This window comes from Callorhinus ursinus, unplaced genomic scaffold, assembly GCF_003265705.2.
Source record: "Callorhinus ursinus isolate GAN/ISIS: 27379988/994484 unplaced genomic scaffold, GSC_fseal_2.0 scaffold48, whole genome shotgun sequence".
Lineage (NCBI taxonomy): Eukaryota > Metazoa > Chordata > Mammalia > Carnivora > Otariidae > Callorhinus > Callorhinus ursinus.
This window is the reverse complement of record NW_027397110.1, coordinates 10,520,827-10,588,962: the sequence shown is the minus strand read 5'-3', so window position 1 is coordinate 10,588,962 and position 68,136 is coordinate 10,520,827. Positions and strand designations below refer to the sequence as shown.

At 57.7% G+C, this 68,136-nt stretch overlaps 3 protein-coding genes across 9 annotated transcripts in view; all 3 read right to left on the bottom strand.

Annotated features, from left to right (window-relative positions):
• Nucleotides 1-16,040, bottom strand: part of IL2RB (interleukin 2 receptor subunit beta) — a 17,332-nt gene extending 1,292 nt beyond the window's left edge. The window contains exons 1-10 of one of the 3 annotated variants that reach the window (XM_073882794.1): nt 15,875-16,040; nt 12,534-12,654; nt 11,958-12,075; nt 11,048-11,126; nt 8,859-8,964; nt 7,289-7,437; nt 6,052-6,210; nt 5,477-5,601; nt 3,957-4,041; nt 1-1,306 (exon numbers count right to left, since the gene is read on the bottom strand). The exon at nt 1-1,306 is cut by the window's left edge and continues 1,292 nt beyond it. In XM_073882794.1, coding sequence (XP_073738895.1) covers nt 560-1,306; nt 3,957-4,041; nt 5,477-5,601; nt 6,052-6,210; nt 7,289-7,437; nt 8,859-8,964; nt 11,048-11,126; nt 11,958-12,075; nt 12,534-12,630 — 1,665 coding nt within the window. In that variant the 5' untranslated portion in view covers nt 12,631-12,654; nt 15,875-16,040 and the 3' untranslated portion in view covers nt 1-559. The remainder of the gene's footprint in view (nt 1,307-3,956; nt 4,042-5,476; nt 5,602-6,051; nt 6,211-7,288; nt 7,438-8,858; nt 8,965-11,047; nt 11,127-11,957; nt 12,076-12,533; nt 12,655-15,874) is intronic. The other 2 variants (XM_073882796.1, XM_073882795.1) reach the window with 2 other exon arrangements.
• A 20,619-nt stretch (nt 16,041-36,659) lies between these two features.
• On the bottom strand, nt 36,660-49,165 carry C1QTNF6 (C1q and TNF related 6). Of its 3 annotated transcripts, XM_073882793.1 has the most exons (5): nt 48,567-49,165; nt 46,372-46,439; nt 45,082-45,183; nt 42,079-42,334; nt 36,660-38,930 (listed from the first exon to the last, which is right to left on the bottom strand). In XM_073882793.1, the coding sequence occupies exons 4-5, from the start codon at nt 42,326-42,328 to the stop codon at nt 38,383-38,385; spliced, it is 798 nt and encodes a 265-aa protein (XP_073738894.1). In that variant the 5' UTR covers nt 42,329-42,334; nt 45,082-45,183; nt 46,372-46,439; nt 48,567-49,165; the 3' UTR covers nt 36,660-38,382. The 3 variants fall into 3 exon arrangements, with proteins under 3 accessions (XP_073738894.1, XP_073738893.1, XP_025738113.1); XM_073882792.1 differs by lacking the exon at nt 46,372-46,439 and having other exon boundaries at nt 45,082-45,439; XM_025882328.2 differs by lacking the exon at nt 46,372-46,439.
• Nucleotides 49,166-53,495: 4,330 nt separating this feature from the next.
• On the bottom strand, nt 53,496-65,485 carry SSTR3 (somatostatin receptor 3). 3 transcript variants are annotated; one of them, XM_025882319.2, is made up of 3 exons: nt 65,399-65,485; nt 63,199-63,326; nt 53,496-57,107 (listed from the first exon to the last, which is right to left on the bottom strand). In XM_025882319.2, exon 3 carries the CDS (start codon nt 57,069-57,071, stop codon nt 55,797-55,799), a length of 1,275 nt encoding a protein of 424 aa, XP_025738104.2. In that variant the 5' UTR covers nt 57,072-57,107; nt 63,199-63,326; nt 65,399-65,485; the 3' UTR covers nt 53,496-55,796. The 3 variants fall into 3 exon arrangements, with proteins under 3 accessions (XP_025738104.2, XP_073738899.1, XP_073738898.1); XM_073882798.1 differs by lacking the exons at nt 63,199-63,326; nt 65,399-65,485 and adding exons at nt 60,183-60,399; nt 61,152-61,748; XM_073882797.1 differs by lacking the exons at nt 63,199-63,326; nt 65,399-65,485 and adding an exon at nt 61,152-61,748.
• Nucleotides 65,486-68,136: the final 2,651 nt, after the last annotated feature.

Sequence of the window (68,136 nt, the reverse complement as noted above, 5' to 3'; positions counted from 1 at the left end):
TCCAGAAGGGAATGTCCCAGCATGATGCTGGAGGAGCAAGAGCCAGGCCAAGAAGTGGTGTGAGGGCAGCAGGGAGCCATGGCAGGGTTTAAACAAGGGGCAGCAGAGCTGTATTTGTGGTTCAGAGAGCGCACTCTGGCTGCCCTGTGGAGGATGGGCAGGAGGGGGTGGGACTGGGGCGCGAAACCCAGGGAGGAGGACACAGTGAAGATCCCTGGAGAACCCCGAAAACTCTCCGTGAAGAGTCCTTGCAGGGCTGGGGAGGAGGGATGCTTTAGAGGCAAAAGCCATGGGACTCCACTGCAGATGAGGGGAGTCCCAGTGCCCCCACCCGCTGCAGTTCCTGGCTTGGGCCACGGAACCAGGGAGCAGCAATGACGGTTTTGGAAGTCAACAGCTGAGTGTGCAGGGCTGGGTGGGGGTGGTGGGGGGCCTTGGGGCAGAGATGTCCAGGGGGTAGCTAGACACTGGGTGACTCAGCAGCGGACAAGGCTTGAGGACAAAAAGCCCTCACCTGGGCCCGGCACAACAGTGGGCAGCGACCTGCCTGGTCATCCGTCTACACTGAGTAAGCCGGGTCCTGATCCTGCAGCTCTTGGAGGGACAGGTAGGCATCAGTATTCAGGGTCAGGCAGGAGGCAGGGGCCCTGACCTGGCCTTGCCCAGGGAGACTAGCCCAGGGGAAGCTGACCCCCTCCCCAGGGCCAGGGGCTGGGACCTCCCCTCTTCCTTCCCGTAGGGCATGCTCCGGGGGTGGCTGGCTATCCCCCAGGTCAGGCGCCTCTGGGGTGGGAGGCACCAGGGGCTGGGGGGCCCAGTCTCTGGGAGCTCCCTCCTGCCGAGAGGGGGGCAGCTTCTCTTCACCAGCTCCAGCGCCCCCCGGGGCGGGGTTGGGGGGGGCGGGGCCGCCCAGGAGACCGGGAGAGAAGAGGAGCAGGTCATCCCCCGGGGGGAAGGTGCAGTAGGCATCGTCCTCTGCTGGTGGGGGCGGGAGGAGAGGCCCCTCGGGCGCCCCGGGCCCGCCCTCCTCAGTCTCTTCTGTGCAGGGGTCATAGGTGAAGTACACCTGGCAGGCCTCGATCTCCAGAGCGTCAGGGAGGTGGAAGAAGAAGTAACCCTGGTTGGTAAAGCAGCTGGTCAGCGAGTGGCCGCTGGTCTCGGTCGAGGGTGAGGGCCCCTTCTGCTGCTGCTGCAGGAGGAGCTGTGTGGCCTTGGCGTCCCGGTCCAACACCTCCAGCGGGGAGATCTCGGCTGCCTGGGTGTTGGGGCTGAAGGATGAGGAGGGGAAGGGCGAGGAGAGCCACTTCTGCCGGTAGAGAGAGGAGATGGAACGTGAGTGGGGTGCCTCCTCCAGACTCTCGGCAACAACTCCTAACTACAGTCTACTCAGGGCTGCTACCTCCAGGAAGGCCTCCCTGACTCTACCCCCCCCCCCCCACAGCCGGCTTGGAGAACACCCGGGGTCAGCCCAGGGAGGGTGCTTCCTGTAGATGCCCAGGGGATGTGTTGTTTGGATGAGGGACTGTTTCTCGAGCGCCTGCTGTGAGCCTGGCACCACGCTAGGCACCGGGCAGAGGGGAAAAGCCTCCGTGCATCTGGTGGGGGCTAGCACAGGTGTGGGAGTCCACAAACCAGTGTCAAAGCCGAAAGGGCCCTGGAGCCCGTCTTGTTCACTTTACAGATGCCCAGAGGGGGGACGTGGCCTGGTCCTGATCACACAGCCAGCGGCGGCAGGGCTGGGAACAGGCTCCCCGACAAAATCTCTGGTGGGTGCAGATGGTCCTGCAATTCTCCACCCCCCTCCCCAGTGCCGTGCAGCCCCCACCTGCCATACAGTCCCTCCACAGAGAGAAGGAAGTGCCCACCAGAGCCCTTCCCAGTGGCTCTGGAGTCTGGAGAGCCCGGGTCCTCACTGACTGTGTGACCCTGGGCAGCTCACTGCACCTCTCTGAGCCTCAATTCCACAACACTTAGCCCCCTGTTTCCCAACTTCCTTACTGTGGGCCAGCAGGAGGATGTCAGATAAGAAAATGAAGGCAGAAGTCCCTGGCCCAGGGTGGAAGGCAGCCGACCCACAGAGGCGTAAGGGACAGCAGGCCCTCAGGGGGTGTGATGGGGGCCTCGGGTGGTTACAGTTGAGAACCCCAACAGCCCTCTGCCCCGGGAGCCCTCAGCAGCTGGACTGGAGTCCCCCTGGGCACAGGGACCAGGCCCGATGGGCTCCTCCCACACTCCTGTGCCCAGCAGGCTGAGAAGAGAGGGAGAGTGCAGGTCCGGCGGGGTGGGCGGGGGGGAGGGTCCAGCACTGGAAGAGGCAGTGGACGGGGCAGGGCCAGGCAGGTGGTGCTGGGCATGCAACCAGAAGAAGGAGAGGCCAGGCTTGTGGCCAGCACTGGTGTGCCAGGGCCTCACTGGCCCCTCTCAGAGGTGTGCGTGGTCAGCCACTTCCTGGGCCTGGGCCTCTGTCCACAATGCCCTGAAGTGGGGGTGGGAGGCAGGTGCAAAGAGAAATGTATCCCTCTTCACACACACACTCACACCCTGGCACACATACGCCCGGGTCCCATGGACAGGGGGGCAGTGGGCCTTGTGGCCTGGTAGCCAGAGGTCCTGGGGGAGAGAGAGAGGAGCAGGCCTCCCCCCCAGATGCAGAGGAGAGGGTGGGGTCCCTCTTGGCCAGGCCCAATCCCCAACCACACTGTGCCTCCCCAGGGCTTCCTTGGGAAACCCTCTCCACACCCTAGGTCTGGAGCAAGCATCTAGACCTGGGGATGACCTCACGGGAAGATGGAGTGGTTTGTCCCTCTCCATGATGGAGCCCACTCCCACCTCAAAATGTCCTAGTCCCATAGAATCAGAAAGATTTCACCCTGGAAGAGGACTAAGGATGCATCTAGTCCAGCCTTCAACCAGGAATCCCTTCTGCTAAATTTCTGACACATAGTAAGCCAAGGCTTGCTAGAATGCCTCTGTTGATGGGGCGCTCACTACCTTTAGGGCTTTAGGAAGAATTTTAAGGAGATTCATTCCCCCACATCAAGAGAACTGTAGGTAAGCTCTCCCCAGTCTTGGGAGTTTTCCAAAGAATTCCAGAAGGGGCAACTGATCGGCCATGATAGAGAACTCCAAAGCCAACTCTTGACACCTCTGGCCCAGTATGGCTTTCCAGCCCCTCGGCGCTCCTGCTGATCTCCCTCCACCCCCATCTCATCCTCCGCCAAATCTAGAGAGCCTGGGGAGGGGAAGGTGATAGAAGCAGCCCACCACAACCCCCTTCCCCCTCGACACTTCCTTCCTGAAGCAAGTGTGGGCTCAGGGAAGGGAGGCGACTGAGGTTTAAATGGGGCTCAGAGTGTTACTATTATCTGGGCCAGCACTTTCCCAGTGACTCCACATCAGTTGATGAGAAGCGGCTCAAGGACTTGTGACCATGGGGGATAGGGTGTGGAGCCCACTTAGGGCTTTCTGCAGCGGGGAGAGGAACCACTGCCCATGAAGAGAGTCTGCACAAGCGGGGCGGGGCGGGGGGGAAGGGTGTGGAGAAGTGGCAAGTCCTGCTCAGTCAACAGACCGGTGACAGCAATTCTAGCCAGGGCCCCTTGTGCGCCAGGCATGATCTCGGGCCCATCCACATAGTGACACTCTTTCCCTCCCCGAACTAGCACAAAGACATTCCATAACGCGCCCAAGGTCACGCAGCCAGGAAGGGCTGGAGCCGGGATTAGAAGCCAGGCAGTCTGGCTCAGACGGGAGGTACTCTTCAGCCTGAGAAGGTTGGTGCCAGAGCTGGGGAAAGGGGCCCATACCCAGCCGAGAGGCCGCTCACTTCGGTATTTGTCTCCTTTCACAAAGTGCAGACCCACTCCTCCTGTGCCCCCACCCACTCACACCTCTGGCCACGCCCCTGCCAGCCTGAGCCAGCTGCCTGCTGCTCTCCTCCAGCCCCCGACTCCTACCTGGAAATCTCCGCCATGCTCTGACTTCAGCTGGGAAAAGAACTCCGAGGGGTCTGGGATGTGGCACTTCAGAACCTTCTTCAGCCTGAACAGGGGAGGAGGAGGGAGAGAAGGAAGATGAGAAGGGAAGGGGGCCACGGTATCCTGCCGGCACCCACAGCCCTGAAGGGAGGGTACGGAGCCACTCCACATTCATCTGTTGGATCAATACCAAGTGAATTCCCAGTGAGGGAGGGTACTGGGCTGGGTCTTGGGGACATAAGAATGGCAGACAGAGAAGGTCCCTGATCTTAAGGAACTGACATTCTAACAGGGAGACAGACACGAACCAAAGGTGCAACACGACCACTCATTCTATGGAAACAAAAGGCAGAGGGCTGTGCCAAAGAAGGATGTGGGGGTGCGGGACCACAGGACCCAGAGTGGTCAGGGACCACACCGAGCCAGATGTCTGGAGTAGAGTGAACGAGGAGGCGGGAGGTAGGAGAGAGGCCAAGATTGTGTGTCTTCTTGTCCAGGCTCTCATGGATGGTGGTTCAGGTTGTGCACTGCTTAAGGGCACCTGATTTTAGGGGGGTATTGAGTGGGTGCTGAATTCCAACCCATGCTCTGCTTGCCAAGCTGAGTTCCCCAGGATCTATATGCATCTACCTCAAAATGTGGTCATAGCCTCAAGGCCCCAGAAAGCCTGACTGCCCCCGTCTAGATGTTCAGGCTCAGGTCAGCCCTCCTCCACCCCTTCTGGTCTCCAACCACACCTGCCTCCCTGAACTCTCAGTTGTTGTAATGCTCCTCCCTCCTTCCCATGTAAGGCCTTTGCACACCCTGTTTCTTCTGTTTCTGATGCACTCCCCACCCCCTCCACCCTGCCTGGTTAGCTCCTCCTTCGGATTTCAAGGGAATCATCACTTCCTTGGGCATGCTTCTGCCAGCCACCCCTCAGCCAAGGTTCCTCTCCCCGTTGTCTGTTTCCAATCCATCGAGTACCTTCCTTTACCATCCCATTATGGTGTGTCATTGTATTTGTGTATGATTTATAAATATCTGCCTTCTCCCACGTGACTATGAGCTCCATAAAGATGGAACCGCATGCATGTGGTTTGCCCTTGTATTCCCAGCACTCGGTGCCAGGCCTGGCACTGAGCTGGCGCTCTCAACTAATAAAGGAATAAGCTAGTGAATGCCAGGACCTAGAGAGATCCATGAGGACACACACATAGAGAGAGTTGGCATTTGCACACATGTGCGTATGTGTACTCAACACCCAAGAGTAATGCTCTGGGCGGGGCCTCCCTGGGGCTTTCCCCCGCCTCCGCCCCGCCCTGCTCCCCTCAGGCCGGTTCTCTGGGATTCCATCTTTGGGGTGACAAGGAAAGGCCAGGTGTTAGGCAAGGAGGACTTTGGGGAGGGCGGAGGGAACACTGGTGTGTCGGGGCAGGGGGCTCAGCCCGGGGCCTGACCTGGCAGGGGGTGTGTGTGTCAGATGAGAGCACAAAGGAGCGGGAAAGGAGGGCTCTTACCATGGTCTGATGTACTGGCAGGTGGCCAACGAGTAGACCAAGATGATAAAGCCAAAGGCACTGCTAACGCCCATGATGGTGTGGCCAAACCAAAGAAAGGGCAGAGTCTGCTTCCCTGAGGCCACCCAGGAGCGGGAGGAGAAGCAGGGAGAGGGGTTAGAGCGGCGCCCCTGCTCGCCCAGATCACTCCAGCATCCCCCTGCTGCCACCCTGGTGCTGAGGGACAGGCCGACCTCAGACCCAAGGCCTTCGCAGGTCCCGGCTAACCCAGCAGACCTGCTGTATACAGGGCTGACAAGGGACATCGCGTGCCTCATCACAGCAGCCCTGCCGGGGAGAACAATACCCACTCTATAGATAAGGAAACTGAGGCTTCCAGGTGCGAGCTGCCCGCCCCCGGCCACACTGCTCACTCTGCAGGGTCACAACGAGTGAGCTTATAATAGCAGGTGAGCATGACTGGGGCTGAGCCCTGTACCCCACTCCCAGGCCTCCCCCACCGGCTGCCCCCAGGCCACACCCCAGCCGTCCCCTCCCATCTGAGCTCCGTCCTAACCCCTTCTGTCCTTGGTACCTGCCGTCCTGAAGGCCAGGGGCTGACTCCAGGGACTCCAAGCTTTGTGGCTGCCTAGGTGGGCCCTGACTCGCACTTGAAGTTCATACAGGGTGCCTGGAGTGAGTGTCTCTAGGCAAATCCATTGCTGGTTCTGCCTGAGGATCAGCACGGAGGCCTCCTGGGGCAGAGACAGGCGGGGGTCTGTCAGAGCAGAGGGGTCTCCACGGCCCACCTCACCTCCCATGGCAGGGCTGACTGGGAGGCTGAGCAGATAACACCTTCCTTCCTCCGCGCCAGCCACCCCCCTCCCCGCCCCCCCATCACTCTCCCCCCACGATCCCTGACCACTCAGCCCCAAGCCCAAGGGCATCCTGAACCCCTCCCCCTCACTCATCCTCCACACACAAAGCCTGCTGCCAACCAGCTGGTTTCACCTGCCGAACCAGAACCAATTCTGGACCCTTCCCCTTCTCCCCTCTCTCCTCCCCCCATCTCAGGCAGGAGGTGGTCTCCCAGCTTCCGGCTCAACTCTGCTACAGTCTGTCTATTTGCCACGCAACCAGGAAGAGCGTTTTTCCAGAGACCTCTCCCACCCCTGGACCACTCTTTTCGCTTTTATCCCCCATCCTTCAGACACGCAGGCCATGTCATGGCTTCGGTGGCACCCCCTGTCTGAAGTAGCCTGCCCCAGGCCCTCCCGAATGTGGAATCCCATTTCGTTTCCTTGATAGCCCTTCTCAATATCCCATAGTCTCCAGTCTCCCTGTTTGCAGACTGCCTTCCCACCCCCCATGTGAGTTTCCAGAGCTCGGGGGGGGGGGGAAGCTTGTCAGGGTCGCCCTCCACTCTCTTTTCAGCGGCCAGCATGCGCCAGCACCCAGCCAGCACCCAGCGCCTAGTAAGGACTCAGTAAGTGTTGAGTGAGCAAATCCGGGGTGGGGAAGCGGCGGACCCCAGTAGCTGTGGACCACACTGGGTTTGAAGCACGGACAGGTGGCTTCCCAGGGCCCCTGAAATCTCAGGGGGCAGTCACCTGCCCCTCAGCTCTGTAAACTCTTGCTCTGGCATCTGCCACCAGCTGGAACCCCTGGGTTGTCGGGGGCACATACAGGGAGGGGGAGGCCAGAGCAGGCAGTACAGGAGAGCGGCAGGGGCTGCCTGGGGGCTGCCGTGGCTTTGCTGACATGAAGGATGGACAGGGTGACCAGGACAGCAGAGAGGAGCCCGGGCAGGTCCGGGCTGGGCCATGCACTCACCTCCCAGCTCTGGCCCAGGGACCTTGTCCGGGCCTCAAACTCCAGGTAACTTTCAATGTAGTGGGAGGACTGAGGGACTTTCCAGGTTATGTTGCATTTGTGGGTCCCAACGTGGGTGACTTGGAGCAAGTCGGGGGCCATCAGGCGAACTGAGGCAGGAGAGAGGAAGGGAGAGTGAGCTCAGGGGATGCTGGGTGACCATGCTGAGGGGATAAAGCTCAGAAGCACCCCGCCTCATCTTTGCACCTACTATTTCTCCCTCCTGGCTGCCCTCCCCCACAGAGATCCTGCGTGGAGAAGCCTTCCCCCACCACCCGCCACTCTCTACCCCCTCACCTGTTTTATATCCCTGCCCAGCCCTTAGCCCCACCTGACATATCAAATATCTATTTGGGGTTCTTTGTTCATTTTCTGTCTCCCCCACCGGACCGTGAGCTCAGTGAGGGCAGGGACTGTGGCCTCCGAGGTATCCCTGGCACCTGGAGCATTACCTGGCACGTCATAGGCGCCGGATTAAGTATCTGCTGTATGACAAAAAAGTCAAGGCCACGGTTCTCTGCATCCCGAATGGATCCGAGAGCTTTACCTGGATCATCTCATGTAATTTAATTGAATCTCAGTAACCTTATAGGATTAGAAGATTTTATGATTCTGAAGTTAAACTGCCCTAAGTTTTTATAATTCTGGAACTCTGTAGAACTAGTAACGAGTAACACTGAGTGAATGTCTATTGAGCGTGTGCTAAGCGGTTTCTGTGTCTGTCTCACAAACTCCTTACAGCAACCAGGGTCCGGCAGGTAACCGATTCTCCCCATTCTTGATGGGCAAACTGAGGCTCAGCTGTGTGAAATGATCTGCTGGGCAGACCACATTCAGTTAAGGCAGGGCTGCATTGAGAACCCTGCCTGGATCTCGCCCTTTCTCCCTTAGAGATGGCCTCCCCTAGAGATGGTCTGGGGATGGGGCTGGGCACCCAGTCATTCAAAACACCTTCCCAGAGCCCTGCCAGGATAAGGCCTGGTGCCGGCTACTTGGAGTAGAGACATAGGGATGACAGACGCTCTGCCCTCAGGGAGCTCACAGCCCAGTGAGGGAGACAGTCCCAGAATCAGGCAGTGAGGACCCTGAAAAAAACATAAACACCCTGAAAGAGGAGGTACGATGGGGCTGAGAGGGTCTGGGAAGGCCTCCTGGAGGAGGTGACTCCTCACAGAGCCTTGAAGAGTGAGTGGGAACTTTTCTGGTGGGAAGAGCCTTCCGGGCTGCGGCACCGGCAAATTCAAGGGCTCAGAGGCACGGATGGGCAAGCTGAATTCAGAGAGCTGACCTTTGGTTGTGATGGGAATACAGGCCACGAGAGGAGGGGTGCTAGATTGGGAAGCCAGGGCCAGATCCGGAGCTATGAATACCGGGGGAAGGAGCCAGGACTACGTCCCGAGGGCAGCGGGCAGTGAGAGGTCACACGTGGGTATGGAGAGAGACCGGAATGGGGAGGGTCCCAGACAGAAAGACAGGACAGGAGGTCCCTAGCCCGCCCCAGTCCCCCGACCCTTCCCAATTCCTCACTCACGGTTCTCAAAGGGCTTGAAGTCCTGGGTCATCCGTGTCTTCCACCTTTCCCCTTCGTAGCACATCACGCTCATGCGGACGATGTCAGCTGCAGTCAGGCTCTGAGCCTGCAAGGGAAGGACATGGTAGGGATGGGGGGCGGGGAGGACAGGGTCGCGGGAAGACAAAGGCCGCCACAAAAGTGGGGGCCCTCACAAGCCCCACCAACTAAGGCAGGAGTCGGCAGGCTTTTCCTGTGAGGGTGCGGAGAGTAAATATTTCTAGCTTTGCACATCAAACGGTCTCAGTCACAACTACTCAGTTCTGTTGCTGGCCTGTAAAAAGCAGTCAGAGACACCCTGTAGGGGAATGGGCATGGCTGTGTACCAATAAAACTTTATTTACAAAAACAGACAGCAAGCGGAATTTGACCCGTGATCTAAAGTGAAGTGAGCTGCCTTGGAAGGGAGGGCGTTCCCCATCACAAGAGACGTGCAAGCAGGATGAGCCCCCAAGAAAAGGCAGGTCTGGAACTGTACCTGTGTACTAGTTTTGAGTGTGAAAGCCTACCTCTCCCCATTCCCACATCCTGACTTTTTTGGGAAGGAAATGGCCAGGCGGTGAGCATCTCCTGAGGGCAGGCACTGCTCAGGTGCCTTAGGCACTTCTCTGGCTGATTCTCATAGCAATCCATCCTCTTAATGCAGGTGAGAAGCCCGAAGTCACACATGTGGTCAGCAGGGGAGTCCGCATTCAAAGCCAGGCCTCTGCAGCCACTGCCCCCACGGAGCCCCGGCCCTGGGCCTCAGGTCCTCTCCAGATCTGTGCTCTGGGTTCCGAGAGGGTGTTTTCAGCTCCAGGAGCCCGGGCACAGTCCCTCTGACCTACCTGCCACAGGACCTACCATGAGCAAACCTTGAACCTGATCATCAGAGTCCCCAGAGCTGGGAATAATTCCTCCCTCTCCACCCCAAGGACCCTGCCCCTGCTTGCGTCCGGCTGCTCTGGGGGCCTGATGTTTCCAGATAATGATGGTATTATCATCATTATTAGTATGATCACAGTCGTTGTAAAGATGCCAGGAATACATTGTGTTGGGCTCTTCCTCCGTCCCAGGCGCTCTTCTGCGTGCTGGACACACGTTCTCTCATTTCACTCTCCCATCACCCTACGGGACAGGCACTGTGGCTCTTCTCATCCTGCAGCTGAGAAGGCTGACGCTCCAAGAGGCTAGGGCCTTGCCTGACATCGCACAGCTAGGAAACGGTGGGGCCAGGATCTGAGGGCAGACCCTCTGCAGAGCTCACGGGGACAGGCACAGCCGTCTGGTTCCAGCCGTGTGAGCCCATCTCCACATCCTCCTGCCCCTTAAGAATGGGTACGACCTGATGACGGCTGGAAAATGTGGTCTGGGCAGCCCTGGTGTCCGCCGCTGCCGAGGAGAGCGTGACAGATAATAACTTGGTGCACGCCCGCATGGACATGGCCGCACGCCCATCTAGAGGCAGCCCATCTAGAGGGTTCAATTGCAGCTCTCTCCCCTCCCTGGCAGGGCCTCTCTGAGCCTCAGTTTCTTCACTGATAAGAAGGGGACAGGGCTGGGGCCCACCCACAAAGTCGCAAGGATCCACGGACTACAAAGTCAAGTGCATGCTCTGTTCTGGGTGGGGTGCCTAGGGCTTTAACCCACAGGACAGCTCCATGAGGCAGGTGCCATCATTCTTGCCATTCTGAGAAGGGCAGCCTAGGACTCAGGAGTTGCCCGATGCCACCCAGCGGGCGTTACGATGAAGCCAGGGCTGGCCCCCAGACCTTCAGCTCTGGGATCCGCACTTTTAAGCCCACGTTGCCCTGCATTTGCCAAGACCTTGGGAAGAGTCAGAGGGGGTGTTGTCGTTGGTGGGCGCCCCCCCCCCACCTGATGAGGAGTACAGAAGTGTCACAGGACGCACAAAGCATGGGGGAGGCGGTGAAGCAGAGGCAGAATGACCGAGCTTCTCAGACCACAGATCCCTCAACCCCCAATCGGCCCTGAGTTCTGGCCTTTGGACACTGCCCTGCTTCCTTCCGCCTCTCTTGCTCCGGGCAGGCTGCTGTGCCGTGGTCTGTAGCTAAAGCCACTGGGCTCGCTGGGCCCCAGCTCTGCCCCTGGCAGAACCCGCCTCTGCCCCTGGCCTCCCCGGGGCTCTCTTCTCAGCTCCCACTACTCACATCTGGGGATCCAAGGATCAGGTGACAGACCCACAATGCCAGGCTCACCGGCAGCAGCTCACAGGATTTGTTCCAAGGCCTTTCAAGGCAAAAGAACCTTCTTAGGACAAAAGGAGGGACCCCCCCCCCCGAGCCAGCCGTCGGGATGGCCCCCCATGCAGCAAGGCCAGTCTGTGCGGGGCTCTATGCCAACCTTGGTAGAGACCCCCGTTCCCCCACCTGTTTCACCTCCCATCACGAGCACCTCTTCTTGCCCTCCCCAGCCTGGGCCCACAGGAGCCACAGTGATCTTCGAGAAACAAGCAGTTCAGGACATCCCCCACCTAAAGCCCTCCATAGTCTTCCCATGGAGCTGGAAGGAGCCTTTGGAACCCTGTGGAATCACCACCTACCCAAGGCCATGGCCAAACCCAAAGGCACCTTTGCTGTTGCCACCAGGATGTCCAGATCATGGCAGACCCTTCCCTGACTCCCTCCCAGCCCCCAGGCTCTCAACCATGCCCCAGGCCCCTGTTGCCACAGCTGCCCTAGGAGTCTCGCAAAAAGCTTGGGGAGCCCCCTTTCTGACCACCCCCTTGCTTCTAAATCAACTCTAACCTTGGCCCATCAGCCTCACAGCCCGGTGTCCCCAAACTACCCTGTCTAGCTCGTCCCCGGCCCCTCCACTGTAGACTGGACCCCCACTGCTCACTTCCACCCTGGTTCTAGGAATCTAAACATCAGACTGCTACACTTTCCAGATATCTGTGATACCAAGAGTCTGTGGGTCCCTATCAGTCCAAATTCTCAAAGTGCAACATCTTGGCATCTACCAGTAAGGAATCCCGAGAGTCTAAACACCAGTGATGATAAGAACCACCACTTCCCAATCCTGAGATGTTGCCGTTTTGCTGGTCAACCCCACACTAACCGTCTATCCGGATGAGCGTGGATCTTGCAGGACGTGGCCTGCGGGTCCCCATCCCAGCTCCAGACACAGGAGATGTTGGCTTTTGAGTTGTAGAAGCATGTGAGCTTGGAAGTGTCTGCTGACAAGATGAGGCATGAGTGGCTGGCCGCGGGGTGTCCACAGCCCCCCCAGGGCTCGCCCACCACCCTGTTCCTTGCACCCTGTGCCTACCAGATGAGGAGGGAGACAACCCTGCTGGGCAGAAAGGAACTCAGTGGATCCATTTCAGAGAGGACAACACTGAGCCCCAGAACCTGCAAGGTCCCATGGGCAGGCCGAGGCAGAGCGGGCATGAAAAGCCAGTGTCTTCCTTTGGCGTGGGGAGACACATGGGTGCAGCAGGGACGGGACAGAAGGGCCAAGGGAGAAGGTGGACGCCTGATCTCTGGTCCCATTGCCCTTGCCTCCCTCCTCCCCTGCCTCCTGCCCCTGCTGACAGGACTCTGCCGAGAAGCAGGGGTCCTGAAAGGGGTTCTACAAGGGTGTTGGCCGCCTTCCCAAGAGAAAGCGCAGCTATCCAGATGCCAGGGTCCTCACCATTCACTGCTATGGATCCACGAGGGATGGCCAGGGCCAGGAGGAAGACAGGGAGGGACAGACACCAGGACAGACCAGGAGCTGCCATCACATCCATGGGTGGGAGCTGGGGAAGGGAGCCCTAGAGGGAGGAAGAAGGGGAGAAAGCACAAGTGAACACCTGCTCCAGGTCCCTCACCACTCCGAGAGGCAGGCTGAGCCCTGCCCATCTCAGGGTGCCTCGTTCTGCTCTCTACCAAGCCAACACCATCCAGCCTCAGGGCCTTTGCACCTGCTGGTCCCTCGGCCCCACACACACCTCCTTCCTTTAGGGATTCAGGGAGCCATACACTGTCAGGGCTGAAAGGGCTCTCTGAGTGAGCCCACCTCTTTGTTCAAAAGCTGGGGAAACTGAGGCCCAGAAAAAGCAAAGATTTGCTCAGGTCCACATAGGGAGGCCAGCACAGAGCTGGGATTAGAGCTCACCTCTTCTCTGCCCTACTGCCCCCTTAATCACACCTAAAGCCCTCATCGGGAGGCTCCTAGATGCCAGGCTGACTTAAACTCTTTAAATGAAGCAATAAGAACTCTATTGGAGATACTCTTATTATCTGCATTTTCAGATGGGGAAACTGAGGTACAGGGACATAAAGCAAACTGCCCAAAGTCATACAGCTGATAAGAGGCAGATGTGGAATCTGCGCCAAGGCAGACAGCCCAGAGCCCGGGCAGGGAGGGGCTCCTGTAACTTCTCTGACTATATCTTCCCCCACCACCGAGACAGTTGACATGCTTGATACTCATGTACTGACTATGTCCCAGCAACACTCGTGGGGTGTACTGAGCACTCAGGCTGTGCCCAGCATTTTACGCACACTAGATCATCTTCTCTTCCCAGCAGCTTGGAGGCTGGGTGCTTGTATTATCTATCCGCTTACACAGATGAAGGAGCTAAGGCTCTGAGTCATTAACCTGCCAAGGTCACGTGCACAGAAGAGGCAGAGTTGGGATTTCATTCCCGGCTCACTCACCCCCAGGGCCTATTCCCTCATGTCCTTCGGCCCTGCCCAGACCCTGTCCCGGGCACCGGTCCCAGAGGTAAGGCCAACAGCCTCCGGGCCGTGGAGTCGAGGAGTCAGGGCCCAGCAAGGGCACAGGCCAACTGTCAGGTGTCTGGCTTGGGTTCGAAAAGGAGCCCAGAGAGGTACCTATGGGCTCCTCCTTGCCCGGCCCACCATCCCCGCAGGAGCGGGAGCTCCCCAGTGGGGATAGGGGATGGGGGCTGTTGCCTTTTTTCCTTGGGAACCCCCCCCCACAGCACAGGGCACGGCATTGGGATCCTCAAGGGGTCCAGCAAGCCCTCCTGTGCCCCCCTACTCACTCAATCATGGCCCTGGAGCATGGGCACTATCCTCTCCCTGGAGGGCGTCACCCCCCAGGCCAGCACCAGCCAGCAAGACAACCCCATGCCAAGGACAGGACCTGGTATAGAGCCTCAGGATGAGGGGAGGAGGGTCGGGGCAAAGGCGTGCAAGATCACAGGAAGGTCAAGGCCAAACCACAGCCCCAGCAGAGGCAAGCCGGCTGGAGCAGAAGCATTGTCTAAAATGAGTTCCCTGCCACTCATAGCAGAAAGGGTGCAGCGATGTACATCACAATGGCAAAGGGCACAGGGAGGGGAGCATGGGCTGTTCCAGAGCCGGTCGGGGCAGGGAGGGCTCCTGGCCGGCGCTGAGGCTGCACCCTCCAGCAGAGCAGGGCACTGAGACCCAGGGAGGCTAAGGAACCTGCTCAAGGCCACGGGCCCAGCCTCAGGGAGAGCAAGCAGGACCTCTGAGTCCTAAGCACCATAGGTCCTAGGTTCTCAAGCACACCCACGCACCCTGCCCTTCACGGCTGCACAACCACACTCACTGACTCATGAGGTCCCCACCGCAACCCTGGAAGGTGGCTGTCATCACCCCCCTTTGACAGATGCCAAGACTGAGCTCAGCGCTGCCCGGGGAGCTGGACTCAAAGCCAGTCATCTGATTCCAAGTGAGGAGATGATAATGACGGGGACAATGACGATGACGATGGTGATGATGGTGACAGGGATGGTGACTAATACTCGGCTCTCGTTCTGTGCCTGGGTCCTTAGCACTCAGCAGATATCACCTCACTTGGTACCCACAGCAACCCTGGGAGGAGGTACCATTATGACTCCTTTTCTCAGATGAGGAGACCAAGGCCGGTAAGCCTCTCGCCCAGGCCAGAGTGCGGCCGAGCCGGGGGTTGAACCGGGTCAGTACCGCCTGATTTCCCGCCACCGCCGGGGCTGACACTGTGGGCCGTGGGGCGCCGGGGGGCGGGGCGAGGACCAGAAGCAGGAGCACGGCAGCCAGACCGCTGGCCGTGATGGGTGCCATCTCCCCTGGTCCTCCTGGCTACCCCCCAACACACACACACACGGTGGTGGGCAGCCGGGCGGGGCAGGGGGGCTGGCCCCTTGCTCTTTAACTCCAGGAGCATCTCCCCAGCTGGGCTCGGAGTCCCGGCTGTGGGACTAGGAAGGGGGACCCTCAGAAGTGGCTCTGCCCCTCAGCCACCCCACCCCACCCCTGCGGTGCTCCTAACACCATTCAGGGCAGGAGGCCTCATTCCCCAGGAGAGAGGGCAGCTCCAGAGATGGAGTCCCATCCCCTCCAGTGGTGCCTAGAGACAGTACTGACCTGCCCGCTCACATGGCCAAGGGAGGGACAAATCCGGACTCAAACATGCCAGTCTGGCCCCCCCCACCCAGGGCTCCCGGAGAGGAGGCAACCCAAGTCTCAGAGGGGCCCCCTCCCTCCGCTCCCACCCCACAGCCTCTTAAGGAGCACTTTACCCAGGGATGCCTCCCCAGTGTGGGTCCCTCCCCAGTGTGGGTCCCCTTCCACAGCCGCAAGCAGGGGGCTCGCGTGCCCCCCCACCCCACATCCCAGTGCCCTCCGTCTGGGGCTCAGCTGGCCTCCCCCCTCCCAGTCTTCCTGCCTCTTTCCTCACCCCTTCTGGGTTGGGAGGCCCCTCGTCCCAGAGCAGCCCCCAGCTTCCCCAGGGATGGGCTGGGAAAGAGGGGTCGCCCCAAACTAGGGACCAGGTTTTTCTCAAGCCAAAAGCCATGAGATCAGGACCTGCCTCATCCTTGCGGGATTTCAAGATAAGACTGGGGGCCGGGAGGGCTGGGAGATGGAATTTCCAGCAGAATCTCCTGGGGCATCTAAGCGAGAGCTGAAAGTTGTCCCGTGACCTTCACTTCCAGCCCTGGGCTGGTGGCAGGGCCGAGAGGGAGCCCCCCCCAGGTCGCTGGGAACCAGACGGGGGCAGAGTGAGGGCAAAGTCACCTGGCTGAAACATGGGGATGCCACGCACGCTCTTGGGATCGCTCCACTGCTGGGTCCACAGCCATCTCCCCAGGGCCCTGCTCCGACTCCGACTGCAGCAGCCCAGGTAGTAGCTGGCTGATGAGGCCGGCAAAGACTCAAACCCCAGGGCCAGCCCACTTCCTGTGCAGAGGATGGAGGGGGCAAGGCCTGGGGTGGCGACGGGGAGAGAGCAAGCTGGTGAGAAACTCTGAAACTCCTGAAGCACCTAGGGGACCAGATAAAGATCTCCCTCCTCCGCTGGGGGGTGGGGTGGGGCGGTGTGGGTGTCTCGGTAGCAGACACACTCTCACACGCGCGCGTGCACTCACACACACACACGTGAACACACCCAGTGCCTCTTAAATAGGCGCCTTGCTGCCCATAGGAGCCCGACGCGGTGCAGCCCCTTCTTTTCCCTCCTCCACCACCCCAGCCCATCTCACACGGGCCCCTTGGAGCCTCTGACACCTTCATCCAGTCTCACACACACACAGCCACTAATCCCCAGGCCTCACACAAACATGTCCTTTGAGGTGTCCCCAGCACTTCTCACACCCTCGGAGACCTCCCTTTTCACCCAGCCTTCCAGGGAGCCCCTTACTTAGTTTAGCATTGGAGGGGACCATGTGCCAGGGCTCTGCAAACCGTTTGATGGCCTTTTATTGAACATTCTAGAACCTTCCTTTTCCTTTCAAGTCGTGGTTCCTAAGCCTTCCCTCCCCACCCCCCTGCTCAGGACCATTTTCTCAAATGATGAGAAATTGGGGGCCCCTCTTTAGAAAGGTGCACACCTAGTGAAGTTCCATCCAGCATCCAGAAGCAGCAGCTCTGCGTTCTCTCTTTCTCCTGATTTTGATGACCCTGCTTCGGCGGGGGCGGGGGCGGGGGCGGGGGGGGGGTGGTGTTCTGATAAGCAGTTCCACAGAACCTGCCGTCTGCATGGAAGGAAGAGCAACATTGACAGCCCTGGGGAGAGAGTCAGCAGGCTCCCTTCTGAGGAGAAGCAGAAGCAAGATGCCAGCGTCCCTGAGAAGAGCGAGACCTTCTTTAGAGCCTGCCCGCAGAGTGAGCCTCCCTTCCCGGGCGTCGGTGTCCAGCGGGCAGAAGGAGGCCTGCTGGTTCCGACCGTCCACCGCACAGAGTGGGCTCCCCCACCTCTCCTCTCTCCCAGAGCAAGGCTTTCTGGTTGCAGGAGTAGCTAATCAACACAGCCACCACAAAGATGAGAGTAGCCAAGATTTATTAAGCCTAGAAGATTTCTGGAAGCTTCTCAAGAAACCGGGAGCGCTATTTCTCCCAGGAAGGAAAGCCAGGTCAGGAAGGGGGAGGTAGGAAGGATGTTTTTCACTGTAGACCCATGTGTACCACCCGAACATATTTCCTGCCCCCAAATCAATGCATTCAGTTGAAACTTTTAGACACACATCAAGAAAAAATACATCCCCGGGCGAAGCCAAAAATCACGGGCCCAGCTTGCCGTAAGTAGCCACTGCCCGCAGCTTTGCCCGTGGGGGGGGCTTTAGCCTGCCTGCTTGGCCGGCCCGAAACCCTGCCCGCCTCCGCCCTTCCTTGCTTAGTCCTTTCTTTCGTTCATTCTGCAAGCATTTATTGAGCGTCCCAGATGTCCCAACAGCAAGGTGGGAGGGAGCCTAAGCGCCCTCACCCAGGCCCAGAGGGTCGAGCTTTTGCTTAGGGGCTCAGGCCAGGACCCCCGAGGTGGAGAGGCAGGGGTGGCGATGGTGGGGCCGGCCCTCACCCTCCACCTAAAATCTAATGGCTGTAGGAACACGCAGGAGGGGGCACACGGTGGTAGAGAGAGAAAGTGGGAACAGGTCCCTCTGGCCCGTTGTGTTCTGTCCTCCTGGGCATCTGCTGGACTCCACAGGTCAGCCCCCCTCGTAGTCCAGTGGAGCCGTGGGGCCGAGGGGCCAGTGGGGTGTGGTGGAGTGATTTTGTCCTACTTCCGGGCCTAAAACCCTCCCCGTGTTCCTCCTCTACCTGGGTCTGTCTCCTTCCGCACTCCTCCTCCCCCTCCCTCTCTGTCTCCCCCTCTCCTTCCCCCTCCCCTGCAAGAATCCACTAGAGGATGTGAAGCCCTAGCAGGCACCTGAAGGGGCCACTCCCCACTCCCCAGCCAAACCACACTGCACTGTAACAGGAGCGAGAAGGGAAGGGCCCGGGAGGTTCGGGGGTTTGGCTTCAGCAGTCGGTGGGCTTCACCCCGACTGACACACAGAGGTGCCACAGGTGCCGAGCTGGGTGGTAAAGCCAGGTGAGGGCTGAGCGGGCAGGCCGGGCTTGGGCCCCCCGGGCGTGTGCAGAGTGGGCGGGGAGCAGGATGCTCTGTTCAGCCCCCACACTGGTCCCAGCGGCCATCACCTGCCTCGGAGCCAGGTGCACAGAAGCCCCCCCTTCCGGGCCCCCCGTTTCCACTCCTGATCCGCACCCTCAGTCTGTTTTCCACTCAGCAGCCAGAACAATCTTTCCCAAAGCCAAATCAGGTCATTTCTCTGCAGCACCCCTTTTAAACTCGCCAGTAGTTCCCAGCGCTTTCAGAATCAAATCCGGACTCTTCGTCTTAGCCTCAAAGCCCCATAGGAGCAGCCCGGCCGCCATGTCTGGCCTCCTCCTGGGGCTCAGGCATCGCTGCTGTTTGGCAACTCCCCGCGCCTCGGGGCTGTACGCACAGCTCCTCCTGCTCTCTGCCGAGCTAGCCCCTTCATTCCCATCCTCAGGCAAGGAAACTGAGGCTCGGCGGTCATCTGACAGAACGTGGCAGAGCCAGGATTCGACCCGGGGTGTGTCTGAGAGAGGATATCCAAGTCTCTGAGGGATCCTGAAGAGGAATCCAGAAGCTTGTCTAATGGCAGGGGCCCGACAGAGCCCACTGAGGCCTGCCCAGACCTTTATCTCAGGACTTCTGGGGGTCAGACCTAGCCTCCTCCTCTGCCAGCCGCCAAACAGCCAGGTGCATCAAAGGCTGGTCCCTAGAACCGCCTCTCCCGTGCCCTCCACACCTCCACCGTCGCTCCCCACTGGGTCTCACAGTGCCCACTGCCCACCAGCCACCCTGCACCCTCAGCTTTCAGGGCACAGCCCCAGCAGCTCCCGGCTCCTGAGGGGGGGACCCCACTTTCGTAGGTGCCCTGGGGCAAGCACATATGGGGTCTTCCGGCTTCCTCCTCCTTATCCCCCATGCGGAAGCCCCCTCCCGCCCCAAGCCTGCTTTGCCACCGTCACTGCGCCGGCCTCCCAGACTCCAGATCTGATATCCGTGTTCTTCCGTGTTCCCCTGTGAGCGGCCGGTTCACCAGCGCCTCCAACCCAGCGCCCAAGCAGCTCACGTCTCGTGCCAACTGTGCCTTTCACATAGAAAGTCATTTCCTGCGGCGCCTGGGTGGCTCCGTGGATGAAGCATCTGCCTTCCTCTCAGGTCCTGATCCCGACGTCCTGGGATCGAGTCCCGCATGGGGCTCCCTGCTCCGTGGGAAGCCTGCTTCTCCCTCTGCCTCTCCCTCTGCCGCTCCCCACCGCTTGTGTGCTCTCTCTCTCTCTCTCTCAAATAAATAGATAAAATCTTCAAACAAAAAGCAAGCCTGCCTCCCCTCTTCCTCGCCAGGACTGCTTGAGGGGAGCTAGCTGTCCCGCTCTGCCTGGGCCCAAAAGGGTTTCAGGACATGGGACGTTCAGTGCCAAGGCTGGCAGAACATCAGTCACCCCATTCCCACCCTACTCGTCCCCCACTAACTCAGCCCACCCAGCCAGGGCGGCTTCTACGCACACATGGGCAACTGCGTCTTGTGTCACGGCGGGCAGCAGGAACTATGTGTGACTCATGCAGACAGTTCCAGAGTCTAGAAGTCACTTGGCATACAGCATGTGTCAAGATTCAGGGAAGGAAGGAAAAGAAAGACTCAGAGTTTCCAAATCTAATACAATGACGATTCCAGAAGATACAAATTTAGAAGGACACAGGGAGTAATGTATTTGACGTTTGCCGTCAGCATGGTTTTAAAGGTTGGGTCACTTCATCGGTGGGTGCTCCAAGGGGACCCCTCTGGGGGGTAGGTTTTGACGACCTCCATCAACAGCTCTGGCCCATGACCCAGTCGTGGCATGTCTCAAGCTCATCCTGCAGAGAGAGGCGTGCACACGTAGGAAATGTGTGCGCCAAGCCTGGAAGCAGCCAGAATGTGCATCAACAGAGGACGACTGGTGAGTGAGTTAAGGACTATCCGCACAGCGGAATGCGATGGAGCCGAAGACAGCTTTCTGTTCCTGACCGGGAACAGTCCCCAAGGTGCATGGTGGAGTGACCCAAAGCCAAGTTCAGAACATAGTGTGTGTTGGCCATGACCTGTGTAGAAGGGGCAAACGTGAGTGGGTGAGTGTGTGAATGTGAGAAAGGGTGTGCAAGTGTGTGGCGGTGTGGATGTACATGAGGGCGAACTTGTCTGTGTGAGTGTGTTGCCCGGATGTGCATGTGTACATTTGTAAGGGTGCATGTGAGGGTGTGATGGTGAGTAGGTGTGAGCACACATGTCGTGAGTGTGTGCTGGGTGCGAAGGTGCACCTGTGGGGGGGAGGGTGTGGGTATGTGAGTGTGTGTATTTGTGAAAATGTGGTGTGTGCGTGCATGCGTCAGGCTAAGTGTGCGTGTGCGTGCGAACGTACGTGTGTGAGCATGTCTGTGAACTAGCGTGTACGTGCACTAAGTTGTTCTGGAAGGAGTTTCTAGAGACTGGTAGCAGTAGTTTCTTTCAGGGAGGGGAGCTGGGAGATGAGGGAGGGTGAGGAAAGGGAGGACTTTCCTCAATAATCTTTGGTGGCTCAGTCGTTAAGCGTCTGCCTTCGGCCCAGGTCATGATCCCAGGGTCCTGGGATCGAGTCCCGCATCGGGCTCCCCGCTCAGCAGGGAGTCTGCTTCTCCCTCTCCCGCTCCCCCTGCTGTGTTCCCTCTCTCGCTGTGTCTCTCTCTGTCAAATAAATAAATAAAATCTTTTAAAAAAATAATCTTTGGTGCAATATGAACTTTGTTTCCTCGGAACATAATACCTACTGAAGAAAATAAAAATTTAGAACCAAATACAAAATAAAAACTAGGGGGCCCTTTGTGGGAGACAAAGCTCCTCTGAGGGCTCCCCAAATACCAGTCCTCCTACGACCCCTGATCATTTCTCACCCTTCCCGAGGAACCTGAGAATGTCCTCGAGCCTCCAGGCCTGTGGGACCACCTCCCTGTGCCAAATGAGCATGGGGAGAGAAGCATGCTGTCCACAGTCATCCCGACTCCTAACCTTGGTCTCTCGACTGCCAGGCCACAGTCCCGTAATGGGGACATTTAGAAGAGCGCGAGACCCTCTACCAGCACCTGCAATGGTCTCCCCCTTTCCCGTGGGAAACAGGTAGAAAAGAATCCTTTCGCTTTTTCTTCAGCAGGTTTCACCAAGATCTGTGATCTTTCTCAGAAGACAATCTAGGTGTTGCACCAAGGAAAGAGAATGTGTGATGTTTGCAATGTGTCCGTGAGAAGTTCCTCTCAATCTAGAAGTTACGCTTGCTTGCTTTTTTTTTTTTTTTCTTGCTGTTTTTATTAAGGAATCGGAAAAAAATGTAAAGGCCCCTCTCTACGGAGGCTGTGCCTGGCTGTCCCCACTGCCTACGGTGTCTGCTTGGAGGAAAGCAGTCAGGTGGGGTCCAAAATCGGCCCCAGCTCTGGAATGACGCCCCCAGTCAAGCCGGGCTCCGGCGACAGGACCCCAGGGCCCCCAGACAACGGGGGACCCCCGGGAAGTAAGGATGGCAGCTTCCGGCGGGGGGCAGGTGCCAGGTGGGCCAGCCCTGGCCCTGTCTCACATAGAGAGACTGTAAAACCTTCCCCTGGCCCCCTGAGAGAAAAGGGGCAACTCTCCGTTGGCAGATCCCGAAACAGGACACAGGGAGGATACAGAAAACCTGCGGGTCTCCTTCTGGGAAGAAGGGGACCGAACTGAGCTTGAGGAAGGGATGTTCTGGGCAGGCGCAAAGCCTCTAGAGGTGCTGGGCCAGTGAGAAGGATTCATGGATAAGGTTCCCTGCGGGCGGTGCTCAGGGGAGCATGGTGCTGCTGCGGCCCCCCTCATTCTTCCCAGGGCGCCCTAACCCTGACCCTTCCCCACCTGCGTACCCACACAAGCACGCCATCAAATTGAAAACAAGGATCCCCGGGCAGCATTTCTAGGTATATGGGCTTTGTAGGGACACTCCCGGGGCCCCCCCAATCCCATTGCGAGGACATCATGGCCCACATGGTGGCTCTAGACGATCAGCAATGGACCGAAACACACCCCACCGTCTTGGCTTCCCAACCTCGAGGACGGTCACGCGAGGGGGGCATCTCCCTCACGGTGGGTTTGGGCAGGAGTCCACAGCTGATATGCCCAAGGGGACCAGGCGGGAGCGCAGGCCTGAGGCCGGCGGGGAGACCAGGGCAGCATCCCCAGACTCCGTCCGTCCGTGCCGAAGAAGGCAGGTGGGCATGTTGGCTCCCTCCTGCCCGAAAATGCCCCTTTTCAAGAGATGCTCAACACTGGGGTTTAAAAACTTGTGAAATCATCCCATTTCACATATTGGCCATCAATGCTCACAAATACATAGCACATATTCCGCGCCCCCGCCCCCCGCCCAGGTCTGCCTCAGAAAACAACACAGGAAGGGGCATTTGGGGGCGGGGAGGCTGGGGCCCAGGGCCGATGCAGGACCCTCTGTCGGGGGCGTTTCATCTCAGCTGCTGGCCGGATATTTATCTTCCATCGTGGTCACAGAGCAGCTCTGCAAACCTTTCCTGTGCTGGAGGTGTTTGCTTCTCCAGGAGCCCTGTGTCCCAAGCAACCAGCCAAAGCATTACTTTCCAAGCCTCCTTTGCAACAGGGGGTGAGCAGGTGACCGGGCTCCTCCAATGGGAAGTCTCCACTGGAGACCTCAGTTTGGGAGCCTGGCGCCCGCGAGGCCAGTAAGGGGGCTGAGGACTCCAGGAGGCCAGAAAGGGGGCAATCCACAGGGCCTATCCCACATGCGACACCCCTCCAAGCCTGAGTTGCCGGTCCTGCCGGAGATTCCCGAGCTTCAGAATATCCTAAATAAATCCCTTTTCTAATGAAACAAGGTTAGGCCAGGTTTCTGTGGCTTGCAACAGGTGCTTTTGCCACATGTGGAGGGACAGTCGCTGAGCACACCGATTTAAGATTTGAAGCTGTCCTTAATTGCCACCCTACCCCCACCACCCCCTTTGGCAATGGCTGACCGGCTTGCGGGACAGCAAGGTGAGAATCCGGTGAGAGGACGAGAGAAGTATGCCTGCCCCACAGTTCTCTCTCCTGCGGCATTGGCTGGGGGTCCAAGGTGTGACGCAGGCCCTGCAGCCAGGTGTCAGCCCTGGGTCTCAAGGGACCACACAGGAGGGCCCAAGACAAAAACCTCCTGCGGCCTAGTGAAGTCAAGGGGTAGGTGACCCTGCAAAGGGGCTTTACAGCGGCATGTCTTCCTGGCTGGCTTCATGGTTGAACGGCTGACTTTCAAGTTCTAGTGAGGCCCATGCACACCCCCGTCGGCTGGCTGACCTTGAATCTGTCCCACTGACTGGTTTCCACTTTGGGTGCTGGTTAATAAAGAGACAGGCTGCAGAGCTTTCAGAACCAGCAGGGGCCCCTGTATTTGGTGGGTGGCTGGTTTCGCTTTCACAGTGAGTTAGACATGGCCCCATTGTGGGTCCTCCCACCACACGGAGTCACAAACCCACCCCGGCTTGTCTGAACCAGGTCAGCACATGCTCCGGTTACCAAGTGCTTGTTCCCCAGGAGGCCCTGCACCCCTCATCCCCAGCCCAGAGCAGAGTTCCTACCACCTGCCACGGGTGCTGGGCAGGGCCAGGGTATGTGTCTGTGACACGGGAAGCCTTGCCAGCTCACCCCTCCCCGCAGGGAGCCCACCTGTCTGGTTTCCATGCGCCTCCTCACACTTTGCTCAGTGGTCAAGCCACCAACCTCCCCCGCCCAACTCCACAGACAAGAATATTCATTTCTTCTCTTCAGTTCCACTTCATTTAGGTCCTGCCGTTCCCCTCGGCCAGAGGCTCCTCTCAGGGGACATGAGTGCTGGCTGGGAATCTAGACACCTGAGTTCGAGTCCCAGCAAGTGCCACCAACTCACGAGTCACATGTCCCTCCCTGCGGTAATCACTGTTCTAGGGCTACAGGCCACAGGAACAAGCTGTGGCTGACTTGAGCCAAACAGAACTAGCCAGAAGAATCTAGAGCGGTGTACACGTTCTGGAAACAACAGAAGACCCAGACCTCTGGGGGGAGCAGACTCCAGAGCAGCTGCAAGAGTGGAGCTTCGAAGACCCCTTCAGGGTACCAACCTCCAGCTTTTTCCCAGGTTCCTTCTGCTAGAATTCCAGGAATCTTGTTGGCTAAATGGGGTCAAACACCCACCCCATGGCTGGAGATGATGGGGTACTTTGACTGACAGCTTGACCAGGACCTCATCTAATGTAGGAAGGTAGATTTCCAAAGAGAAGTGAGGCGCTGCTCCCAGGAACGGGGGGCCAGACGGACGCTGAGCCGACAAGAGCCACAAGAGCCAACAGCCCCACAGGGATGGGATCAGGTCCGATGATCCTGAAAGCTGCGTCCTCTAACTGGAGGACTCTGACCTGGGCACCTTGCCTCCTTCAGGGGAAGTGGGGCTCTCTGCAGCTCTCAGGAGTGGCTGCAGGCTCAAGGGTGCTTTGCATGCCCAACCAGAGGGACCCCCCCCACCGCCCCCCGCCATCTAGGAGAGAACCAGGCAGGATCAGGGCTGCCTGAGTGGAAAGGAGGGAAGCTCACCTCCATCCCCTGTGTGAGGCTTGACCCAGTGACCTTGATCTCATGGGGCTCCAGGGGCTCATGAGCCAACCTGAAAGCAGCAGAGGGTAAAGGGCCCCAGGCCACGCTGCTCTTTCTCAGGGCGAGGCCTGGGGAGGGCTGTGACTAGCTCAGTTCCTCGGGGCCTGGCCCTGAGGCAGCTAGCTGCACCAGCTGGGGGGCCCGGGCTCACTCCTAACTGATGAATGGTTTGTGTTCCCTGAACACTATTCACGGGTCGTCGAGAGGGACCCCCCGACACTGGCTGGGAGATGGAAGACAGAGACCATGAACGAGGGTGTGCCGGGAGAGGCGGCTCCTTCCCATACTTGGCCATCCGGCCTCCCCCCGCCTCCCGGGGACGCTCCCTCTACACCCTCCGCCCCCAGCCCCTGCAGTCGCCCACCCCCAGCCTCCTCCACCAATCCAGAAGTACTGAGAACCCCAGCTTCAACCCTCCCCAAGCCAGGGCTCAGGGATCAAAGTAGGCCTGGTGGCCAGAGGCCCACAGGGCGAGGAGGGGGTTAGGGTCAGGGTGAGGAAAGAGCCCTGGGGCCCTGCCATCAGGAGGATGCGGCCAATGGCTTCAGGCCTGGGGTTCCAGCCCAGAAGTGCTGCTGGCAACCTGGCTGAGGTCCCCTGTGCCTTTCCCGCCGAAAGCAGGGGTAGAAGGAGTGGAGGTGGCAGAGGTGTGGCAGGGCGGGGGGAAGCGGCAAGGTGTGTGGTTTAGGCTGTGAAGTTCGCACCAGAGAAAGCCCGGACACCCCGGTGAGCGGGCCAAGAGAGCCGCTGCTCGCCACCGGCCCCTTTTCCTGTTTCTCTTCTCTGTTCTCTCCTCAGACCCTCCTCTGCCTGCTCCCCCTCCCCCCCAACATCTGTCCCTCCACAGGGCCCAGAGCACAGACCCCTGAGGGGGTTCAGAAGAGCCCACTCAAAGATTTCAGAAGCTACAGCATCACTAAGTTTCCAGAGAACAGAGCAGCATCCAGGATGGAGAGGGCAGAACCATCTAGAAGCCATATGCTTCCCTGAGCGGGGCCAGGTAACTGTGCCTGCAGCACTTCTCCCGGCCCTTACTATGGGCCAGGCCCTGTTCTTAGCACTTTAGACATTAATTCCTGAATACACCAAGTGTGGTTTGGCACCCCCAGGAGCTTGTTGGAAATGCAGGGTCGCAGGCCCCACCCCAGACCTGCTGAGTCAGAATCTGCTTTTTAGTTAGATCCCTAAGCGATTTGCGTACACCTGGAAGTTTGAGAGGCATCCTGTTAATCATTCAATCTTGACAACAACTCTTTCAGGTAGGTACTCTTTGGGAACCTATTTCATGGAAGAGAAAACCAAGGCACAGAAGCTTAAATATCTTGCCCAAGGCCATACGGGTGGTAAGTGCCAGAGCTGGGACTTGAACGCAGGCTGTCGGGCTCCAAGGACATGCTCCTAACCTAACCGCTAGGCTGCCACTGCCTTTGGCGGGAGAGGGCCCTGGAAATGCAAGGCTCTGCCCATGATTCTGTGCCCATCCTGTCTGGGCTACTCTGGCTCTCCAGCACCCAGTCTGGCCCTCCACCATTTCCCTGACCCTGAGCTCTCTAGGGAGAGTCGGAACCGGGCTTTTCCCAGGCATACAAGGTAAGAACCCCGTGCAGTCAGCGTGGAGCCTTCGTCCCGCACCTGTATCAGCCCAGCTCTGGGCTGGGACTTACGGCGGCGGCCACAGGGGCTCAGGGCAGCCTGGCCTCAAGGAGCCCAGGGCCTCGTTAGGGAGCCGGGAAGCGGGCACATGTGTGAATGCAGTAACGGTAACCAGAGTTTGCAGGAGGTGTTCGGACACTCCCTGGGCGACCGCTTCTTCAGGGCAAGCCTCATGGAGGAGGCAGCTTTGAGCCAGGCCCCGAAGGAGGAAAAACGGCTAACAGAGCAAGGGTCTGAGACCGAGGCTGAGCAACGAGGCGGAGGTGGGGATGAGCACAGCATAAAGAGGCCTGTGCGGCCGAAGCCAACACCTGGAGCTTTACACATATTCCCAAGTCCAAGTCTCATCCAGGGCCCAACTCCCCTCCCCACACACAGCATTTCACCGGGAGTGCCCAGCCTCCCTTGAATTCCTCCTGTGATGAAGAGATCCCTCCTTCCCAGAGGAGCAAGCCCAGTCCAGCTCTGGTGTGCACAGGAGGGGGGGGGGGGCGCGGTTCCAGCCAGCACACCTGTGCACAGGCCGGCCTCCTTCACGCAAACCTGAGCCAGGCAGAGCCAGCCAGCCCCGCTGCTAACTGGGGAGCGAGAGATGCCTCACAGGCCCAAGGTCTCCACTGCACTGGACACCCCCCAACCCCGGCCCCAGCCTTATGCTCTTGAAGTCCTGGCTCCTCGGAAATGCCACTGTCACTCCACAGTATATCTGCAGGGGACCCGTACAGCCCGTCTCCCTACCTGGAGCACTGCAGGGCCGGAACTAGGAAGGGGACCCTCTGCGCCTGAGCTCCACCTTGCCTGGAGAATCCCCAAAGCTGATGTGTCCACACCCAGCAGTGCACCCCCTGGACGGCGTCTCCTTTGAAGGCACTGAGCCCACCTGTGTTGTAAGTGCAGCCTGGGCCGGGATCGAGGCTGCACACTGTCCATGCATGGTGCTGTTTAGTCCCTGGTGCAACCATAGCACCCCCTCTACCATGATTCCCAGGATGAGGACCCCCAGGACCCAGGAGGGCTAAGAAGCTCACGTGGAGCACAAGTTGGCTCCATTTTAGAGCACCACATAGAGAATTCCTTCCCCCTTTAACCTCACTGCCATTCCTTCATGCCTGGCTCAGAACATTGCACACGAAAAGCACTCAGGAATTGCTTTAAGAACATTTGAGTTAAAAACTCAGTAGGGCGCAGGGTCTGTGATCCCAGAAGTTGCCACCAGAGGGCGATGCTTGCTTCTCTCCAGCCTCTACACGGGGTTAGTGCAGCCCGAGGAAGAGAAGGTAAATGCCAGGAGTGGCCCGCATCAGTCCCTGCTTCCCTCCCGGGAGTTCCAGGGACCCCCTCCCCCCACGCAAGACGGGACGGGGAAGCAGGCAGGGCCCCTAGATTCCAGGAAGACAGCATGAGGGGTGCCCAAAGAAGGAGAAAGCTGAGATCAACGACCAACAACGGATCTGGAGGCTCTTGGGTCCATCCCCTCCCTGTACTGATGATGAGTCTGAGTTCAGAGAGGGCAGCTGTCAATCTTAGGTCACACAGCAGAGTGAGGCTTGAACTCTGGCCTGCAGCCTCCCAGATCCCTTCATCCCACTCAATCCGCAGGCAGAGCAGGGAACTTAACCCAAGGGGCTCTTCGTCTTCCTTTACTCAGGACCGATCAGAAACAGATTCACCTCCCTCTCTAGGCCCTGACTGTTAGGGTCCCTGAGACAGCCCTCCACTCCTCCTGCATCGCTTTCCCTTAGCCCTGGTGATGGCATCCTCCCCCACCTCTGGCCCTGACCGCCCCTGAGGGCCAAGGACTCACAGTCCGGCCTCTGCAGCCCAGACTCACATCCTCAGCCTTCCCTACCAAGGAACCCTGCCATTCCCTCAGCCCCAGCCAGTGGCCGCGTAAGACAAAAATCAGATAATGTCACGTCCCTCCCTGCTTAAAACCCCCCAAAGGTTTGCTGCTGCACTCCCAATAAAATCCCGACCGTGGCTCCTCAAGTTCCCGTGGCTGGATGAAGGGGAAGTCTTGGTATCAGACTGAGGAGGTGTCTCTTCATACTTTCTTTAACTCAGCAGGGATTTACTGGGTCCCTGCTGGCAGCCCCATGCCCCGGCACTACGGGACTTGCCATCTGCATAATTCAAAGCACCTTCTCCCAGTACGGGGGCAGGACGAGACACAAAGAGTTATATAACTAAGGGACCACTGGCTTGAAATTTCAGGACAATCCCAGTATCGAGTGATAAGAGGAAGCTCATGAGATTTCATTCTAAACCTTTTAAGGCTTTAGCTAAATAAATTAACAAGACAGAAAAAAAGAATTATTCAGTCTACATAGGCAATTTTGTCTTTAGAGAAAATGGTCATAACGAGTATAAGAGACATAGAGTGTGCCCAGTTCAAAACAAGACACAGGCAGAAGACAAAAACCAGAGCTGTGCTTGGCTGGGGCAAACAGGGAGAGCCTCTCCCCAGCCACCCTTGACCTCCCCAAGTCCTAGAACTCGTATTCATCCAGTAAACAAATATTTATTGAGTGCCTGCTATGTGCCAAGCTCAATTCTAGGGGCTTGGAACACAACAGTGAAGAAAACAAAAGAGTCCTGCTCTTAGAGAACTCACCGTCCAGCAGCAGGGGTGGGGGAGACACAAACAATAAAGAAAACGACCAAGTAAATGCCACAGGAAGTAGATGAAGACAAACGTTACGAGAAAAGAAAGAGCAGGGGCAGGAGGGGACCAGGAGCGCCATTTTAAAGAAGGTGGTTGGAATAGACCTCCTGAGAAGGTGATGTGAAAATCCGGAAAAAAGCAAAGCAGGGGGGAGGCCGGGCAGAACTGGAGGAGGGATGAAAAGTATGGACTGTCTTTTGACTGTGCACAACTGCTAGACTCCCTGAAATGTGCTCCATGACCCCCAGCCCGAGCCCTTGCCCGTACCAGCCTGTAAGTTCCACACAAGACGAGGTGGCTTGACTTGCTCGCGGAAAGTATTTATGGGATTTATGGGTTGGATCGTACAGAATGGAACACTACCTGCAACCTTCTTCTTTGCCTTCCTCCTAGCAAACTCCTACTCATCCTTCAAGACCCAAACACATATGAACAGAGTTGGTTGCTCTCTCCTTTGAGCTACCCACTCTTATTCAAGGCTTGCACCTTATACAGATTTCTTTGATAGCCCCCAGTGAACGTATTTCCCTTGCTTTTCTGAAGGTCTGGTCCTTCCCTGCACTGGGAGCCCTCAAGGGGATCTGACCTCTGGATCCCTAGAACCCCCTGGAGATGCTTGGTTAATGGTAGCAGAATTGCAATCACCTATTGTCCCTTCAGTGCTCCCTCTCAGGTAATGGTTTCCATTTCTGGGGGCCTGGGGTACAAGAGTTGAGGTCCTTCGGGTTGTGAGCAAGATAATTCAATTTTTGTTCGTTTTAAAAAGTTGGAAAAAAAAAAAAAAAAGCAGTGTTGAAGATGGGAGCTTGAGCCCCTACCAAAGCTCAGGGAGGGAAAAACCAGGGCCCCAGGACTTTGGCACCTACCATGGTTCGGTTCCCTGACTGGAGCCCTTCCTGAATGTGCCCAGCTCCGTCAGCTCTGGCTGTGGCTCTGCTTCCCTGATCCCAGGAGCAGGACTCAGTCTGGTCCTACTGGGATTGGGGCCTCCCTTGGAGCCCTCAAACACCCTGGCCACCAGGGGGCAGGGTGAAATAGACAGCTTGGGCCAGGGGTGGGGTAGGGGCTGGTGGGGTGGTAAGGGGTCCCATGTAGAGGAGGTCACTGAGCCTGGGGAGCAAACACCTGGAGAGCCTCTTTCCTGTGGCCCACCCCACTCAAGCATGCCCATACCCTTCACGCGTGAGGAACCCAGGACTCCAGTCTTATTCGAAGGGTAGGTGTGAGGGAGGTCAATGCCGTGGGGAATATCTTTCACCACAAGGCAGCTCCGTTGTGTTTTTTGTGTGTGTTTTTTTTAAGATTTTATTTGTTTATTTATTTGAGTGAGAGAGAGAGAGAGAGAGAATCCCATGCAGACCCCACCCTCCCCCCAGCTGAGCACGGAGCCCAACACGGGGCTTGATCCCAGGACCCTGAGATCACGACCTGAGCCGAAACCAAAAGTCTGACTCCCAAACAAATGAGCCACCCAGGCGTCCCAAGGCAGCGGCATTTTTAATGAAGGCTTTGTTTTGTAAAAATTAAAATTGTAACATTTGCCAGTTTCGGTGGCCAAAGTACTGCCACCAACACGGCAATGTCCCTGACCTCAGAGCTGGGAAGAGACACGGAGTTGGCCATCGCCAGCAGGTGCCAGCAGGTGCCAGCACCCCACTGGCTGTGCCCGTCGAGGTTCGAGGCCATGAGCTCCTCCAAGACTCCTGCAAGGAGTCCTGCCCTGTCACGAAACTGACCAAAAGAACTTGAGGCTGCATCGCACCTTGCAGCCATCCGCTGCTAAATAATAGCTCGGGCCCTGGACACCTGTCAGAAAGGCTTGGGTTGGACTCCTTCAGGCGCTGCCCACTGGCTAGGTCCCAAATCCCCTCCTCCCACAGCGCTCTGGGGTGGATGCCGTTATCAACCTCCCCATTTTCTAGGTGAGGAAACTGAGGCACAGAGTGGTCGGGTGAGCGCCCTCATTTCTCGGTTCCATCTGGGCCCAGGCAGTGTCCCCAGCAGACTCTGATGCGCTCAAGGAAGCTCGAGTCTGCCTGGGAGGGCTGGGGAGGGTTCCGGGCCGGGGTGACGGCGGTGCCCCTCCGGCTCAGAGGCCAATCAATGGGCAAGGCTGTAACCAGGGGACGCTCAGGGCCAAGGGGGCCCCCCAAGACTGGGAAGGCTCCCTAGGACCAAGACATCTTGGCTCAGTCAGATGCCCACATCTGGTAACGTGGCCAGAGAGCTTTGGGGAAAATGAGCCGGCCATACTTTTGACCCCTTCTCCCCGGCCATGGCCCCCCTACCCCGATCCTGCTTGGGGGTTCAGCCCAGACCCTCAAGGTTCAAAGGTAAATCTTGCTTCCCACAATCTTGCTCTTAGGCCATATGTGTGTGTGTGTGTGTGTGTGTGTGTGTGTGCGCGCGCGCGCGTGTGTGTGTGTGTGTCTGTCTGTCTGTCTGTCTGTCGGTGTGGTCACGTGACCCGCTCAGGCCAATGAGAAGTAGGGAGAGGCTGCGGGAGGAAAGACTGATTCCTCTTTCACCTGCCCTGGGGTGACACCTACCTGGGACCCCCATCTCGTGGCCACCATCCTGTGGCCCCGAGGGAAGCCAGAAATATGGGACAAACCACGGTCCTTGGTGATGCTGCTGAGCTGCTGGGTTAACCAGCCCTGGAGCTGCCCTATCTTGGGATTTAAGGTTATTTTTCTTTTCTTTTTTTTTTTTTAAGATTTTACTTATTTATTTTAGAGAGAGAGAGAGAACGAGCAGGGAGGAGGGGCAGTGGGAGAGAGAGAGGGGGAGAAGAAGGCTTCCCGCTGAGCAGGGAGCCCAATGCGGGGCTCGATCCCAGAACCTGGAGACCGTGACCTGAGCCGAAGGCAGACGCTTAACCAACTGAGCCACCCAGGTGCCCCTATTTTTCCTTTCTGATGCTTTCCGTTCAATAAGCATTCCTCGCACCCAAAAGCATCCTAACAGATACAGAAGGGATGTGTAGCGAAAAGCAGAAGGAGGAAAGGATTCTTTCTCTACGTTTTAAAACAGGAAGGAGAGAGCCTGTGTGCCCGGTGAGAGCTTTGGGAGAGGATGCACTGACAAGACACGCAGTGCCCTCCCCCCGCCCGCCGCCCAGGACCCAGCATAGCCCTGGGGGGAGACGGGCAGAGGGCAAGAAGGGATGCATCAGTCTTGGGGTTCCTGGATGAAGTGGATCCTGGCCCCTCCTCCCCAGCTGAGCCTGGGAGCTGCACACAGAAGATCCCCAGCAGGTGTGGGGCATCTGAGACTCCAAGGGGCCATCCCTCTCTCCCAGGCCGGACCCTGGGGACGCGGCTGAGAACCCAGGGAAGAAATGGCCCCATGTGTATTCGGGCAGAGGGGGCCCAGCTCAGACAGCCCTCTGAGGGACACAGAATTTGTGAGGTAAGCACCTGTGTGGAGTGGACCCAGCCATCCCAAGAGGGGTGAGGACCCAGGAGGCTCTGCTGGAAAGAGCATGATTCGGCCAGTATGTGGACAGAGCCAGGAGCCCAGAGCAGTGGCACTTTGACAAACTCAGCAGGTGTCATGTGGACCCGCGGGGCCAGCTGCCCTCTCCCCGCCACCAGGATGGGGCGCTTAGGAGCAGCCCCCCTCGGACACGAGGTGAGAGAGGAGCCCCAGCTGTGGCCCAAAGCACATTTCTTCGCCTTCAGCAGAATGGAAGTGCCTCATAGAAATTAAGTTTAGTGGGGAAGAAATCAAGCAAGTTCTAGATCATGTACATCTGAACTTGGGGCATCAATTCATCCCCGCGCCCCCATCCTCGGTGGTGAATAGCAGTCAGTCAGATGAAGGACCAGGACGGCCACCCACGCCCTCACCCTCGCTCTGCTCCCCACCTGCAGCAGGTCCCCTGTTTCCTCCGTGTGCCCAGACCTCAGTTACTACTTCCTCCCGCCCACACCACCACCTCCAGGCCGACTTCACACCCCAGCCTGACCCTGTTCTGCGCACCCCCTGCCCCCAGCCTTCCTTCCTCCTCCTGGTTTGCAGCCCAGCTGCTCCCAGGCACAGGGCTTAGCAGTGCACTCTTGACTCTTGTCTTGGAAATCCCTCCTTCCTCTCTGGCTCTCCCCTTGCGGGGCCCCACCCAGAATGTTCTTGACATCTGGTTCTGGTCATGTTGTCCCCTCCTCCAGACGTACGCGTGGCAGTATGTGGCTCCTGGGCCCGGGCCGGGCGGTGAGGCTGGCAGGAGCAGGGGGAAGCGGCAGAGGGAGCGGCATGATTTCAGCCCCTGGCCGAGGACGCCGGTTCTTGTTTCCCGCTGCCCCTCGCCCCCCCGCCCCCAGCTCAGGGAGAGTCATTTATCCGACAAAAGCCCTCGGAGCCCCCACTCTGTGCCAGCCTCCGCTAATGCACAAAACACCGTCATGTTTGGTGCTGAACCAAAACCGAGACTCCGAGGGACCAGGTGACAAGCCCAGCTCACACGGACAGCAAGAATAACAGCGTCTGCTCTGAGCCAAGAGCTCTCCTGAGGAAATTCGGACCCAGGGATCAGAACCCCCCCCCCCCCGCCGGCCAGCCTCCAGAGCCCACACCCTCTGGTGTTTGAGTACTTACTGCTTCTCTGAAACATCTCTGGCCCCTGTCACTTGGCACTTTATATTTTCTGGGACAATCGGCACTAATTTCACAGTCCTCTCCATTGTCAGTCCATGGGTCCTGATCTGGGGTTCTGAAAAGAGTCACCCGGTATAGCCTCGGAGACCCCCACAGGCCTCAGCAGCGCAAGAGAGGAGGGACTTCAAATCCGATGTGACAGATAAGGACAATGAGGGGGTCCAGAGAGGCCAGATGAGTTGCCCAGCCACCCTCCAGTCCTCGGCTCCTTCAGGGGACTCCCCAGGGCAGAGCCGGCACAGGGGCCTACCTCCTGGTGCCTGGGCCTGCTCTCTTCCCATTGTCATAGAAACATCTGGTAGGAACAGCAGAGCCTGGTAGACCCTTTGCCCAAGCTGGGCCGCACCCCCCCCCCACCTGCCTGCCTTCCTCCTGCCTCTCTGCTTGTTAAACCTCTTACCTCCTTTGAAGTCGAGTGGGAATACGGCCCTCTCCTGCAGGATGACATCCTTGGTCCACCCTCTGTCCTCCCCTGGGCCAGCTGCCTCTGGTCTCACCCCGTACAATCCATGTTCCACCTGGCCACCAGAGCAGTCTGCCTCTTAAGGTAGCTCTAACCAGTGACCACGCTGCTCAGAACCCTGCAGCAACTCCCCAGCACCTACGAGGTCAAGTCCTGACTTAGCCAGACATTCGAGGCCTTTAATGTCTCGGCCGCTCCTCCCTATCTGTCCAGCCTCAAATCCCATCCTGCCCTGTTTCTGCCACCTTTCCATTTACATAGCATACTGGCCTCTCACACTCCCCGGAACGTAGACTGAACTGTCCCACCTCCACCTCTTTCATTCTGCTGTCCCTTTTCCCCACACCGTGTGTCTTTCAAACTCCTATTTATCCTCCAAGGCCCTGCTCAAATGTCCCCTCCGCTACGAAGCTTTCCTAGATCACCCTCTCTAGAATTCTCTACTCTCTTCCCCATACTCCAGTGCAATAGAGGAAGGACCGCCTTCCTAGGAAGGCTGAGGACTCCCAGATACACCCTACCCAAGCCCACGGAACGGATCCAGCCCACCCATCCAGGTAGCAGGCCCCCCAGGGACACAGCCCGGCTCAGCTCCCTGCAGCAGCTCTGTCTGATCACCCTTCCCCCGCAATATTCCCTGCATACCCCCTACCCCACCCCCCGACCAAACGATGGCACAGCGGAGCTGAAGTCCCCTGACTCCCAGTCTAGGCTGTTTTCCATTTCATGGGCTGCTGCTTCTCCTCTCCCCTTCCTTGTTCGCTAACACTTTCAGAGGGAAATGCTATTTTCAAAATTTGTAACTGAAAGGGATTGCCGGGGTGGGGAAGGTAGCTACATGGGCTCGCTGGGGTCACCAGGACTAAGCATTGCAGACCTCCTGGGGGACATTTTCCCCACAAACCTGGTGGCAGGCTTGGGGGCCTCCAGTGTTCCAGGGCCCTAGCCCAGCCCCCACTGAGATGTTGCCTTCTGGGAGGGTCCCCATCACAAAGCTCCAGAGGCTCTTACCACCCATTGGAGATACGCCACCAAGCCGGGAACTGGGCTCCTGTGGGAAAAATTGGCGCAGGCAGACCTCAGAGGCCGCTCAGAACCAGGATAGAAGCATCTGCAGCAGGTCAGCTAAGACCACAGAGGAGCTGTGTTCTGAAAGCCCCGAACTAATGTGGCCTGGAAATGTCTGTGACCTGTGGCCTCAGCTTGCAAAGGACAAACTTCAGTTCTCCTGCAGGGGCTTGGCAAGAGGTTTCAAAAGCTTTGCAGTCAAAAAAAAAAAAAAAAGACTTTGCTGCCTTAGCAGATCAGCAAATACCACCTGTCCTCACAACATCCATGACAAGAGGCTCCTGGCCCTGGGGGCAACCTTTACCACCAGGGACACAACGGGAGGCCTGGGGGTAGGCCAGTGAGGCGTGAACAGAGCCTGGGCCAAAAGCATGCCGTGGGGTCGCTCCCCCGAGTAGCCTCTGACCTGTGAGGAGCACTCAGGTATAGTGGGAAGCCTCTTGCTGTGCCATATAGGTTCCAGAGAAACGGAGACTCGTGTCTCCCCTACCTGGGCAGCAGGCCCCCGGGCTGGGCTGAGTCCCGGGGCAGTCCTGGTAGCTTCATTCTTCATAGCTGGCTCCTGCACACGGCGCCCAGAAAGCCACCGAGCACAGCCGTAGTGATGCACAAAGGTGCCGGATGCCCCCCCACCTCGAGTGTGTCAGGGGAGCCGACAGGGGTCACCGCAAATGTAAATATATTTATGTGACTAGCCCCCGCACTAGCTTAGAAAGTCAGAACCTGTCAAGCCAGTCCACTATGGGATGAAGTTGTGTGTTTTCCTCCAGAGAATAGCCAACAGTTCTCTCGTAAATATTAAACACAAAATATGAGACAGAGTCCCCAGGTCAGGACCGGGGCGGGGGGGGGGGTGGTCAGCACTTGCGAGTGATTCACCGGAACGTAAACTCCACGGTCTTCTCCGAGGCAAGGTGATGGATTGTGCTCACCCTGCAGCCTCCGAGCCTAGTGGGGTACCCAGCACACAATAGGTACTCAGCAGGTGTCGTTCAAAGGATGAACGCGGTGCTCCCCAGGCAACCTCTCTTCTGGTCCTTGTGGCCACCCCCTGAGGTAGATTGTCTCCATCCCCATTTTACAGACAAGGAAACGGAGGCCCAAATGTGTGGGGACTGGCCTGAGGCCGCAGACAGGGCATGGCACAGCCAACTCTGAGCTGGCTCCGCTAACTTCAAGGCCTACCAGACTTGAGTGAAGGAGGGGACGACATGGGGTGGGGAGCACACGGAGGGGAGCCCTGCAGCGGGGACCCCGGCAGAACCAGGACTGGCCGCCCTCCCAAGAGGGGGCAGAGGGAGCCGAGCAGAAAGAACCAGCCCGAACTGCCAAAAAGACACACGCACTTTAATCACTCTGGACAAGCAGGGCAGGGGCGAAGTCGGGCGAGGGGTGGCTAGATAGCACCAGCCTTCACGGCACTTGGTCGGGTCCTGCTGCCAGCCCCCAGCCACTTAGCCATGAATCTGTCGGCTACGAGTGAGCACCAGAGACCACCGCCAGGGCCACCTCAGCCTGGCAGTCGGCATCAGCACCAATGGGTAGAGGCCATTTCCCTCTGGTGAGAGGTTCAGGCCCCCTGGGCCAGGGGGAGAGGGCCGGAGACCGCCAGGCTGCCCCACCCTGGGAGAGGGAGAAAGGACAGAAGGCCGGATGTCCCTTACCTGGCCTCAGTCTCGCCCAGGGCCTGTCTTGGCAACATGGCTCAGAGGAGGCTCGCCCGCCCCGACTGACCTGGAGTGTGGCCCGCTTCAGTCCCCTAGACCTGCTGAGGGGTCCAAAGCCCGGCCCACGGCCCAGTGGCTTGTGTAAAAGCAGCATCAGGCTGGGCAGGAGCTTCCCACGGGGGCCTCATCAGCACCTTAACCAGGCCTGGAAAGCCAGGGACATGGGGCTGGCGAGAGGGGCCAAGGAGGGTCAGAGAGCACCTGGGGACAGACGACAGTGTCTGACAGTGGCTGGGGGCCTGGGAGAATGGAGGCCCAGGCACCTTCGGGAGGGTGGGCTGAGAGGGCAGGGAAGGGGATGTGTGAAGAGGGGAGGAGTCCTCGAAGGTTACCGTCCCCGGCGTGTGGGGAGCTGTGGGTCTGGGCTCCCTTCCCCAAGGGCCCTCTTCACCCCCAGGCCCCTGGATCCTCGCCTCATAGCACCTTTGCCCTGACCAAGGCCCTTCTGGGGTTTGCTTTAATGAAGGGCATTGGGTGGGAAGGAAAAGAATGGAAAGGATGAAGAATACCCCCACCTTGGGGGACTCTAGCCCACCTTGGGGATCTGCAGGTAAGGAGCGGCCACCGTGCCCGAATGCCCAGACACAGACTTCTGTGAGGAGAGCCCCGGGCCTTCATCTGGGTCTGGTTTCCTGATCCTGAGTCTTCCCACCCTGGCTGGACTGGGCGCTCACCAAAGGCAGGGCCTGCATCTGATTCTCCTCAGCTTCCCCAGAGCCTAACACAGAGTGAGTGCTCAGCGAGCGTTTGATGAATGAATAAGTGAACTGCGGCTGCATAGGCGCACGAGAGAGTGACAGAGAAGGTGGAAGGAGCGAGAGGACATGGCGGGTGGGGGAGTCCTGGAGGGATGAGAAAAGCGAAGGATGTTGGGAAGAGTCTAGAATGTTTGGAGGAGTCCAGAATGTTCAGAAAGTCTAAGAATGTTGTGAAAGTTCTAGAACCTAGTTACTTAAGTGGGGTCCATAGACCAGCAGCATCAGCATCAGCCAGGAACTTCTTAGATGTGCAGAACCCCGGGCCCACGCCAGAACCAGCATCAGATTCTGCACGTTAGCCCCGTCCCCAGGTGGTTCACACCCACTTTCAAGTTTGACAGGTGCTGGTCTCAAAGGCTGGGAAAGTTCTAGACTATTTAGGTTAGAGGACTTCTGAAAGTACATTTAAGAGAGGAGAGAGAGAGAGGAGTGAGGGAGGGAAGGAAAGAAGAGGAAGCCCACCCAGAATGCCAGGTCCCCGGGGCCCACTTTACGGAGGGGCACACCGAGGCCCTGCAGGACCGCCGCCCCCCACCCAACCCCGGGGCCGGGGCCGCCCTGCTAGGGGCACTAATCGTCCTCGGGCTTGATGAGGTGGCCGCTGAAGGTGATGTAGGTGTCCACGTCGTCGCTGTAGACGGCGTTCTCCCGCTCGCGCTTGAAGAGGCGCACCCAGACGCGGTCCCCGGGCACCAGGGCCAGCATCACGCTCTGGCTCTGCATGATGCTGCGGTCGCTCGGCTGTGCGTACAGGATGACGGCCGCCTCCTCGTTGTGCACCACGTGCACGTACGTCTCCTTGAAGTTCCAGCTGTGTACGTTGAGGCTGAAGAAGTAGAGGCCGCGCAGCGGGGCGACGAAACAGCCAGAAGCCAGGTCAAAGTGCCCGTCGGGGTTGACGAAGACGGTGTCGAACAGCAGCGGCTGGAAGCCCTCGCTGCTGTGGAGGGCCGTCTTGCGGCCCACCGAGAAGGCGGAGAAGCGCGTCTGGCACGGGCCGCCGGGGCTGCCTGCCTGCCCCTTGGCGCCCTTGGTGCCCTGCGGGCCGCGCTCCCCCCGGGGACCCTCCCGGCCCAGCTTCCCGGGTGCGCCCAGCAGGCCTCGGTCCCCTTTGTCACCTGTGGGGACAAGAAGGGGAAAGTCGGGGCAGGCACCTGGGCCTGCACCAAGGGAGTACCCGTCTGCGTTTGCAGAGGGCTCCACCCTGCCACAAGAAGGAAGGCCAGAGAAGAGCCGGCACTTACTGAGCACCTACTGCCTGCCGGGCATCACCTCCCTGAACGTCCCTCTGAAGAAGATACCATCACCATCTCCACTCACAGGAAGGTTCAGTGACTCACCCAGGGCGCTCAGGAGAAGCAGGAGAGGCAAGACTCGGGATGCTCTGTCTTCCACCCGCCCGGTCCCCTCCCCCTCCAGTGAAGGTGTGACAAAGTTCCCTGGGAAGTCAGGCCCAAACCCCAAGAGTCACTGCACCCAGCCTGACTCCAGTGGAGATGTGGGGTATGCAGGATGCACTTGGCATTCCTTTTTTTTTTTTTTAATTTTTTATTTAAATTCAATTTAGTTAACGTATAGTGTATTATTCGTTTCAGGGGTAGACTCTAGTGATTCATCAGTTGCATATAACACTCAGTGCTCGTTACATCACGTGCCCTCCTGAATGCCCATCACCCAGTCACCCCATCCCCCCACCCCCTCCCCTCCAGCAACCCTCGATTTGTTTCCCTAGAGTGAAGAGTCTCTTATGGTTTGCCTCCCTACCTGTTTTCCTCTTATTTTATTTTTTCCTTCCCTTCCCCTATGTTCATCTGTTTTGTTCCTTAAGTTCCACATATGAGTGAAATCATATGGTATTTATCTTGCTCTGAGTGACTTATTTCATTCAGCATCATACCCTCTAGTTCCAACCACATCGTTGGAAATGGCAAGAGCTCATTCATTTTGACGGCTGGGTCGCACTTTGCGTTTCTGACCCAGAGAAGGAGCCAAGGAAAATACCTCTGCCTACCTGAGGGGAAAGGCCCTGGTTAGGAGCCAGGCAGCCCTTGGTTGGTATTATGTCCCACTGGGGCATTTCATGGTCAGGGTCTTAGTTATTTTCTCTCTATCTTGAAGAGGATCATGTCCACCTCACAGGGGTGGTCCCTGGGTCCTCAACAAAATGTCCTACGGGAGAGTGCTCTACAGACTGCAAATATGAAGCAGGAGGGTCCACCCAGTAACGCTCAACCCGTTCCTGATTGCCCGGGGGTCTGGCAGCATCTAACCTCATCCTTAGGCACACAGGCCTCTCCCCAGCCTTTGTTCCAGGCTGACCTTGAACAGCGGAGGAGCAGGTGACCCCCTATGTCTTGAGACCCAAATGTCTTGATCCCAAACATTTCCCTGCTGCCTGTCACACTGCCTGAACTCCCACCATTAGCCACTCCCCTTTGAGAGATCTGCATGGCCCTGTGTTTTCCCAAGGTCTCCTGTGACCAGGGCAATATTGCTGGAAGGAGCAGAAAGGAAGGCGTAGACCCACAGAGGACAAGCCTGGAAAGAAGTGGGGAAAAGGGGGTCCACAGCTCTGCAGAGGTTTGGCCTCAATGGAGAAGGATCTCCTCATGTGCACCGCACTTTACAGTTTGCAGGGCATTTTTTTTTTTTTTTTAGCAAGCATAACTTGACTTATTGTGGTATGTCCATTCAGAGGACCTGGTCTGTTAGGATTTTGTCACAGGGGCTTCAAAACTAGGGATTCAAAGCAAATTAAGAAGAGCAATCTAATTTATGCATTCACTAGAAAGTGTCCATACTCTTGCTACAACTATGAAAGAAACTGCCTCTCTGCCCCAGCCCAGTGGGAGGAGGGTGAAGGGTGGTCCTAGGAAGGGGTACCTTCTCCTTTTTACAAACGAGGCAGCAAGCCAGGGACGGAGAGACAAGTCTGAGCCACACAGTGAGGGAGCTGAGCAGCTGGGGCTGGGACCCAGGACTCCTGACACCAGCCAGGGGCCTCCTGCCACAGCCAAGTGTCCACCCACCCCAGCAGGCAGCGAAGTATGGCCCAGGGGTGTCCTCCTAAACCTGGGGTTTTAGGAAGACAGTGTGGAGAAAAGTACCTCCAGAGGCCAGGCAGCTCCTCAGCCTCAGGCAGGGGCTCTGCAGGCCTTGGGGAAGATGGGGTGCTCGAAGAAGGGAGGTGTCTCCCCCCATGAAACCTGAGGGCCGGAGGTCTCAGAAGCCAGCCAACCCCTGGCTGGAGGGTAGACTGGCCCCATGGAGACCTCAGGGACAGATCCTGGCTTCGCTCCTGACAGCTCCTGGGAGAGCTCCTCCCCTCTTGGAGGCTCAGTTTCCCCCTCTGCCAAATGGGAGGAATGACCCAGTACTGACCTCTTGGGGTTGTTGGTAGCACAACCCCAGGTGAAGGGCGTCTAGGGCCTGGCCCCAGCCCCAGCTATTTACAGCCCCCAGCAGCAGAAGCCTCTTCCTGATTTTTGAGGACAGGGAGCCTGCTCTCACCTGGACAGCCCTAGTGGCATAGGTCTCCCTGCTTCCACCCTTGTCCCCTGCCAGCCATTCTCCACAAGACATTAGAGGGATCCATTTGCAACCTCAGTGGGATCAGGTCCCTCTGCTCAAACCCTCCCCTGCTCCCCATTCCCACTCAGGGAAACCCAAGTCTGACCCAGCCCCTGTGTCATCTCCAACTTCAGCTCCTCCTCTTGCCCCCCGCTCCTTAAACACACCAGGCCCACTCCTGCCCCAGGGCCTTTGCACCTGCTGCTCATGCTCCTTGGACTACTCTTCCCCAGATATCCACATGGCTTCTCCCTCACCTTCTCAATGAACTGACACTGACGACCACCCCGTTTAATATGCAACCTATCCCCCGCACCTACACTCCTGATGCCCCTTACCCTGCTCGACCTTGGCATTGCCATCCCATTTCTCACTATCGAACGTTCTGTCTCATTAACTTGGGCAATATATTTATTTCTCACTCTCTGTCTCTCCCACGAGAACAGCAGTCGGCACTTCTGTCTGGTTCGCTCATGCTCCGTCCTCAGAACTCAGAACAGTCCTGACACATAGTAGCTGCTCAATAAATGTATGAATGACAGAACGGGTCTGGGACAATTTTCTGTCTGTCTGGGTCTTCTGTCTGGGTTTTTCCTGCTCCCTCCACCTCACCGGTCCCAGCCCAAGGAAAGGGCCCCATGCCCTCCCCAGCCCCAGCCAGGCCGGTCTAGCCTGAGCCAAGAGCGCATAACTCACCCTTCAGGATGGTGATGTTAATGTAGGGTCTGACCTCAGGCAGCAGGTATGGGAGGGCGGATGGAGAGGCCAAGGACACTGCTTCATCGGCAGGGGCCAGGGGGTCCTCAGAGTCACAGCACCGTTGACAGTATCCGGGGGAACCCGAGGCCACAGCTTCCCCAGAGGAGGGCTCCTCGGTGGGGACCCCGAACACCAAGACAGGGAGCAGGAGTGTTGCACAGAGGAGGCCCAGGGCAGCTATCCCCATGGTGACCTGGAGCAAGGAAGGAGGGGTGGAGATTCTACCTAAGGGAACATCCACACCGCGAAGATGCCCAGCACGGATGCTGCCGCCAGAGCATCGGCGCGCCTGACGTAACTACGGGGCGGAGCGTTAGCGTCCCCATTTAACAGATGAGAAGACGGAGACTGACACAGAGAAGCAATTTCTTCAAGGTCACGGAGAGACCTGTGGCCATGCAGGGCCCGCAGGCTGAGTCCCTTGGACCCCAGTCTGCGGGGATTTCCAGCACACGTAGGCCTGGGAAGGAAACCCCTCTAAAGAGAGTCACAGCCGGGAACAGACGAGGGTCCCGGGAAGCCTTTGCTGGGGTGGGCGAGGAAGATGCTCCAGCCACCCACGTGTCCTAACCAATAAGACTGTGAAATGCTCCCCCCACCCCGCCCCGCCCACCTCCCTTTGGCGTGGTTTCTTGCCACGGACCCCTCCATCTCCAGCAAGCACAGGCCACTGGCGCAACACGAGGTTAGTGGGCCCTTGGGACAAACGCAAATGATTCTGCAGGCTTGTTTTTCAGGTGACGGGACAAGTGGCTGAGCCCATGGGCTGGCGTGTGAGCACCGTGGTCCTGACAAAGATCTAGGAAAGTTCATTTATTCTAGCAGTCGGGAAGCAACATCCAGAGAAAATGCAAGGGGTTATGCACAGTGATGCTGTTACTGCATCTCTGAGAATTCAGGAGTAGGTATGCAGAACTGCAGACTGCAGACCACTACTAGCCTGCCTATACGGTGTCCATGTGCAAGGCAGAAGCAGGTACCTCTCTGCGCGGACAAATTAGAAACAAAAAAAGAAAAGAAGTCATTTTTGGAGGAATGTAACACTAAGGGTGTGTGGGTTGGTAAGGCTTGTTGTCAACCCACCTCCCCCCCAGCACCTTTGTGCAGTCAACAACCCACACAGCTCAACCTTACACAGAAGCCCCAAGGCTCTGGAGTTAATTCATTGGAAGATGGTTGTGTCAGTCGTCACAGACCTACCAATCAGCTGCCAAGGGGGTAAATTGGAATCAAGGAGCACAGGACTAGGGGGTCTGGAAAAATCGAAAGGCTCGGAGAAGCTCAAGGGTTTATGAAGATGGGTCTTTGGCCCTGGCCAGGAGAGGTTCCAGAGTTCCAGGAGGGGGGCAGGAAGTGGCCAGGACAGCAGACACTGGGGCTGGGTGTGCAGGAAGCCGGGCAAAGAGCCTTTGAGGTGGTAGCAGTGTTTGGGGGCTGGCATGTTATCGCAGGATCAGAAACTCGGCTCTTGAAACCAGACTGGTTTTTACACTTCTGGTGTTTCTTTGTTTATTTCCTTTTTCTTCCTTTAACATTTAGTACAATTCAAAAATATGTTTTCTGTGGTTAATACATGTAAAGTTAAAATTATTATTTTTAAAAAAATGCTATTCTATCTCCACTGAGCACTGAGGTAAGGGATGGGTTTTAAAGGGCAGGAGCCACCCCCCCCCAACACACACACACACACTCCACCGTGCTGGGGGCTGGGTAGTAGCAGGGGGGCGGCCAGGCAGTCCCCAAAGATACCACCCTTCCCTTAGAGGTGACCATTCCCGAGCTCCACCCCGGTCTGCTTTCCTGGTTCTGCTCAATAAGGCAGATCAACTTCTCAGAGATTAACATCCTCTCTGTCCAAGATTATCACCCTCACCCTGTGTTTGTAAATGTCGCATCTCCGTGATTTTTGAGAAGAGCAAAAATCCCCTTTTTCCTGGCCATATATGTGACTTTATGGGAAAGAGTGAGGCCTTAGGGTTGGACATAAGATCCCATGATAGTTTACAAGCTGTGTGACCTCGGGCTAGTAGCTTAACCTCTCTGCGCCACCTCGCTTCTCCTTGACACTTAGAAGGAGCTGAAACCACTGCCCACCTCCCAGGTTATTTGGGAGGCTCTGGATGCAGGGCAAGTGCCGGACTTGTAAGACTCTTAACACAAAGGACAGCGGAGGGAACAGTCAATAACATTGCAATAACATTGTACGGTGACTACACTTAACAGTGGCGAGCGCTGAGTAATATATAGAATTGCCGAATGACTATGTTGCGCGCCTGAAACGAATATAACATTGTGTGTCAATTACATTTCAATAATAAACAAATAAGATTAAAAAGTATTCCTTCCTGTGACGGACAAGGCCCCTTCCCAGTACCCGCACGGGCTGGGAAGAGCAGAATTTCACCGGAGGACGAAGATGTTTCTGTTGGCAGAGGCCAGGTGGGAGTCAAAAGCTCTGAGACACAGAACTGTGACCTGGGGAGCGCAGGAAGCAGGAAGCAAAGCAGCCTTGAACAAGAGTAATAATAACCACAGCCATGATCATGGACTGGCCCTGGGGGCCGGGGCCAGGCAGGGATCGAGGGTGGGGGATGGTGCCATCTGGGGTGATTTGGGGGAGGGTCCCTGCTGCCTCCACTCAGGAACTGGGAGCTCTCTGGGGTGGGAGGGGGCTGGGCCTGCTGAGCTGAGGAGGTGGTGAGTGTCGGGGCAGGGGCGGGCACAGCTGAAAAAGCAGGGCAGCCCTTCACCAGGGGCTTAGGTCTCAGCCAGCAGGAGGGAAGCGGGGAAGGAGAGCTAGAGGGGCTGGCCAGGGTCAGAGCAGGGAGAGCAGAACCCAAGATGTGTCTAGGAAGAGAAGAGGGAAGGAGGGAATTCCGGGCTCTGACCCCAGCGCCTTGGGCCCTGCTGGGGGAAGTTACAGGACCTTTCATCACTCACCCTGTGTCCAGCGGCCTCCACCGTGGCTCACGGACCCCCGGCCTCTGGGCAGTCTCTGGCTTCTTGGCCCATGTCTGCTTGTTGCTGGCCCAGACCCCCAGGCTGAGCAGAAGAGGGAGGGAGAAAGGGAGGGAGAGAGGCGGAGGGAGGGCGGAGGGAGCGGGCTGAGCTGGCTTCCCACTTCCCCTCCTCCCTGCTCCCTCCCCTCTAGCCTCTGGGATCTGCGGGAGATAAAGGGAGCCAAGGGAGCTGGGGATTTCCTTTGCTTAACTCTTTGGTGGTCCAGTGGGGTCTGGTTTGAGTCAGAGGCCCAACAGAGTCAGAGCAGGAAGGGGCCTGAGGCCCCTTGAGGTGCAGGCTAGAAAATCAAGGGAAGGGGCAGGAGCCCCCCAAGTTGCTCAGGAAGGGGGAGGCAGCGCTAGAATCCTGGGTGAGGGGTGGGCTTGGCCTATTTGCTCTGCCGTCACAGGGGCAGGATGCAGAGTGGAGAGGGCAAGGCTGCCCACTAGCTCCGGACTTGGGCCGATCCCTTGACCTCTCAGTCCCTAGGTGTCTGCAGAACTCCAGTCGCCAGCCCCCTTGTGCCAGGCACAGGGGAGGCTCAGCACATGTCGATGAGCAGGTATTACCCCCTCAGGTATCAGGTAAGGGCTGGGCAGCCAGGTCAACACCCCCCCTCCCCAGTGGACGCGGAAGTCCCCCTCCTCTGCCTGGAAATCTCCCCTGATGGGTCCACCCCCGGGTCTTCTGGAGCCAACCCCTCTATGGAAATGAGCCCTAAGAAGGGTCCTGCTGGCAGGAGGGGCAGCCTGTGAAGTATGCCGCTGGACCTGGACGGGGGTCCTGCCCAGCTTCCTTCCGTTGGGCTGTGGAGGTTTTCCAAAGCGGCAGCCCTGGGACTCTGGGGTCCAAGGCCCCCTGTGCACAGACTGTCCCCAATGTCCTTCCCGCTCCAGCACCCTCTCCTTCCGCACTAGCTGAGTACTTACTGCCCGGGGCCGGGTCCCCTCTTTGCAGGGGCTTTTGGTCCCTGAAGGGCGTTCCCATCCATTATTTCAACTAAGCTGACCACAGCCTTGCGCTTTCCCAGGGTCACAGCCCCACAGAAAGGTGGGGTCCCCACCCCACTAGAGTCCTATTAGCATGCCTGGCCACAGGGGGCGGGTAAAATCTGTCCCCTGGGAAGAGGAAGGTGGTGACATTACTGCCCTCTGTACAGAAATGTTGAGATCTGAGGGGGACGGATTTCAGTCTGGGGCTTCGGACACCGAACCCTAGTCCCCACTCAACTGGGCAAATGTGGAGGATAGAAAGGTCCCTGGCCTGCGTGTCTTTGAGCACGTTGGGCCTCGGTTTTTCTAGCAGTTTTGGGGATAATCAAACAGCAGAACGTCAGGCCTGGAAGGACCCTGAGAGATGGCCTGACCCAATTACTTAACGTGACCAGCGGAGACTCTGTGACCTAGGACAGACCCCAGTCTTTGGCTCAAGGTCACAGCAGACCGGAGTCCAAGCTGGAATGAGAGTCAGACTCTCCCAGATTCGAGGTGCGGCTCTCACCTCCCAAGTCCACTTGGAGTCTTCCCCCCACCCCACACAGGCCTACTTAGGGGTCCCGGCGGGTCCCCCAAAAAGCAGATTGAAGTACTGTGGCATTGAGGAAACACCAGGGCCACACTGGCCATGCCCTCTACGTGGCCCTGCCCCAGGCAGCATTCCCAGGGCCCCGAGCCAGAGCTGCAGAGGGCGGGAGCCAGGGGGAGCCACCCTCCCCACCCTCCCCATGCCGCTACCCCCAGGAAAAGGGCTGAGTCGGCAGCACCAGAGGGGGAGACAGCTCCTGGCTGCCTCTGAGCCCTTTGGCTTTGAAAGCCTAGAGTCAGAGGAAAAGGAGAAGGGAAGGGAAGACAGATGGGGGATGGGGAGCGCAGCTTGGGGACACAGGAGGTTTATCCCACGCTGTGCCGGCACTGTGCCCCCATGCCACACTCAGCAGCCCCTCTGCCAAAGGCCGCTCATCCCATTTAACAGGTGAGGAGGCTGAGGCCAGGAGAGGGACTGGAGTTGCCGGGTTCTAGGGCCAGCTCCTTTGGCTCCCAGCCAGGCCAATGTCCCAGAAAAGGGCCCCTTGTTCTCTTTGCCCAGAATAGCTGGCTGGAGGCAGGGCGGACAAGAGAGCAAGACTCTGATATATTATACTTCAATATTTTTCCTCTCACTCTCCCTCTGCCTAAAAATACATTCATTTGTGCCGCATCCCTTGGCCTCCCAGCCATTCGGAGGATCTCCCCGGCTGGCCAGATAGCTTGGAGACAGAGCTCCAACCTGGGGCAGACAAAACTGGGTTATGTCTCATCTCCAGCTCCTTCTAGCCGGGTGACCTTGGGCACGCTTCCGACTTCTGAGCCTCGGTGTCCCTGGGCCAGGGAGACATGAGGAGGCCAAGAGCACCTGAGCAGTCTGGTGGGGTACCCAATAGGGGTGCCCTCTACTGGTCACCCATCAGTGCTTCTCCATGGTTACGTTCTGAATAGGGTAAGGGTATGAGCCCCTTCTCCTCATGCACACCTAGGAGACAGCACGTCCAGAGGAGAAGATGGCCCGGGATACCCCTCATCACTCTGCCATAACCCCCATCAGCAAGGGTACAACCCCAATGCAGAAAGCCAAAACCTCGGTCACCAAGACCAGAAACCCAGGGCAGAGCCGTGTCTGCCCCCACCCACCCCCTGCCTATTGTCCCTGCTCACAAAAGACAGCTTTTACTCCCTACCAGGCTCCGTTCTGAGGTTTTTACGTGTGTTAGGTCATCTAATCCCTCAACGATTCTCTGAGGTAGGCACAAGTATTATCCCCATTTTACAGATGAGGAAAATGAGGCCCGGACTCAAAGACTCTCAGAACCAAGCTCCTAGCCACACCTAGGTTACAAACCAGGGTTGGGGAGAAGGTATAAAAATAGTGAGTCTGCGTTTACAAAGTGCCAGGACCCCTCATGTATTTAAAAAAATAAAACGCGTGCCTGTCAAAAAGTGAGATAGAAAACATGATTCCTGGAGTCCGCATTGCAAATTGTGAACGGCAAGTTACGTACGGATCTAATTGCTCAGGGTCAGCAGCCGATTAAGAAACTAAACAAAGGAAGCCGCGAGCGCCACCTGCTGGGGAGAGCCATCGGGCCCGGCGGCTTGTGCGACCCATCCCCCCGGGCCCCCACTTCATTCCACCCGCGGCTTGTGATGCTCCCCACCCGTCCCATCCCCTTCTTCAGGAGCTAAGGGGGGTAGGAGAGGGGTAGGAGAAGGATGAAGAGCCCACTGCGACGCGCTAGGGGCTGGCTGGGGCGCCCATGCACTTTTTCCAAACCCCACTCCCCGCAAAGTGGCCAGAGGGTCCAAGGGGACCCTCCCTCTCCCAAGCAGTTCGTCCCACTTCCTCCTGCGCGGAGAACCCCAGACCTGGGTCTGCGGAGCCCTTCCACTGACCAGCCGGGTTGTCCTGGGTGAACTTCCACCTCCAGACTCAGTTTCTCCACCCTGGGCTTTCAACAATCCATGTCTGATCCCAAGGGTGTTAATCCGAGTTGGGCAAGTTTAATTCCACTTTACAGAAGGGGAAACTGAATCCCCAAGAGGCCCAGGGAAGGAAAGAGCCAGCAGGTCTTGGGGCGTCTGCCCACCGCCCCCCACCCCGCTCCAGAAGAACCCTGTGAACTGTTAGGGGGGAAACTGAGGCTAAAGGGAACAGGTGCAGCAACGGGCTCCCTCCCCACGGCCGACTAGTGGCAGAACCAGAATGATGAGGCCGCCAAGGCGCGTGGGGAGGCAGCAGCCAACCTCCCCGCGTCGCTGGGCAAAAGCAGGGGAGCGGCTCCCCGACCCCAGGCCCACCCGCTTCGGCCCGAGCACTGGGAAAAGACCGTTGCCGGCCGCGGGTACGCTCCTTTGGCTGCCAGCCAGGCTGATGCCCCGGAAAAGCACGGCCCAGGGCTCAGCCAAACCGGACCCCGCCGCGCGGACACTCGCGGCTCTGCTCTGGCCTAGGGGCCTCTACCCCGGAAGCCCAACCCGAGGCCGCAGCGAGGAGCCGCCGCGGCGCCAGGGAGGGGCCTCTGCGCGTCCGGCGCCGAGCGGAGTCCGGCACCGCAAGCAAGGCCGGACTTGGCCGAGCAGAGCCGAATCCTGCCAAGTGCTGCCGAGGCCAACTGAGCAGAGCCGAGTCTGGCCGAGCCTGGCGGGGGCGGCCGAACATGGCCGAGCCTGACCGAGTGGAGCCGAGCGTGGCCGAAGAGAGCCGAGTCCGGCCGAGTGGAGCTGCGACCAGGCGGAGGTCTCGCGGCGCCCCCTGCCGGACACAGAGCACAGCGTGGGCCCCGGCCAGAGCCAGTCTGGTACCTCCAGGTCCCGCGACAGTCCTGTGAGGTGAGGGTAGGAAGCCCATTTTATGGACGAAGAAACTGAGGCTCCAAGCGGTTCCGAGGCTAGGCCGGAGGCCCGCAGAGCTAAGAAGTGGTGGCGCTGGGGCTGGAGCCTGATTGCGTGGCTGACAGCTCAGCTGACTGCCCCCCACGCAAACAGGCATTGTGAGTTTGCTTCGTTGTCCCCGTGATTGCTGCTATTTTACGGCCAGAGAGCAGGAGGGACCTGCGCTGTCTGATGAGCGGAGGGAAGCCGGAGCTCAGAGACAACCCCTCCTTACAGATGGAGAAACTAAGCAGGCTTCGGGCCGTGTTGACCAAATGCTGCGCAGGACTGGCCGATCGGTGTGCAAATATGACATTTGCTGGTAATTAAAGCAGATAGCAGGACCCGGGGGCCACGTCCCACCCCTGGCCTCCCTTTGCCCACCTGTGACAAGCCGGCCACAGGGGATCTCGGCTCCTGGCTGCCTCCAGGCTGTGTTCCTGGGATGTGTGAACCAGGACTTGAGGTGTCTGGGACCCTGGAGATGCCAGGTGTGGCCCAGGCAATTTTTTTTTTTTGAAAAGGTGCCCTCCACACACACACACACACGCACAAGTGTTTGCCCTTCGTTCACCCCTGTGCGCACAGCAGCGTGGTCTGCCAGCCAGGCCTGTGCTGGGCTGCAGGGCTCATTGGAGGGTGGCTGAGCCTCTAGGAGGCCACGGAGTCCCCGCCGGGCCTGGGCTGCCCTCATGCCTGTCTGGTCTTCCCTGAGGATACCATCTGCCACCACCCAGTGGCCACCGAAGTCCTGGCACCAGCGGCCTCAGAGTTCTCTCCACTCCCCGCATCGCTCCTGCCACCTTGCCCCTCAGTTTCATAGTTTTTTTTAAAAAAAAACTATAGACACTGGACCAAGGGCTGGGGAAACAGGGTTCTTGGTCCTGCTTCTGGTGCCGTGACCCTGAGCCAGGTGCTTGACCCTCCCTGGCCTCACTGTCCTCTGCTGTAAATGGGTATCAGAACTATCCTCAGTGCCTGGACCGTCCTGCATGCCCCCTTCCCTGTGCATAAACTCCAGTTTCCTCTTTACACTCAGCGGGGCCATCACGCCTCCTGGGGAGACTTCTACCCCCCACCCGTGGAGGGATTCTTGCTTCCGTGAAAGCGCGTCTCACGTTCATTGAACACAGCACCTAACGCATCAGACTCTGTGCGAAACTGTTAAGAAATAGTCACTCAGTTAAACCTCCCAACAATAGAGACATCTGCTCTCATCCTCCTCTGAGAGAGGAGGAGACAAAACACAGGAAGGTTAATTAACTGGCTCAAGGTCAAACAGCTAGTGAATGGATGAGCCGGGATTCAAACCCGGGCAGTTCCAGGGTCCATGTGCTTCAGAACTGGCTAGTTTATCTCTTCTCTTTACTGTGACTTCCTTAGCTCCTAAAAGACAGGCCTTGCAACTTCTCTGCCTTCAGCCTTTTGCAATTGGCAGTTGCCCCCCAAAACACTTGCTGAATGAAAGAGTGAGCAGGCCAGTCCAACAGACCCCGCCCCCCGGAGGTCCTGGAGAGGAGGGACCATAGTCCCTGTTTTGCACATGGGGAGCTGTGTTCGCTCGCTGGGGGCTGCTGTAACCAAGTAGCACAAACTAGGTGGCTTGCAACAGAAATTCATTTGCTCCTGGTTCTGGAGACTGGAAGTCTGAGATCAAAGAGTCAGCACAGTTGTTTCCTTCTGGAAGGCTCTGAAGACCTCCCGCCCAGCTTCCCGCGCTTGGTGTCCCGGGGCTTGTAGAAGCATCCCCTGGCGTCTTCCCCGGGCTCCTGTCTGTCCCAATCTCCCCTTTGCTTAAGAACACCAGTCGCATTGGATTAGCAGCCACCCTACCCCAGTATGACCTCATCTTAGCTACTTTCATCTGAAGGGACCGGACTTGCAAAGAAGGTCACATCCAGAGGCACAGGAGGTTAGGACTTGAACATGAATTTGGCAAGGAGACACAACTCAACCCGCAACAGGAGTTAACCCCTTACGAGGTCCTGTCTGACACAACTTCTGCCCCTCAGCCGGGCCCTACCCCTGCCTTTCCTCCTCTTCTTGACTGCGTTCCTCTGGCCTCCAGGTCTTAGCACACACAGGTCCCTCTGCCAGGCACTCGGCTGGCTGCCCCTCTGCTCCCGGTGCAGAACCCTCCCATGACTCCTCCCCCATCACACTTCCCTCCCGACTAGATAGTCATACATTGACTTGTGTGGCTGCCCAAGAACAAGGGCGCAGGGACTGTGTCTTCCTCCACCGCACCTTCAGTTCAGGGTCAGAGCCTTGTCTACTGTCCGTGCTCAGGAAAATCTTTGTTAACTTCATGAGCTACGCCCAGAGAGGTGAAGTAAATGGCCCAAAGCTGCACAGTAGGTTTGTGACGGAGTGGGCCTCTGTCCCAGGCCTCCTGATTCGGGCCCCATAACTTTTAGGGGATGCATTTCCCCCCCCTCCAGCCTTCCAGTGGTCTCACCAAGAATGTCACCACGGCCTGCCAGTGACAGGGGGCAGTGCAAGGCCGTGGCAGGACTGTGGCCTTGCGCTACTCCAGGGAATGGCCCTCACATTCCAGCCTGGGGGTCTTGCCACCTTCAGAGTGTTTCCTTCTGTGTTTGTAGTCCTGTGGAGCCCAGCTGTCACCTCCCCACGGGGTGGTGGCCTCTGTCTCCCAGAACCGCTTGTAGGTGAGGACAACCTGAAGCCTGGGACCTTGGCTTGCCCTAGCCCAGGCCCTGCAGACTCCCAGGTCCTCCACACTGATGCTGATGCGGACGCTGACGCAGGAAGTCCTGGTCCCGAGCCTGGTGGCCATGGGCTGTTGCCTGGCAACCGTCTCTGAGAGACAAGTTCAAGGTAAGGCCCTGGGTGTGAGCAACTTGAAGATCTGGCGAGGGGGAATCAGGCAGGGAGGGTCATCACCACCCCTTCCTGCCTGCCTAGGCCCCCAATCCCAGGCCTCTCCTCACCCTGCGGCTCCTGCGCTTCCAATAACCCACAGATTCCAGGCCCAAACCCCTATACAGGTTCCTCCCATCCCCCTGGCCGTCCCCCCATTGATTCAGGGTCACTGTGTGGCACACATCCAAAGGAGGCTAGAGTCACGGGGTGAAAACTGCCCCTGGAGTTTGTGAGATGGAAGTCCCCCATTCATTCATTTATTGCAAGTAGTCGTAGTTACCTGACGCTGGGAACACAGTCCCTGCCCGCAGAGACAAGGCTGATGTTGGGACACCCACACGCATAAATGTGAGCGGGCACCGGCAGTGACACATGGCATGGTGGGATCCGTAGGGGGAACCCTGGCTGGGAAACCACTCCCATGGGACACTTAGCCCCCAGCAGTCCCTCTGCTCCCACCTCATGCACACCCACCTCGGGCACAGTAGACCCTTGGTGTTAACACCCCCGTGCGCGTTCACTCCTGGATGTGGCTGAGATGCCCAAACCCCTACCGTGCACCCCGTGCTCACAAACGTACACACAGTCTGTGGTTGCTGCCTGGAGCGCACCCCTGCCTTTGGGTCAGGCCAGACTGTCCCTCACAGCGTTCCACTTTCTCGGGCCGGGGGGGGGGGGGGGGGGGGGGGATAGGCACGTGACCCACACCTGACCAATCATCGCACTCCATCACCTTGTCCTTGGTGATTGGCCCAAGGAGCTGTCACGTGACTCAGCCAAGCCAATCAGCTTTCTGCCATGAGATTTGCTGTTGGGGCACAGGAAAAGACTCTCTCTGCTGCTTTGGGATCAAGATCTGTAAGGATGTAAGCTGAGGCTTGTGGGGCATCTTCCATGCATGCTGGAGACCTAGACTTGGGGAGGCCATACACAGAGACCTGGGCACACAGGGCTGAGAGTTGAATAGAAGGAGAGACGTCATACACACACCCATCCATGCCCACCAAGCTACACGCACAGCACGTGGCAGAGGAACTGGCCCAGGTCACAGCTGGCGTCATGTGTCACCATCTTTATTGACATGAGCTAGGGGCAGGAGAAGCAAAGGGTTTTCCTCAGGGGTTTTCCAGCCACCCCTGCTGAATAGGCTCACCTGTCCCAGGAATCAGGAAGGCAGGGTCAGCCGGGAAATGCTGAAATGCCGGGGGCCCTTCTTCACTCAGACCCCCAGATCCTCCTCAGGGGAACCCCAGACTGAGGACTGGGTCTCCAGTTCCAACATCCATACAAGGTCTGGTTTTGTGAACCTCCAAGCGGGTGCACCCCCCCCAAACCCCACCTCTCCATCTTTGGCCTCTGCCTCCCCTCAGCCCCCGAACCTGGGTCCCACATGATCCTTACACCCAAGGGCCAGAGACAGAGAGGCCACCTGATGAAGGAGCAGGTGTAGGCCAAGCCTGGCATGGGAGCTGCCTCCATTTTTATAATCTGATACCCCCACGCCTACCCATTGTATTGTGCGGGCTGGTTTGCCCAGCGTGACTCATCCCCCCCCCCCCCCCCCGCCGCCAAATCCGAGCAGGTAGGCATACTGGGACAGCCTCCGTCTTATGATGGGGAAACTGAGCCCCAGAGAGGTCAAGGCTAGCCAGGATCCTGAGGTGGGTTGAAGATCTAGGTCTTCCAACTTGCGGTTCGCGTGCTTTCCTTGAGGACCCCCCCCTGCCTTCTGCCGGGGTGGGGGATGGAGGGAGTTAGCTTGAGGTGCCACTCACCCCAGAGCCAAACTCACCATGGCTCTGAGGGCTTATCTCTGGGAGAGAGTCCTTGCATGGCGGCCCCTCCTGTCCTCGCCAGCCCCCCTTGCCTTGTCTTCCCTGGGCCGCCCCACACTGTGGCCTCGGAGAATATAGAGATTGGGGAGGCCTGATCCCCAACCCGCGGGGCCCTGAGTCTCAACTCTGTCCCTAGGCCACCGTCAAGGCGCAGCCCCTCCTACCAGCGCAGACAGGCCCTCAAGGGAGCCCGCGCTGTACCTTCCAGAGCGTTCGCCATCCCATCCTGACTGCATCCTTCCCTTGAGATTGATCAGACCAGGCATCCACGACGGGCTTTCAGCAGCGCTACCACCGAGCTCAGCCCAGAGGGACCGAGGATGGCTGCGCGGTCGTGGAGCGGATCTGTCCTCCACCCTCTTTCTCCCCCTTCCTCTCTTCCTTTCCCCTCCCTCTTCATCCTCCCCCTCCTCCTCTTCCTCCTTCCCCTCACCATGCTAGGTAGACACTGCCTTTCCCCACCAGTCCGCCTGGCTTGGGCCCTGCCTGGGCCTCTGGGAGGGGAGGAAGGCCGATGGTGCTGTATGAGGGCGAGCCCATAGCCGAAGGGCCAGTAGGACCGGGCGCTCTGGGCAGCCAGGAAGGGCAGCCCCAGCACGAAGAGCTCGGCGGCCAGGGCCGGGTTGAGGATGTAGACACTGGTGACTGAGCCCTCAGACACCGCGAGACAAGCCTCTCCGCAGCCACAGGACACAACGTGAGCTGCTTCGGGGATTGGTCAGCTGCCCTCAAAAGCGCTGAGTGGGGCTTTGAGTGGCCTAAATGTATGCAGTTTGGAGACCCTCTTTATGAAAATGAATATAAAATTCCAAGTACAAAATGAGATACAGGGCCTTAGGTGGGCCCAAGCGGGACGGGACCCTGAAGCTGGCCTGGGAGACGTTCCTGGAAAATCCACGGCCTCTCAGGGCCAGGAACACAGGAGTCCCAGCACTGACCATCTGGGCCAAGAGGGCCTGGAGGTTATTGGGTTGTTCAGCAGGTGATGCCTGAGGCCCAGAGAGGGGGAAGAGACGGCTGAGGCCTTGCAGCAAGTGGGGGAGAGCTGAGGTGGGGCCTGAGCGGTTCCTACCCCTCCCTGCACTGGGTAAGACTTTCTTCTACTTCTACACCAGTCCCTCCCCTGCGAACCTGACTCTGAGCCCGGGAAATCCAGACCTTGGTCAGTCGCTACGAGGGCCAAGATTCAGGCTGGTCCACCAGGATGCTCTTTCTTTGAGGGGGAAGGCCAGTCCGCACCTGCCCCCTGAACTGGGCCCCACTCAGGAAGGCCAGCCAGGGGCGATGCCCCTCCGGACTTCTCATCCAGCAGAGCTTGTCCTGGCTGATTACTCCCATCCCTGAGTCACAGAAGAGAACACAAGGCCCAGAGAAGGAAAGAGACCTAGGCAAGGTCACCCCGCGAGTCTCAGCAGCTCTGGGATCAGAGCCCAGGCCTCCAAGCAGGGGGCCTCTGGCACCATGGACGGCCATGCCCTAGGCACGCGCACAGCCTCTGTCCTGTCCGTGGGCCCCGCGGGCCCTCCGCAGGCCCCTACAGATAGCTGACGTGCAGTGTGCCCGGCTTGTCCCCAGCCGAGGCCTCTTGCGGGAGGAACTGCTTGTCCTTGCTGGCCTTGCCGCTGGGCGGCCGCTCCTGCCTGCTGGTGCCAGGCTGCGTGATGAGGCTGACCCGGCCATTCCTCTCCTGCCCCTCCCCCTGCTTCCCTGCCCCCTCCTCCCGCTGCTCCTCCTCCTCCTCCTCCTCCTCCTCCTCCTCCACTGTCCTCCCCGGGGGTCCGGCAGAAGGCTCCTGGCTGCGCACGCGGCGGGAGGGTCGCAGCAGGACCCTGCGGAACCCCTGCTGGAAGCGGTAGGAGAGGAAGCCATAGAGGACGGGGTTGGCACAGCTGTTGGCATAGGGCAGCGCCACCACCAGGAAGTAGAGGCCGAAGAAGGCGGGCTCCTCGGGCAGCGGACACACCACGTTGACGATGTTGAGCACGTAGAAGGGCATCCAGCAGAGGACGAAGAGCGCCACCACGGCCACCACCATGCGCGTGACCCTGCGCTCTGAGTGCCGCCGCCGCTGGCACGAGGGCGCCCGCACCCGCCGCCCGGCCGAGCGCACCTTGACCACGATGAGCAGGTAGCAGAGGCAGATGATCAGCAGCGGCCCGAAGAAGCCCAGTGCGGCCGTGTAGATGATGAAGCCGGCGCGCCAGGCGGCCGCCGGCTCAGGCCACTGCATGTGGCAGGTGCTCATGCCGTGGGGCACCCCTGAGAAGACCACCACGGGCAGCACCACCACCGCCGAGGCCACCCAGACGGCCACGCTCACCATGCGGGCCACGGGCGCCGTTCGCCAGCGGGCAGAGCGGGTGGGATGCACCACGGCCAGGTAGCGATCCACACTCATGACGGTGAGGCAGAAGATGCTGGTGAACTGGTTGATGCCGTCCACGGCCATGACCAGGCGGCACATGAGAGAGCCAAACGGCCAGTAGGACAGGGCGTTCTGGGCAGCCAGGAAGGGCAGCCCCAGCATGAAGAGCTCATCCGCCAGGGCCAGGTTGAGGATGTAGACATTGGTGACTGACAGGCTGGCCGTATGCCTCAGGACCACGTAGATGACCAGGGAGTTGCCCAGCAGGCCCACCACGCACACCACCAGGTAGACCAGTGGGATCAGAACACCGCTGACGGCCAGCCCTGCCACACTGGGGGCTGCCGACACATTTCCCAGGGTGGCATCCAGGAGCCAGGCCGAGGAAGTGTTTCCAGGTTCCAAGGTTGTGGGCGCCGATGCAGGATAGCCAGGGGCATCCATGGCCGTGGGGAGGGTGGTCAGCAGTCAGCTATTGGCCTGGAGGAGGAAGGACACAGCCACGTCATGGTGGATGCCGGCTTTCTCTGTGATGCCCTTCCCCCATCACACTGAACTTGGAGACTTGCAGTGCGCCCAGCCAGAGTTTGACCCCAAGTGGATCACCCACTGTGATAGACTGAATGTGTCCCCCCTGCTCCCAAATTTGTATGTTAAAATGCTAACCCCCCAGAGATGACATTAGGAGGCGGGGGGCTTCAGAAGGTGCTTAGGTCTTCAGGGTGGAGGCCCCCTGAATAGGATCAGTGCCTTATAAAAGGCCCCAGAGAGCTCTCTCACTCCCACCATATGAGGACACAGTAAGAGGACTACGAACAAGGAAGCAGGTATCACCAGACACTGAATCTGCCGGCACCTTGATCTTGGACTTCCAGCCTCCAGAACTGTGAGAAATAAATGTTGTTTATAAGCCCCCACCCCAGGCTGTGGTATTCTGTTATAGCAGCCCCAAATGGACTAAGACAGCCACCAGCAGGTCCCAGCCCCAGTGGTGCATATCACAGGTCTTTAACCTTGAAACTGGGTCTCTAGAGGAATTGCAAAGGATCCATGAACCCCCAGAACTCTGGTGCAAGTGAATGCGTCCATGTCTTTCCTGGGCAAAGCCCAGAGCTTTGATTAGGTTCCTCAGATTCTGCATGGAGTTAAGAACCACAGGCATAACGACGTCCCCTCTCCTGGGAATCTGAATGCTTGGAGACCTCCCAAGCCTAGCCCATCCCACGGTGCCCCAAAGGCCCTGCCTGGGGTCGCTAGCTGTGAACCTGGGGGCTGGGCACATGGGGCCCCTTCTCTCCCTGTGATGAGAAATTCACAGCACACTGGGAGTAAGTACAAGGAGAGCCACCCCCTCCACACCGGTGGGGCAGGCTTCCCAGAGAAGAGGGCATTTCATATGGGTCTCGAAGCATGAATAAGAGTTTGCCAAATGACAGAGTGGGAACCAGCATGCCCGTTCACTTCCTTAGTCCCTTTCTTATCATGCCTCCCGTGTATCATAAGGAGCTAGGACTCTTCCCGTTCCCCAGCTAGACTGGCTCCCCTTAGATGTGGAGACACCCTCTCAGCTTTGAACCGTCTCCTCATCCGTTCACACTGTATAGGCTCTGCATCAGTGTTTGAAGCATTGAATGATTCAGAGGAACCCGGAATGGACAATTCTCAATGCAAAGGGGGCATGAATTGCTGATAGCAGAAATTCAAGCCCCACTCGCTAGGAAAGGCCACCCACCTCAGAACTTGCGAGCCTCCCTCAGTGGGACTTCCTGGCTCTCAGGAGGCCCAGTTAGAGGCCAAGCCTCCTCTGGGGCCTGGACCTCTCCCCACCCCTTTCTCCTGCTGGCCTCCACCAGTCTCTGGGCTCTTGTTCATTCTCTGCCTCTCCCTACAGAAAACCGTGTGAAATCCTCCAATATCCCCACTCTGAGCCAACACTGAGCCTGGATCTCCTCCAGTGGGACCTGCCACCTGCCTGCCCTATCCAGACACTACTTTTAGGATGCAAAGCTTCTGGAAAGGAGAGGCACCCCAACTTGGAGCAAACACCCCTGGGTGGGTGAGCCTGCCTGGTTGTCCCCGCCCGGGGACCTTGGGCTCCAAATAAGCTCTGAGCACCAGCCTTGGCAATGCAGAGAATGGCAAAGAACCCCTTGGCCGTGGCTCCTCCTGATGACACCCCAGGCTGGTTGGGCTCAGAGCACCCCCTCCCTGCTCCTCCAACCCCAGGGGAGAACCCCCCAACCTGTCATCACCCCAGGACCTCATCAGCCTTCCTGAGCCTGGGACAGTGGCACTAAAGGAGGGGCTACCGGACAGGGAGGACCTTAACAGTGCTGCCAGTTCCGCAAATGTGAGGCCATACAACCCTGATCACACAGCTAGGAAGGGGCAGACCTGGGAGGACCCTGAAGGTCATGCTCCAACACACACACACACACACGCACCTCCATTTCACAGGCTGGCAGGCTGAGGCTGAGCCTTGGGGGGGCCCCCAGCTGGCATCCCACTCTCCCACCAGGCTATGCAGAGTCCCCCTCACCGCTCTTTGGGTTCTTGAACTATTAGGATCAGGGGCTCAAACCCCTGAAATCATAGGGTCCTAAAAATAGAATTTTTGATTCTTAGAACTGAGGTATGGAGTTCTAGATCTTTAGACTCTGTGTCCTTGAATCAGAATATCGGAATTCCTGAATGCCAGAATCAGCCCTCTTCCGCCTGGAATTGTGGAATCTGAGACCTCGGAGTTCTTTCTGGCTTCCTCAGCGTGGGAGCCCTATGTCACCCATCCGTCTACCTTGCCGCCCTGTGTGCGCATCCTCTTTCCGGTGTCCCTGTGGGGCAGCCAATCACAGCCCAGGGCTGGAGGAGGCAGGAAAGTGCCAGGCTCCTGAGAGAGGAGCAGGGAGCTGGGCAAACCTAATTTCCAGGCTGCAGGGACAGATGCCCCCAGGGAAGCCTGGAGGCAGCTCTGGGGACCGCCCCCCTCCTGCTCAGGCACACGTGTGTACCCTGCACACATGCACACGTGTTAACACGCGCGGCCCTGGGAACACAGCATACCCAGCCAGGCCCTGCCTTTGTACTGGGGGGGTTGCCACAGCCCTTCCCAAAGCCCCAGCCTCCCTGGAAGACTCTGCTTCTGCCCTCATCTGGGCCCATCTTCCCTGTCAAAGTTGACCAGGCCAGGCGCCAGAAGCCGGAAAATTACAGCTTTCCGTAGGCATAAGCCAACGTGCAATTTAGGTGCCGCCTTTTCTTTAAGGAGCCGGAATCCTGTGCATGATCTAGTTCATCCTCGGGGAGGAGGGACTTTTCCTCCCTGTCTGGTTTATCTTTGGCACAAGCTTGCCTGAAAACGGGGGGCGGACTCCTCAGAGGACTGTTTGAGAGGGGACAGAGGCCCAGAGAGGATGAGGGGCTGCCCTGAGCCACACAGCAATTCAGGGCAGCCACTCAGAGATGCCAGACACCCCCAACCACTTTCCATTTGTCTGCCCCCATCCGCTTACCCTCTTGAGTGCTGCCTCTGGGTTGCGGGAACCCTGAGCTACTTACTTCTTTAGCCCCAGCACCTGGCACAGCGCCTGGCACTGGGAAATGAGGACAGACCAAGCAGTTCAGCAAGTATAGCTCCGAGCGAGGTGGCCACTGCTCCTGGGCACAAGACTCGGACCCACATCATGAAATCCTCACAAAGCCCAGGAGGGAGGATTTTTACAGAAGAGGAAGCTGAGGCTCAGCGAAGTTCAGTAACTTGCACAAGGTCCCCTAGCTGGTGAGTGGGAGACCAGAATTCAAACCCAGTCTGTCTACTCCTAAACCATCAGTACCTCCTGGCCCTGCTGGCTTCCCCTGAAGACCCCCGGCTGAGAGGAATCCAGGTCTGGGACCTGGGACGGCCCAGAAGCCTGCAGGTTGATGCCCCCCGGCCAACCGCATTCTGCTTGCCCTCTGCAACCCTGGGCCTCCCCCCCAAAGATCTGGATTGTGTTAATCAGTGCCGATGGACTCACTCCCATTCCAGGCCTGGGGTCTGACCCCCCAGGAACACATCCCACAAGCCCTGGGCTGGGGGCTTGGGCTCTACCACAGAATGATGATACCCAATTACTGTGTGACCTTGGGCAAATCACATCCTGTCTCTGGACCTCAGTTTCCTCCTATTCCAATGAAGACAGGTAAACCCACGTCCCAGGGTTGCCGTAAGATTAAACGGGAGTGTGCCGAACACAGTGCCCAGCACGGAGGGGGAGCTCAGGGAAGCTGGCCCCAGGGGCCGAGGAGGCCCACCGACATGATGCATCTGGTTTTTTCCCGAGGTCTGACACTCTGCTGCTCTGTGGTTCCAGTTCCCAGAACCATGGCACTAGAATCTGAGATGAACTTGCCCCCCACCCCCCACAGCCCACCAAGAGGTCACAGGGAGGCCTCCTTCCTCCCTGGGCCTTCCCACTGTCTCCTGGGCAGAGGGTGGGTTCCAGCACCCCACCCTCTGGGACCCCACCCAGGCCCCAGCCTCCTTACCTGCCCATGGGGTGAGGGCTCCCCTGCTTGCCGCCAGGCTGGTTACCATTCTGCTGCCCCCTCTCCCTGCCCAGGCCCCAAGTGCCCAGAGCACCCTTAGCTGGGGTCCCCACACACTGCCCATTTGTAGACAGCTTACGGCCTGAGTCCCTTCCTAGGCCTGCGGCGGCCACGGCTGCCCACAGAGCCTCTCCCATCTGGTCTCCGGCCCTGACTTCCCACGGGTGCCTGGTGCGTCACCCCCCCATCTCCAGGACACATCCTGGGGGGGCGGTTAGAGGCACAGAGGGGGGGTCTGTGGGCAAGAGCTCAGAGTGCGCGTGGACAGAGAACCTCCCAAGGAAAAGAAAAGGGGAGCAGGGACTGTCGGAAGCCAATAGAAATAGAGGGGAAAGGGGAGATCGGTCGGAGGTGGAGAGAGAGAGAGAGAGAGAGAGAGAGAGAGAGAGAGAAGACAATGAGTGGGTGGAAAGCCAGAATGAGGGGGAGTGATAAGAAATGCGTGGCAGGGAGAAGAGAAGCAGGAGCAGAGAGGAGAGCAGGGGCGAGAGGGAGATGTGGAGAGAGGCAGGGATGGAGAGCAGGGAAGGAGGAAGGAGAAGGAGGGGGTGGCAGGCAGAGTGACAGAGAGGGATTGTGCTACAGATGGTGACATGGAGAGCCAGGGAAGGAGGGAGCAGGAGTGTGGGGGGGTGCAGGAGGGGCCGGAGAGCAGGTGCAGGGAGGGGGGAGGGGTGGCAGGTTAGGGAAGGAGGCAGGGGGCGGGGGGGCAGGCAGACCCTGTTACCGCGGAGATTTGCGCGGAGATTTGGCCACCCACGCTGGCCTTGGCTCGTGCAAGGCGGGGGGCAGCGCAGTGTTCAGGGGAGCCGGACGCCCCCCGGGCCCCCGTGGCACATGTCCCCCAGGGCGACAGCTGGGTCCCGAGGCCAGGCAGGTGAGGCATTGGGCAGTGCTAGGAGGGCTGGGAGCATGGACGAGCACTGGGCTGGGAGTCCACGGTCCTGGCCACCAGCTGGACACCAAGCAGAGGAAGGCCAGCTGGGGGCAGCAGTCCTGACTGAGCCCGGAGAGCCCAGGACAGGGGGGGGGGGGGGGGGAGGACGGGGTAAAGAATACATAATTCAGGTTTTGGGGGTCAAGGGCAGAATCAAAGATATTATACGGGAGAAAACAAACGTCCACTGTTTATAAATGGACACAATTCAAAATATAATAATAACTGAGGACAACGTTTTATAACCCAGTCTGCTACTACTGAGAAGAGTGGAATTCTCTGGGCAGGGGTGGGGGGTGGGGGGGCATTGTGCTTAATTGGAGTTCAAGTTAGTATTTCCTATCCTCAAATCCGTTGCAAATGCTCATCTGTAAAATCCATTCTGAGTTGGCAGCCTGGACAAAAGCAGGTGGCGGGCTGGCTTTGCCAGCCTATGGTCTAAGGTGCTCTGCCGGGGGCCTGAGACTCCCCTGGCTGCCCCTGGATGTGTACCCCAGTTCCTGATGACCGACCTTGTGACTACAGGTGAGTCGACCCTCGTCTGGGCCTGATTCCTCATCTGGATAGTCAGGAGGTTGGACTGGATCATTCCTAAGCTCCTCTTTCTATGTGACCATTATAATTGCCTGGGGCTCAATTAGCAATGGCCCCTTGGTATTAAGCCCCGCCCCCTGCTTCACAGAGAGGGAAAGCAGTTTACTCGGATCACACAGCCAGCGAGTGCAGAAGGGGCGGCGCCGCCCCACGTTAACAGTGTGCCGCAAAGCACCTTCCCTGCAGAGCGGCCTTGCCCCTGCTCAGAGGGCGAGGCGGGACCAGTCAGAGAAGGGAGGAAGGAAGGCAGTGTTGTCTTGGTTGAGCACCTGCAGCGTGCCAGGCACCATCCAGGCCCCTTCCCATCGTGGGCCGTTTCTCAGGGCCGGGGCTGGGCCTGCTTTGTCACTAGGCACCCAGGGCTGGGGTGGAGTAGGTCCTCAGAGAGCCCGGCATCAGATTCTTCCAGAAGAGCCATTCTCGCTACCACAGAACACAGTAGGACTAGGAACACACCCGCTTCCAGAGGCTTCTGGACGCCCCGTTGCTTGACGCCGTCCTTCCACTTGCCAGGGGTTCCCAGTGTTCTGTCCGTCCGCCCGTCGGTGCAAGTTCCTGAAGAGTAGGCGGGGTCCAGGCAGCTCCTGGGAGTGAGGAAGGGGTTTCCATGGCCCTGTCCCCCTGTTCCCCCCTGCCTGAGGGCCCCTCAGAATTAGGCCCACCCCGAGCAGCCCTCCAGGCTTTACATCCCGCTCGCCTTGCCTTATCCTGCTCGGCTCATTGCCTTCTTCCCCGAGCTCCAGGCATACCCAGCCTCACCCATTCATTCATTCACTGCCTCTAGAGGGGCGGCTCAGGCCTCTAGACAGTGAGAGGCACAAGCAGTATCTAAGGAGGAGGGCCCAGGCGGAGAGCAGGGTGGCTGGAGGGGAGGGAGGCAGGGGAGGCCTCAGGAGGCCACACCACGAGGGCCCTATCTCAGGCTGGGTGGGTCGGGAGCTTCACAGGCGGGAGCAGAGGAGTTTCTTGACCTAATTTCTGTTCTTCAACGGCTCACCAGTCAGGCACTGGGGACAGTGTTGGTTCTTGGCAGGGCCTTTGCACAGGCTGTGCCCCAGCCCTGGTCACTCCCCTCACGCACCCCGCTCCACCCCTACGTGTGAGCTGAAGTCCTCCTTCAGGTGGTCTCCTCCTGGAGGCTTCCCTGTCCCAGATGAGCTAGGCCTCCCCAGAGCCCCCAGCCTCACCATGTCCCCAGGCCTGGCACCAGCCTAGCACAAGTGTTGTGTCTATGGGAGAGAAGATGGGTGGAGGGCGAGCAGCAGGGTGACAGAGGAGGGGAGACTAATCTGCTGAATGTCTGCTGGAGGCCGAGGGGTGGTAAGGGGTCCCCGGCACCAGGCTGGGAGCAGGTGTTGCCTGAGTCAAACACCCACTGCCACCCAGGGGCCTTCCCCGAGCAGAAGTAACCCAGGGATCCCTGATCAGCCTCTCCTTCTGGGGGTGGCAGGGCAGAAAGAGGAAGTACAACTCCATCCCTGTGAGCCCTGGGAGGCTGGGGCTGCTGGGTGTCGGAGCTGGGAGGTGGCCCCACCTTGTTTGGCATGGAGGTCCTGGAGCATGAGAACCTCTGACCTCAGGCCTGGCACTCGGCACTGTCACGTGTGCCTGGTACCCTGGAGGGGCTGCCTGGACTGCCTCTCAAAACCACGACAGTGCTATCTATGTCTGCCCCATCAGTCCCTGACCTCGCCCAAACTAGGGCCATGTCTCCACCCTCAGACTAGAGGGCTTCCTGCAACCAGGGACTGTGTCTCTGCCATCAGGCAGGCAGTTTTCCAGAAGCTGGGGCCCAGGCTCCTCCCACTCCTGAGAGCCCAGACAATGCTGTCTCCGCCCCCCCCCCCCCCCCCCCGGTCCCTAGGAAGGAGCCAACCACAGTGTAGGCTGGGGGCCTGAGCCACTGATGCTGAGGTCTCTCCTTCAAATAAGACAAGGCGAGCCAAAATACCTTCCCGGCCCAGCCCCTGGGCCTCTGCCACAGGAGTCCCCATTAAAGGTGTCCTCGGGTTCATCAGCCCCTGCTGTTCCCTGCTAGGGTCGAATCTCAGCTTCTCCACTCACTGGCTGTGTGACCTCGGATATGTGACTTAGCCTCTCTGAGCCTCCGACCCTCAGCTTCAACACCTGCTGCACAGGGCTGGTGAGACTAGAATTAGTTAATCCCAGGGACACTGAGAAGCTACACACAGCATGAGCCCCCAGCCCTACCCCTGGCCTCCTTTGTGGCGGGGGAGGGGCCAGCAGCCCGCACAGCTGAGTCTCAGCCCCTCCCGGGCCCAGTCAAGCAGCGTGACTTTGTGAAACCCCTCTGCTAACTTCCTCCTTCGGTCGAATGTGTCCACCTTCCTGTCTGGCCCCAGGTTCTTATGATGGTCAAACGGAGGAAATGGCTGTGAGCTTGCGGCCCCCAGCACCACGCTTCATTGCTTGTACCTCAGACTCTCTGCTTTCTGACCTGCTCACTGCTCTCCATCCCCTGAGCCTCCCTTCTGGGCCAAGCCACCATCGCCTCATCTGTCCTGGTCCTTCTGCCCTCGCCCCGCCCCCTCAGCGGGGAGAGTGAGTCCTTTAAAAAACAAGTCATGCCACTTGCTTCCTCATTGAGACCCTCTAGGGCCACCTGTTGCTGTAGAATGACATCCACTATCCTTACCGTGGCCTGAGGAGTCCGTGTAACCTGCCTCTGCCTGCTTCCTTCCCACTCGCCCCTTCCTCTCTTTCTACAGCACCGTCGCCTTCAGTCTGAACCCCACATGCCCCAGGCCCTTTGCACAGGCTTTTCCTTGTCGCTCTCTTAATCCCTCGGCAGGTGTAGGCACCAGCTGCTCTGAAGCCTTCCCATTCTCTGACGCTCCCTCTTCTGACTTCTTTTTTAATCTGTAAAGCAATTATTTTTTATTTGGTTTTGTTTTTAGCAAAGTACTGTTTGCAACTAAATTTTAAAAACCAAAGTGGTAAAAAAAACTTACAAGAGCAGAAAACAGCAGTCCTCCCATGGCCCTGACCCACCCCTGATCCCAGAAGCAATTCCACCCGCTTAGCTCTTTTCTCCTTGTATTTTCTCCATCTTGCCAAATACCAGATTTATTTTTCTGTCTCTTGATCCCCCAATTTTGTCCATTATCTACTGACTTCCTGTTATGGAAGACGAGGATTGTAGATTTCTTACACACTCTGGTCCTTCCTCTCCACCCTCTCCATGAGACAACATTTTCAGTTAAGTGTATGTTCAGTGTTTTCATTAGGAACACACTGCAAAATATTCTCTCTTGCCCAGCCCGGAGTTCATAATTGTTTCACTTTTTTTATTTACTTAGTTTTTTTTTTTTTTTTTAATATCTCAGTTTTCTAGGACTCCATATTTGCACACACTCCTACTGCTATGTCAAAACCTCGCAGGGGAGTTTCCAGGGTCTGAGCTCTGTGAGGATTTCTGCTTGGAGGCATCTAAACTCCTCCCTGCTGTCCCGGCTTATCCTCTATGCCTGTGTGTGGCTACTGCCCTGAGAGTGTCTCTTCACCATTCTATCAGCGGTTCCCTTCAGCTTTTTCCTGTATTAGATCCCATGTCTTGAATCTTCCTCCTTAATGGTTTGCCCCCTGATCTTGTGGGCTCACATCCTCCAATAATTTCCTGAGCAAAGTGCACATGTTTGAAAATTGTTCATTCTCCTCGCATGTCAACTGATAGCCGGGCTGGGTATAGAATTCTAGGTTGAGAATCACTTTGATTCAGATGGCGGAAGGCATCTGTCCATCTGTCTAGCTCCCAATATTATTCTTTTTTTAATTTTAATTTTAATTTTTTAAAAACTTTATTTAAAATTTTAATTTTTAAAATGTTTATTTAAATTTTACTTAGTTAACATGCAGTGCAATATTGGTTTCTGGAGTAGAATTCAGTGATTTATCACTTACATACAATACCCAGTGCTTATCACAACAAGTGTCCTCTTTAATACCCTTCACCATCTATTCCCCCCCCCCCCCCGCCTCCCTCCATCAACCCTCAGTTTGTTCTCTATTGTAAGAGTCTCTAATGGTTTATTTTCCTCTCTCCCTTCCCTCCCACCCCTTCCCATATGTTCATCTGTTTCTTTCTGAAATTCCACATATGAGTGAGATCATATGGTATTTGTCTTTCTCTGACCAACTTATTTCACTTAGCATACACTCTAGCTCCATTCACATCATTACAAATGGCAAGATTTCATTCTTTTTTGATGGCAGAGTAATATTCCATTTTATATATATTACCTCTTCTTTATCCATTCGTCAGTCACTGGAGATTTGGACTCTCTCCATAGTTTGGCTTCCCAGTACTATTCTTATTCTCGATCCATTGTGTGTAACCTTAGGTGTTTTCCCTTTATTCTGGAAGCTTCTAGGATCTTTGCTTTATCCCTAAATTTCTGCAATTTTGTAATGCTTGCGTTGTGCCCTCTCTACCAACCCCCCTCCCCATCTGGTCCCAGCACCAAGTGTTTGGGGGCACTTGGTGAACTGTTTCAATCTGAAGATTTGTGTTCTTCAGTTCTGGACAAGATTTTTTTCTTTCTTTTGTTAGAGATTTTATTTATTTATTTATGGTGGGGGGAGAAGCAGAGGGAGATGGACAAGCAGACTCCTAGCTAAGCACAGAGCCCAACGTGGGGCTCAATCCCACGAACCCAAGATCATGACCCAAGCCAAAATCAAGAGTCAGACGCTCAGCCGACTGAGCCACGTAGGCGCCCCTGGACAAGATATTTCAATTATTTTCTTTTGGAACTCCTATTATTTGACTATCAGCCCCCTGGATTAACCCTGTAATTTTCTTGTTGTTTACTTTTACCATCTTATTCTCCCTTCTAGGAGTTGTTTTTGTTGTTGTTGCTCACTCTGTTTTATCTTCCAAACCTTCTATACAAAAAAAAAAAAAATTAATAAACACATTTCTAATTTCTAAGAGCTCTTCTCTGTTTTCTGATTGTTCCCTTGTTATGGTCTTCTGTATTTATTTGTGGGTGTAATATGTTTCCTTCTCTCTCCAAGGATAGCAGTGATGGTTTCTTTTAAGTTTTCTTCGGCTCACTGCCTTGTCTTTATTTCTTGCTAGTTCCTTTTTCTCTGTTTATTTGATTGGGTCCCTTTCATGATAGAGCTTTCCTCAATTGTCCATTCATCTTTTGTTACCTATTCATTTTTCAGAATGAAAGATTAAAACTCGGTTTGGCAGCAGTGTGTCAAAAGGCAGAGTTTGCAAGATAGCAAACATCTCTGGAGGGACAGCTGGATCTTTTGTCAAGGATGCCTAGATGTTACCAAATGTCAGCATCAGTAAGACTTTTCTCTGGGGTGGTCAGATCCTGGCCACAGATTCCTGTCTGGGATAAGTGTCTGCCTGGGTGC

What these genes read in the sequence shown, in the direction of transcription:
- C1QTNF6 (XM_073882793.1), bottom strand. Translation starts at nt 42,328, where the DNA reads ATGGGGATAGCTGCCCTGGGCCTCCTCTGTGCAACACTCCTGCTCCCT. An exon ending in TAACATCACCATCCTGAAGG is followed by an intron (nt 38,931 to 42,078) that starts GTGAGTTATGCG and finishes TTGTCCCCACAG; the next exon opens with GTGACAAAGGGGACCGAGGC.
- SSTR3 (XM_025882319.2), bottom strand. Translation starts at nt 57,071, where the DNA reads ATGGATGCCCCTGGCTATCCTGCATCGGCGCCCACAACCTTGGAACCT.